Raw genomic sequence first — 72,089 nt, 5'->3', positions numbered from 1 at the left:
GGCCTCCACTGACCATTCTACTGCTGCCCGTGTACCCCTGGAACCAATTTTAAATTGCCAACAGCCCTATTTTGTTATGCTAGGCCTTCGAAGCCTTTCTGCGGTCCCTCCTTCCACTAGGCCTCCACTGACCATTCTACTGCTGCCCGTGTACCCCTGGAACCAATTTTAAATTGCCAACAGCCCTATTTTGTTATGTTAGGCCTTCGAAGCCTGTCTGCGGTCCCTCCTTCCACTAGGCCTCCACTGACCATTCTACTGCTGCCCGTGTACCCCTGGAACCAATTTTAAATTGCCTACAGCCAGCCCAATTTTTTTTATGTTAGGCCTTCGAAGCCTGTCTGCGGTCCCTCCTTCCACTAGGCCTCCACTGACCATTCTACTGCTGCCCGTGTACCCCTGGAACCAATTTTAAATTGCCAACAGCCCTATTTTGTTATGTTAGGCCTTCGAAGCCTGTCTGCGGTCCCTCCTTCCACTAGGCCTCCACTGACCATTCTACTGCTGCCCGTGTACCCCTGGAACCAATTTTAAATTGCCAACAGCCCTATTTTGTTATGTTAGGCCTTCGAAGCCTGTCTGCGGTCCCTCCTTCCACAAGGCCTCCACTGACCATTCTACTGCTGCCCGTGTACCCCTGGAAGCAATTTTAAATTGCCTACAGCCCAATATTTTTATGTTAGGCCTTTGAAGCCTGTCTGCGGTCCCTCCTTCGACTAGGCCTCCACTGACCATTCTACTGCTGCCCGTGTACCCCTGGAACCAAATTTAAATTGCCTACAGCCAGCCCAATTTTTTTTATGTTAGGCCTTCGAAGCCTGTCTGCGGTCCCTCCTTCCACTAGGCCTCCACTGACCGTTCTACTGCTGCCCGTGTACCCCTGGAACCAATTTTAAATTGCCAACAGCCCTATTTTGTTATGTTAGGCCTTCGAAGCCTGTCTGCGGTCCCTCCTTCCACAAGGCCTCCACTGACCATTCTACTGCTGCCCGTGTACCCCTGGAACCAATTTTAAATTGTCAATAGCCCTATTTTGTTATGTTAGGCCTTCAAAGCCTCTCTGCGGTCCCTTCTTTCTACTACTACTACACTGACCAGACCATTGCTGCCCGTGTACCCCTGGAACCAATTTTAAATTGCCAACAGCCCTATTTTGTTATGTTAGGCCTTCGAAGCCTGTCTGCGGTCCCTCCTTCCACTAGGCCTCCACTGACCATTCTACTGCTTCCCGTGTACCCCTGGAACCAATTTTAAATTGCCAACAGCCCTATTTTGTTATGTTAGGCCTTCGAAGCCTGTCTGCGGTCCCTCCTTCCACAAGGCCTCCACTGACCATTCTACTGCTGCCCGTGTACCCCTGGAACCAATTTTAAATTGCCTACAGCCCAATTTTTTTATGTTAGGCCTTTGAAGCCTGTCTGCGGTCCCTCCTTCCACTAGGCCTCCACTGACCATTCTACTGCTGCCCGTGTACCCCTGGAACCAATTTTAAATTGCCTACAGCCAGCCCAATTTTTTTTATGTTAGGCCTTCGAAGCCTGTCTGCGGTCCCTCCTTCCACTAGGCCTCCACTGACCATTCTACTGCTGCCCGTGTACCCCTGGAACCAATTTTAAATTGCCAACAGCCCTATTTTGTTATGCTAGGCCTTCGAAGCCTTTCTGCGGTCCCTCCTTCCACTAGGCCTCCACTGACCATTCTACTGCTGCCCGTGTACCCCTGGAACCAATTTTAAATTGCCAACAGCCCTATTTTGTTATGTTAGGCCTTCGAAGCCTGTCTGCGGTCCCTCCTTCCACTAGGCCTCCACTGACCATTCTACTGCTGCCCGTGTACCCCTGGAACCAATTTTAAATTGCCTACAGCCAGCCCAATTTTTTTATGTTAGGCCTTTGAAGCCTGTCTGCGGTCCCTCCTTCCACTAGGCCTCCACTGACCATTCTACTGCTGCCCGTGTACCCCTGGAACCAATTTTAAATTGCCTACAGCCAGCCCAATTTTTTTTATGTTAGGCCTTCGAAGCCTGTCTGCGGTCCCTCCTTCCACTAGGCCTCCACTGACCATTCTACTGCTGCCCGTGTACCCCTGGAACCAATTTTAAATTGCCAACAGCCCTATTTTGTTATGTTAGGCCTTCGAAGCCTGTCTGCGGTCCCTCCTTCCACTAGGCCTCCACTGACCATTCTACTGCTGCCCGTGTACCCCTGGAACCAATTTTAAATTGCCAACAGCCCTATTTTGTTATGTTAGGCCTTCGAAGCCTGTCTGCGGTCCCTCCTTCCACAAGGCCTCCACTGACCATTCTACTGCTGCCCGTGTACCCCTGGAAGCAATTTTAAATTGCCTACAGCCCAATATTTTTATGTTAGGCCTTTGAAGCCTGTCTGCGGTCCCTCCTTCGACTAGGCCTCCACTGACCATTCTACTGCTGCCCGTGTACCCCTGGAACCAAATTTAAATTGCCTACAGCCAGCCCAATTTTTTTTATGTTAGGCCTTCGAAGCCTGTCTGCGGTCCCTCCTTCCACTAGGCCTCCACTGACCGTTCTACTGCTGCCCGTGTACCCCTGGAACCAATTTTAAATTGCCAACAGCCCTATTTTGTTATGTTAGGCCTTCGAAGCCTGTCTGCGGTCCCTCCTTCCACAAGGCCTCCACTGACCATTCTACTGCTGCCCGTGTACCCCTGGAACCAATTTTAAATTGTCAATAGCCCTATTTTGTTATGTTAGGCCTTCAAAGCCTCTCTGCGGTCCCTTCTTTCTACTACTACTACACTGACCAGACCATTGCTGCCCGTGTACCCCTGGAACCAATTTTAAATTGCCAACAGCCCTATTTTGTTATGTTAGGCCTTCGAAGCCTGTCTGCGGTCCCTTCTTTCTACTACTCCTACACTGACCAGACCACTGCTGCCCGTGTGCCCCTGGAACCTATTTTTTATTGCATAGAGCATCCTTTTTTTAATAGTAGGCGTACAAAGTCTGTCTGCGGTCCACTATTGAAATTGTCTTCCACTGCCCAGAGCAATGCTGCCTGTGTACCCCTGTAACCTTTTTTAAGCTGCAGTGAGCCACAATTTTTGGTTTAAGGCCTACTACCTGTCTCTGTCTGCGCCACTCAATTCAGCTGTGTTCCTTTGAAAAAAGCTGAGCGTCAATAGTCTTGTTTTCAGCCTCTAGGAATTTTAAAACTGCATTGGGGGTACAACTTTGGTAGGGCCTACTAACGGTGTCTGCCGCCCCAAGGTGTGCCCCAGGTTTCGTCCACATTGCTTCGGTCTTCCGACTCTCGTTTAGTAGTTGTAGAAAACTACACTGCATTAGGCCTACAAATTGGGTATGGGGTGTAGAGACGGCGTGTTCCACTCCAAGGTGTTCTCCAGGTTGCCTTTCCTGAGCTTCTATCTTCAGGCTCTCATTTAGTAGTTGTTGGAAACTACACTGCATTAGGCCTACAAAATGGGTATGGGGTGTAGAGAGATGGTGTGTTCCACTCCAAGGTGTTCCCCAGGTTTCCTCGCCATTGCTTCGATCTTAATGCTCTCGTTTAGTAGTTGTTGGAAACTACGCTGCATTAGGCCTACAAATTGGGTATGGGGTGTAGAGAGATGGTGTGTTACACTCCAAGGTGTTCCCCAGGTTTCCTCGCCATTGCTTCGATCTTAATGCTCTCGTTTAGTAGTTGTTGGAAACTACACTGCATTAGGCCTACAAATTGGGTATGGGGTGTAGAGACGGTGTGTTCCACTCCAAGGTGTTCTCCAGGTTGCCTTTCCTGAGCTTCTATCTTCAGGCTCTCGTTTAGTAGTTGTTGGAAACTACACTGCATTAGGCCTACAAAATGGGTATGGGGTGTAGAGAGATGGTGTGTTCCACTCCAAGGTGTTCCCCAGGTTTCCTCGCCATTGCTTCAATCTTAATGCTCTCGTTTAGTAGTTGTTGGAAACTACGCTGCATTAGGCCTACAAATTGGGTATGGGGTGTAGAGAGATGGTGTGTTACACTCCAAGGTGTTCCCCAGGTTTCCTCTCCATTGCTTCGATCTTCTGGCTCTCGTTTAGTAGTTGTTGGAAACTACACTGCATTAGGCCTACAAATTGGGTATGGGGTGTAGAGAGATGGTGTGTTCCACTCCAAGGTGTTCCCCAGGTTTCCTCGCCATTGCTTCGATCTTAATGCTCTCGTTTAGTAGTTGTTGGAAACTACACTGCATTAGGCCTACAAATTGTGTATGGGGTGTAGAGACGGTGTGTTCCACTCCAAGGTGTTCTCCAGGTTGCCTTTCCTGAGCTTCTATCTTCAGGCTCTTGTTAAATAGTGGTTAAATGGAACAACTGCATTTGGCGTACTAGTTGGTTTGGGGCCTACTAACAGTGTCTGCTGCTCCTTGCTGTTCTCCTGGTTTCCTGTCCTGAAATTCCATTTTCAGGCTTTCGTTAAGTAGTTGTTAATGTTAGACTGCATTTGGCCTACTAGTTGGGTTGGGGCCTACTATCGGTGTCTGCCACTACTTGCTGTTCTCCTCCACTGAACAAAGCTGTGCCGCCTGTTTACTACGGTTGCCAATTTTGAACTGCATTTCGACTACTTACTGATTTGGGCCTACTCTCTGTGTCAGCCTCTCATTCCAGTTGTCCTCCACTGCAATGCCCCCTGGTTAGTCCTGTGTTACCAATTTTGAACTGCATTTAGCCAACTTTATTCTTTGGGCCTATATCTGTGTTTCCTCCTCATCCTGCCCATTGGCCAGCCAGTGATAGATGAGTCTGCTGGTACATTGACCCATAACGCAAAATTCCCCGTGCACGCTACACAGCAAGATTGTGACCCTGCTGAAAGTCAGGTTCCTCTTCCCGCATACCATACCACCTTACACGGGGACAAAGAGGAAGGTGCAGATGAAAGTGCAGATTCCTTCATCAGGTGAGGGGAGGAATACTAGTTGGCGACGTCACTGGCACAGGGCCTCTCATAGTACGCAAAAGTGTTGCTGCCGGTGGGAGGCGCCCCAGCCGTGCAAACACACCGCTGTACTTTGAGGGGCCCTGTGCCAGTGCCAATGCCAACGAGTGGGCCCCCCCTGCTTGCTCAGGATCTCAGCACTTGCAAAGTTGAAATACTTACCTCTCCCTGCTCCACTGCCGTGACGTGTTCCAGATTTCCTGGGCCCACTAATTACTTGAACCAGCCCTACCCCCCACAACTTTAGCCAAATGACCCCCAATTTCAAATGCCTTCCAATTATTATAAGGTAAATTACGATTGACAAGCTTCTGTAACAAGAATGGATGTTTTTGCCATTAAAATGGGCAGTGTAGGTGTTTTCCTGGCCTCCACTCACTGCCGACTATGCACCCTAACCCTAACCCTAACCCTAATTCCACTCGACTCGACTTCTAAGATAGTCGGGTTTCGCGAAACACGACTCGACTCTAAAAAAGTCAAGGTCGCTCAACCCTAATCACCACATTCCTATAGCTATAACTTTTGTATTCCACCATCATTGTTGTCCAATTCATTCTTGTTTTTCATTCTGGGCGAATAGTACTTGTAGTAGTATATTTCATTTATTTTCAGGTATTCAGATCATATATACATTTTTTTTTCTGGGGTGGGGTTCAAGAATACAAAGAAACAAATGCTGTAAAAAAATACTACTATTATTCTGCAGAATGTTACGATTGCGTTAATATTAATTTTATACAAAGATCTGGCAAACGTTAAATTCATTCATAACAGAGCAAAGGGATATCACAGCAGAAAAAAGTATAATGCAACACGTTTATGTTTTGTGCAATGTCAAAGAGTAACTTAACGTATATTAGTTTGGGGTCTCTTTTAACAACTTTGTCCAGCATGGAAAGTTATTAAACTTTGTGTAGCACTTTATTAAAACACCCCTCCAGCGTGATTTTCTTTTTCAGCGCTGGAGTGGTGCTAGTAATCTAAGTTCCCTAGTTTTATACTTACACGCAGCAGTCTTCCGCTCTTCCCAGTGCAGCTCTAGTCCTGTGTTGCCATCTTGTGACCACAACTTCTGATTGACTCATAGACATACAGCGAGTTGTGACTTCCGGATCACCAAGCAAACAATGGAGCGATCCGGCAGGTCACAAACTGCTGAAGCGGCACTGGGAACAGATGAAGATGGCAGCTTCGTTAAATTAGTAGAACCACTCCAGATCTGCGATAAAAATAAATGTTGGAGAGGTGCTTTAAGTGATATGTCTTCACTCCTGGATTTATTAAAATATAGTCATTGTTTTAAAACCACTGATGGGAGTGGGAGTGGGGGTTACACAAAGCGGATGACTAAATGACAGAAGACACCTAGTCCTGTAGTGATAATCTCCTACTCACCAAACACTGATTTTTTTTTAAACAAATATACAGCCTAATAAGTGACACATCACTGGAATCAAGGTCTCAGCCACTACATCATGCTGCCCTCAGATTATAAAAAACCTCCTGATAGATTTCCTTTAATGTAAAGATTACCTTCCAATACAAATGTATTAAGTTTGTAACTCAAAGTAAAAGAAGGTGATTGCTCTGTTACAGTAAGATGAACTTTTCTTTTTCTCTTGTCTTTATATAGAGATATCATTGGCTCCGGGAGAGCTTGGACAATGAACAGATGTGTTACTTGGACGGTGATCATTTCATTGCTTTTCTTCATCATCCTGAATTTCGTCATTTGGGAATACATCACTATAGACAATTTGAAGTCAACGTTATTCTGGAAAACCATCGAGGAGAATAATAAAGAAAAACATTATCAATATTTAGGACCGCAAAGAATTTCCCATCCAGTGAATAGTGTTTGGATAATAGAATCTGGAGGACGGCTGGGAAACCAAATGGGAAAATACGCAACCCTCTATGCTTTAGCCAAGATGAATGGTCATCAACCCTACATCTTACCCAAAATGCACGATATGTTATCCCAGTTATTTAGGATAAAGGTACCGGTTCTACCACTGGAGGTGGCCAATCGCATGAAATGGAAGAGATACCTGCTAAAGAACTGGATGCTACCTGAATACAGGAACATTTCTGATGAACATGTACAGTTTTCAGGCACTCCATGGTCATGGACCTTTTATCACCACATCAGAGATGAGATTCTCCAGGAATTCACTTTCCATGACTATGTCAAAGAAGAAGCTAATGAATACCTCGCCCAAGTGAGGGGAGATCGCAAAAATATCACCTTTATCGGGGTGCATGTTCGCAGAGGTGACTATGTTAAGGTGATGCCAAGAGATCGCAAAGGAGTTGTAGCAGATAAAGAATATATAGAGAAAGCCATGGCCTACTACCGAAATAAGTACTCGAACCCCCTCTTTGTGGTGGCCAGTAATGGTATGCCTTGGTGTAAGGAGAATATTAATGCTTCTTTTGGAGACGTTCACTTTGCTGGCGATGGTAAAGAATCCTCCCCGGCCCATGACTTTGCCGTCTTGGCACATTGTAACCATACCATTATGACCATTGGATCTTTTGGGTTTTGGTCTTCCTATATGGCAGGAGGAGAAACCATTTATCTCACCAATTTTACAATGCCAGATTCTCCAATGATGACATTTTTTAGATATGAAGCTATTTACCTTCCGGAATGGATTGGAATACCGGCGGATTTGTCTCCACTTTTAGCAGAGAAAGGAGAAAATAACGCGGGGATCGTATAAATGTGGATGCCAGCTCTTTCAAGTGAAATGTGTTGACTGGTCTAAACTGATAATTCTGCTGTCTCGATGTGTGACTGCAGACTTACGAATTCCCTAATGCATTGGCTGCGAGGATTCGCCGGTTTCTCAGCGGTAATGAATGCGTTATGGACGGCTTCTGCCCAGGAATATACATATCACATACATCATCGTCGTTCCCGGCTCAGAAACCTCACAGAGCATGAGCTGGAGCGATTCATAAGTCTGCAGTCACAAAGAGTGACTGCAGATTTTTCATTTTTAGACCGGACAACCCTTTTAAATATAATGACTCACAAGCTAAGTCACTTCGGATCAAAGTCCCTTTTCTCCTCCATTCTGCCCCCAAAGTTCCAACTTACCCCATTCAGGAGTCATCTGTGCAGAGTCTAACACACAGACATCTTATTCTCATCACCTTTCCTCCCCACCTCTACAAAATCTCCTTAGTGCTATAACCATTAATAGTGCCCTAAGCAGGAATATTGTCTCCCTTCTGCGCCCCCACACAGTAATAGTACCGTAATCTTTGTCTCCATTTAGCAATAGTGCCCCTTCTGTGCCCCCACACAGTAATAGTGCATGATCTCTGCCTCCATCTACTATATAATTGTCTAAGGGTCACGTCCATCTGTCTGTCTGTCTGTCTGTCACGGAAATCCCAAGTCGCTGATTGGTCACGGCAAAACGGCCACGACCAATCAGCGAAGGGCACAGTCCAGCAGCAAAATGAACGCTCCCTACTCCCCTGCAGTCAGTGCCCGCTCCATACTGCCGTCCAGTCAGCGCTCACACAGGGTTAATGGCAGCGATAACGGACCACGTTATGCCGCGGTGTAACGCACTCCGTTAACACTGCTATTAACCCTGTGTGACCAACTATTTACTATTGATGCTGCCTATGCAGCATCAATAGTAAAAAGATCTAATGTTAAAAATAGTAAAAAAAAAACAAAAACATTATATACTCATCCTCCGTCGTCCCCCCGGATCCAGCCCAGGCCTTTCCCGCTCCTCGCGATGCTCCGGTGACCGGTCCATGCATTGCGGTCTCGCGAGATGATGACATAGTAGTCTCACGAGACCGCTACGTCATCATCTCGCAAGACCGCAATAATAATAATAATAATAATTTTATTTATATAGCGCCAACATATTCCGCAGCGCTTTACAAATTATAGAGGGGACTTGTACAGACAATAGACATTACAGCATAACAGAAATACAGTTCAAAACAGATACCAGGAGGAGTGAGGGCCCTGCTCGCAAGCTTACAAACTATGGGGAATGCACTCTTGGGACCGGAGCGTTGCAAGGAGCATCGGTAAACGCCTGAGCTGGATCCAGGGGGGGGGGGGGGGGCGACGGAGGGTGAGTATATACATTTTTTTATTTTAATTCTTTCTTTAACAGGGATATGGTGCCCACATTGCTATATACTACGTGGGCTGTGTTATATACTGCGTGGGCTGTGTTATATACTACATCTCTGTGCTATATACTATGTGGGCTGTGCTATATACTACGTGGCTGTGCAATATATTATGTGGCTGTGCAATATACTACGTGGCTGGGCAATATACTACATTGCTGTGCTCTATACTACGTGGCCTGTGTTATATACTACATGGGCGGTGTCATATACTACGTCTCTGTGCTATACACTACGTGGCTGTGCTATATACTATGTGGCTGGGCAATATTTTATGTGGCTGTGCAATATATTACGTGGCTGTGCAATATACTACGTGACTGGGCAATATACTATGTGGCTGTGCAATATATTACGTGACTGGGCAATATACTACGTGTCTGTGCTATATACTATGTGGCTGAGCAATATACTACGTGGCTGGGCAATGTACTACGTGGCTGGGCAATATACTACGTGGCTGGGCAATATACTACATGACTGGGCAATATACTACGTGACTGGGCAATATACTACGTGGCTGGGCAATATATTACGTGGCTGTGCAATATACTACGTGACTGGGCAATATACTATGTGGCTGTGCAATATATTACGTGACTGGGCAATATACTACGTGTCTGTGCTATATACTACGTGGCTGAGCAATATACTACGTGGCTGGGCAATGTACTACATGTCTGTGCTATTTACTACGTGGCTGGGCAATATACTACGTGGCTGTGTTATAGACTTTGTGGCTGTGCTATATACTACGTGGCTGTGCTATATACTACATGGGCTGTGTTATATACTACGTGGGCTGTGTTATACGCTACTTGGCTGTGCTATATTTCTCTGCTGTATCTGTGCATCATGAATCGTGGTATGTGTTAAAGAGGGGGGCCCACTGAGACTCTTTTGCCCGGGGCCCTCAAAAACCTGGATCCGGCCCTGGCTTCACTGATTGGTCACACCCGGCCGCGAACAATCAGCGACAGGCGCAGTCTGCCCGCGAATTGGCGCGGAATTTGAACCACGCTTCACTAATTGGTCGCTGGCCAAATCCTGTGTATAAATTGCATTATTTTGAAAACTTCATAAATAAACTACATACATATTCTAGAATACCTGATGCGTTAAAATCGGGCCACCACCTAGTTTAGTGATAATGCCCCTTTGTGCCTCTACACAATAATTATTCTCACATTTATGACTGAGCAGAGGATGTCATTGACCTGATTGGCCACTTTTAACATTGCTCTCCTGTGCTGATGCTGCAACGTGGAAACAGAAGCAAAAGGGCAGGAGGAGGAAGCTGCTGCAGAGAGAAGGAGGAGACTTATTGAGCTAGTGCGAAGCAGGATCTGTGTGTGGCTGGAATAAAAAAATAATTGGAGATGTTGCATGCGGTATCAGGGTGCCAAGCTTAGAAGGCTACACCGCTCCCTTACACCGCTCCCTTAATCACCAGATTCTCATTGAAACTTCAATTCAAAGCTGGGAATGCTGGCCCAGACTCTGATACCTCATGCATGGCCCATGGATGACTGCTGCTGTGCCATTTGCAAATTTCTACTGCGGGATGTGCGGTTGGGAAAATGGAACACTCTCACCACGAACTATATCTTCCAGAATGAATAAAGACAGACACCCAAACTTTCATTTTTTCTAGCTCAAGGCTATGCCCACGAACCTGTCGCTGATTAGCTCATGTGGGGGCTGGTTGTGGAATGTGCTAGGCCCTCCAGAATTTTATGACATCCCTAACTTTCAGGATTTCTTTGCTCCTGCGTGTACCAGGCTGTAGATATTGTCATCCTGTTTATTATTGCGATTTTACCTGTTTATAGAGATGAAACATGGTATGGGTAGCATCATCCATCTGACCGTTATTGAGTTGTAGTGCTGAGAATGGCCTTACGGTGATGTGAGTGAATGCATTAAGCTCACCCCTTTGCTACGACGCTGAAAGATATCTCACATAAATATAGGATCAATGTAGAACCTCAAGATTCATTGCTGACCACTGGCTCCAAAAGGCCAAAGCAGATTCTTTGATCAGAGCAAGCTCTATCCTTGGGAAAGGTACTTCTTGTTCTCTTCTCCCCAGCAAATATCTCTGCTGTAATTATCTGGTCACTGCAGGATGCCCCTATTTCAAAGGGGATGGAAGCGTCAGCTCTCTTTCTCTGTTATAATTACTTTCTCTCTTCCTCATATGTTCAATGTGAAGGGGATATGTCCCTTTCGTGGAAGTCTCGATGTCTGTATATATTTTTATATTTCTCTACAACGCTGATTATGAATGATGCTTTTTCGTCACTGATGGATGTTTTTACTGTGACTTATTTATTCAATAAAGTTTACATATGTTCTTATATAATGCAATCGTTGCAGGGTCATTACTTTTATTTTCACTTCTCCTTTTGACTTTGTTTTTGTTTATTGGTTTTCCCTTCACTTGGTCCTTATATTAGTACCACATATTATTTTATATATATTTCAAATGTATATTATTTTACATTGATATTTCCTGGGGTTTGTTTTCTGTTGAGTACTTCTTATTTTTCTGTAGTAGATACTTCCATAAACAGCCGTATTTGCATTAGGCTCTGTATGGGTCATCATTTTATCAATTATATTTAAAAAAAAAAATACATGTAATAAAAAGATATTATAGGGTCACTGGGTATTTCTGAGCTATGACTTTTGCCAATAGTCCCTCCAGAGTCCTAAATTAAAATGGCTCCAGCTCAAGGTAAGAAAATCCCAAAAGTTGTAAATCTTACAATACTGTTTGGAACTTGGCGTTTTTGACAATGTGCTCCTGACTTTTAGTATGGAGGAAGGCATAAAGTGAATTGGTTGCTGCCCTGAAGGTGGAGCGATAACGTGACAATCACTTTTATGAAAGCTGTATCTATATCTACCATGTGAGATATTTCCCTTCTTTTATGGAGTAGGGAGGCAATACTGCTCCCGAGCTTTTGTGGAATAACATTGTGCCTCCCACCAATATATTTTATATCCAGAGAATTACAGTCAATATCTGAAAATTAGTATTTTCATTTATGGTAAGTTAACAAATTAATTTTCATATATATCATATTGTTAAAAAGGGGTCGAGGTATAATTTGCACCTCTTTGTTTCTCTATTCTTGCATGTGCCAAATGTAACATTCTTTTGTTCAATAGTTTTTTTTACTAAGATGCAATTAATCAGAGAATGTCCGGATTCTATCACTGAAAGTGTGCAGGTTTGCTTTCCTAGATTATTTCGGATTATTTCAGACTTGCAACTTGTTAAAATGTCGTATAAATTCGCCCAAGTCTATTCCACGTATGTTTGCAAAACATCATCCTTTAATAATATTATTATGATGCTTTATGTTAGATGCCCTGTGTATGCACAGTGCAAAAAGCGCACAATGAAGTAATAAAATGTCCCCCGGAGCATATATACAAGCGCTTCTCAAAAAATTAGAATATCATCAAATAGATAATTTATTTCAGTTCTGCAATACAAACAGTGAAACTCATATATTAAATAGAATCATTACAAACACAGTGATCTATTTCAAGTGTTTATTTCTGTTAATGTTGATGATTATGGCTTACAGCCAATGAAAACCCCAAAGTCATTATATCGGTAAATTAGAATGATTAACAAAAAACACCTGCAAAGGCTTCCTAAGGGTTTATAAAGGTCCCTTAGTCTGTTTCAGTAGCTCCACAATCATGGGGAAGACTGCTGACTGACTGATGCCCAGAAGGCAGTCATTGACACACTCCACAAGGAGGGTAAGCCACAAAAGGTCATTGATAAAGAAGCCGGCTGTTCACAGAGTGCTGTATCCGAGCATATTAATGGAAGTTGAGGGGAAGGAAACAGTGTGGTAGAAAAAGGTGCAAAAAAGTAACCGGGATAACCGCAGCCTTGAAAGGATTGTTAAGTCAACCACAAGTAGAACCCTGGAAGACATTCTGCTAGATATACGAAGTTATCGAAAGGTTATTTTGCAAAATAGAGCAACAATAGATTAATTACTGTTAGCCCATAAATTATAATCAAGGATGTCAAGAATTTGATGGTATGTGTTGCTTTAACCTATCTGATCACAGCATAGATCTTCAGTCCCAAATAGATCAATTAAATGCTGATAATAATCACATTACACAAGATAGTGGGACTGGCTATTTTCCTGGTTACCTGATTTTGGATACTTGCATTATATTTTATGAGTAATTTTTGCTATAATTTGTGCAGGCATTGCTTTGTGTTGTTGCATAAAAATATAAAAATGTCTATTTTGAGTCCATACTGAAATATACAGAATGCATTCAGACCATTACAGAGCAGCATTTCTGGTCATACATTTAGATACAGACAATGCTCATTGTGACACAATCTTGAATATTGTTTATTGTCTGAAGCCCTTTCAGTTCACAAACAGTTCTATGTTTCTGTTTGCTATTGTAAAACATTAAGGTTTATTTAACCTCTGTCTGTGGTGGTTTTATCTTTCCCTTGTGGGCTTTTTATGTATCTATGGGTTTATGGCCCATTGTCTGATGTATGACTGGTATCTTGGACTCATCCTATTTCGAAAGCTGGCCACCTGAAGGGCAGGGTGAAGCCTACACATAGTGCAAATTACTATATAAGAGCAGAGAAACATGACTTAGACAGAAGCATATACTGGGGTCCTGTATACATGTACTGTGTTGTGATACCTGCATAAGTGGGGACATCCATGCAGTGGAGTATAAGCTGAGATTTTCAGCTGATTTTTTCAGGCTGAAAGTGCCGCTCTTGGCTTATACTCGAGTCGTTGTCCCAGGGGTCGGCGGGGGAGGGGAGCGGCAGCTGTCAAATCATACTTACCTGCTCCCGGTACGTCTCAGCACACAACACGCCGGGAGCATGTGAGTATAATGGGGGAGGGTGAGCATTCCGATAGTCACCTGTCCCCATTCCACCGCTGCGCGCTGCTCCGTCTTCCTTGTCCTCTGCCTGTGACGTTCAGGTCAAAGGGGGCGATGACGTGTTTAGTGTGCGAGCCGGCCCCGGCCTGAACAGTCACTGCAGAGGACGCAGAAGACGGAGTGGTGCGCAGCGGTGGAACGGGGACAGGTGAATATCGCAAGTGCCGGTGTCCCCGCCTACTCAGGACAAGAGGTAAGTACAGTATGTCATTTTTTTTAATCGCAGCAGCAGCAGCATAGGGTCAGATTAGTGGTTAGTTGTCGTGGAGTGGGGGCGCCATTTGCGTTTTATTAGGGTGCCAACCCCCGCTGACAGGAAGGGAAAGCTCAGCTAGTGATATAGGTCCATTGAGTCATTGCTGCTGACTCATCATTTCTTCCAGAGGGGCACTGTTTGTATGATTCTTTTCTTTCCCCGTCCTAGCAGGGCCCATTAGGGGTAGTAGGGTGAGTCGACGAGGAGCGGGGGCGCCATTGCGCAGGATAATAGGGTGCCAACCTCCGCTGGTAGGTAGGGCTGTTTAGTTTAGTGTAGGTATTGGCACGATCTTGGCCTTTCCTATAGTATGCTGCTATATTGGTGATGGTGAAATAGTGCACTTATATGGTTGTGTTTTTTATTATATTATATCAATAAAGGTTAACTTTTAATTCTGGGTTTTTTTTCTGTGAGCTCTATAATATATCCCCAAGGTTATTTTTTGTCTTTTCTGTGAAATTTGTCTTTTGCCATTGGATGTACTATCCTGTCCAATGGCAGTAAGGGGCTAAAGCCGTATCCGAACCTAAGTGTTTATACATGTAGGTCCACTGTGTTTTATCAAGACCAAAGTCAGCGCAGCCGTCTACCAGGAGATTTTAGAGCACTTCATGCTTCCCTCTGCCGACAACTTTTTTGGAGATGGAAATTTCATTTTCCAGCTGGACTTGGCATCTGTCCACACTGCCAAAAGCACCAATACCTGGTGTAAAAACAACAGTATCACTGTGCTTGATTGGCAGCAAACTCACCTGATCTTAACCCCATAGAGAATCTATGGAGCATTGTCAAGAGGAAGATGAGAGACAGCAGACCCAACAATGCAGACAAGCTGAAGGCTGCTATCAAAGCAACCTGGGCTTCCATAACCCCTCAGCAGTGCCACAGGTTGATCGCCTCCATGCCACGCCCCATTGATGCAGTAATTGTTGCAACATTTCAATAGGCCAAGATTTCGAATTTGAAAATCATTTTTCAAGCTGGTGTTATAAAGTATAGCATAGTTTATATGACTATATTTAGTTTTTTTCTACTATTCGCTTGTAATAAAATGTATTTTATAAAGAAAGACTTCTATTTTTTATTGCTTTTTGCTCTTTTTATCTCCTCCACATGATTGTGTGTATATATATTGTATTATTGTTCAAGAGCCATGATCCGGAACAATCATTCTATACTTCTTAACAACAAAGGCAGCCAAATACAAAATATTACACTCTTCAACAATGTCACAGTTGTTAGTACTTTGCCTTATGCTGTTTTCATTGAATTTTGAGCAGTGGTTCTGGACCTTTGCTCTTTGACAATATTATAATACACAGTTACATAGGTTGAAAAAAAGACTTTGATCCATCAAGTTTAACCTTTCTCCACCAATTGTTCATTTTGTCACTAATTTATCTATAACCCACGATGTTATGTGTATGGAGGAAATTGTCCGGCCCGTTTTTAAAAGCTGTTATAGTGTCGGCCATTACTACCTGCTGTGGTCGGCATTAATTATTATTATCTACATTATATCTCTGCAGCTCATCTCTTATGATGCCCTTGAAAACTTTGCACACTATTGATGTCAGGATTACCAGACGGTAGTTGCCTGGCTCCATCTTCCTACCTTTCTTAAATATCGGTATCACGTGAGCCATCCTCCAATCCTGTGGCACCATGCCTGTTACAGGAGAGTCTAAGTATATGAGATATAGTGGTCTGTCAATTATTGAGCTCAATTCCCTTAGTATCCATGGATGAATGCCATCCGGCCGGAGGATTTGTCAATGTTAAATTTGCTCAGATGCAGGCGTACTTCTTCTTGTGTTAAACTAGTTATATCAAGTGGTGAACTTTGATTGTTGCCTTGTTGAATGATCCCTGGAACACTCAGTTCACTGGTGAACAGATGCAAAGTGCCTGTTTAATATCTCAGCCTTTTCTTTGTCCTCTATAACAACTTTATTATTGTCTGTCAAGGGGCCGATAACATTTTTTTTTCCTTTTGGCTTTGATGTATTTATAAAATTTTGGGAGATTATTTTAATGTCACTTGCGATTTGTCTCTGTAGATATCTTTGCTAATTTGGACAGAATAGCCCTAAAGTATAAATACAGAGGACCATAAACAACCGAAAAATGTGTAGAAAAAACAAAGTCCTCCAACACGATATTATTAACCAAATAAATAATTTTATTGAATTTACATAATGTAAAAAAGTAATTGGAGATGAATGCAGACCAAAAGAAGTTCTGCCTTTCCTGTTCTTTCTAAATGTAGTGTAACCCTCTACGTTTGTCACCCAGTCATGGCTTTCATCCAGCCAGGTTTCCGTGATGCCCACTGTGGAGGAACGGGGTCAGTGGGTGCTCTCATACGCTGGCCTGGCTGTCCTTCCAACCGGAGCCTAAAACCCCTAGGTTGTTTCCTATAGAATCATAGATCAGTGTCCCTCGTGATGGTGCCATGATGAATTGGCTGCAATCCTTTCTCTTGTCTGTTGGGTGGTATGCAGAATGTCCGGCTGGTAGCTCTGTGTTACTTCAGTCCCCATGATGTGATCTCTGAGTCTTTTTATACCCAAGGCTATTTTTAGATTTGTCCAGGGTCCTTCAGTCCAACATCAAGAAAGGTAAACAATGGTGATGGGATCAATAAGCACTATTAGCATATCAGCACACTTCAATAAACAAAGCTTACCACACCTTATGTACAGTCACTATTACACACTTAGGGTACCGTCACACAGTGGCACTTTTGTCGCTACGACGGTACGATTCGTGACGTTCCAGCGATATCCATACGATATCGCTGTGTCTGACACGCAGCAGCGATCAGGGATCCTGCTGAGAATCGTACGTCGTAGCAGATCGTTTGGAACATTCTTTCGTCGCTGGATCTCCCGCTGTCATCGCTAGATCGGTGTGTGTGACACCGATCTAGCGATGCGTTCGCTTGTAACCAGGGTAAACATCGGGTTACTAAGCGCAGGGCCGCGCTTAGTAACCCGATGTTTACCCTGGTTACCAGCGTAAATGTAAAAAAAACAAAACAGTACATACATACATTCCGGTGTCCGTCAGGTCCCTCGCCGTCTGCTTCCCGCACTCACTGACTGCCGGCCGTAAAGTGAAAGCAGAGCACAGCGGTGACGTCACCGCTGTGCTGTGCTTTCACTTTACGTCCGGCAGTCAGTGAGTGCGGGAAGCAGACGGCAAGGGACAGACACCAGAATGTAAGTATGTACTGTTTGTTTTTTTTTACGCTGGTAACCAGGGTAAACATCGGGTTACTAAGCGCGGCCCTCACTTAGTAACACGATGTTTACGCTGGTTACCCGGGGACCTTGGCATCGTTGGTCGCTGGAGAGCTGTCTGTGTGACAGCGACCACACTACGACTTACCAACGATCACGGCCAGGTCGTATCGCTGGTCGTGATCGTTGGTAAATCGTATAGTGTGACGGTACCCTAAAGGTACCTTCACACATAACGATATTGTTAACGATATCGTTGCTATTTGTGACGTAGCAACGATATCGTTAATAAAATCGTTATGTGTGACAGCGACCAACGATCAGGCCCCTGCTGGGAGATCGTTGGTCGCTGAATAAAGTCCAGAACTTTATTTCGTCGCTGGACTCCCTGGAGACATCGCTGGATCGGCGTGTGTGACACCGATCCAGCGATGTCTTCACTGGTAACCAGGGTAAACATCGGGTAACTAAGCGCAGGGCCGCGCTTAGTAACCCGATGTTTACCCTGGTTACCATGCTAAAAGTAAAAAAAAACAAACACTAGATACTTACCTACAGCTGTCTGTCCTCCAGCGCTGTGCTCTGCACTCCTCCTGTACTGTCTGTGAGCCGGAAAGCAGAGCGGTGACGTCACCGCTCTGCTTTCCGGCTCACAGACAGTACAGGAGGAGAGCAGAGAAGCAGAGCGCAGCGCTGGAGGACAGACAGCGGTAGGTAAGTATCTAGTGTTTGTTTTTTTTAACTTTTAGCATGGTATCCAGGGTAAACATCGGGTTACTAAGCGCGGCCTTGCGCTTAAGTTACCCGATGTTTACCCTGGTTACCGGCATCGTTGGTCGCTGGAGAGCGGTCTGTGTGACAGCTCTCCAGCGACCAAACAGTGACGCTGCAGCGATCCGGATCGTTGTCGGTATCGCTGCAGCGTCGCTTAATGTGAAGGGGCCTTTACACAGTATGTTAGATAGTATATCAGTTGGCAAGCCTGTCTTAGTGAACCTCCAGACATAAACACTTAAATTCACAAGCCAATATACAGATAAAAAGCCAGTTGTTTTGGTTTGCAAAAACATGGTTGTCTGGGAAATTAAGATACAATCTGGTTTCTTCGCACCCACATCATCATATTCTGTGACCAACATAAGAGTCTCCAATTCATTAATTTTGTTTGCACGACTTCTTGCATTTGCCTGCAGACATTTAATACTATTAACACATTAGTCACTCCTAGACTAGGTGTATTCTAGATGCCAATATATATCTGATGCATGTGCAATCAAAAAAGATAAAAAAATATATGTTATAGCCGTGATCAAGTGATAGTCTACGAGCTTTTGAGACTACTCAGGTCCCTTAATCAGGCAGGTCCCTTCGTCAGGCATAGACTAATACAAATTTTGAAGAATCACATATTTATGCACAATACAGCCCAGAAATAATGTAATGCCATAGACAAGACAGGTGACGTGAAGTAGAACTACCATTGCGCGAGAGAGATAAACAGTTGTGTCCATAAATATTGGAACAGTTCATAGAAAAGGAGTGTGAATGTTTTGTTGTCCTCTGATTGGGGTCTGATTCTGTGTTATGATGCCCCTACACGGTCTGAGGAGCAAATTCCTTAGCTGATGTAAAAAGACATAATCCATGCGACACATTCATTCCTGCACTGAGTGTGTCAAAGGTCATCATCAGTTTATATTCCCAGACTCTTCTGTCTCTCTGAGATTTGAAATTACCCTTTAATACAAGTAATCTCCATGTCCATGGTGTTGTGATCAGGGAGACAGAAATGTATCGCCACAGGTAGATCCATTCTTTTTTCTCTTACTGTGTGGCGGTGAGAATTCATTCTTGTTCTAAGCTTTTGCCCTGTCTCCCCCACATACAGACCCCCAGTTGGACATTTAGTACAAATAATTAGGTACACCACATTAGAAGTGACGCAGCTGAAAGTACCTGGGATCTTGTAGTCCTGATCTTTATCTTGTCCGTGGTCATTATAAATGGACAGGTTTTACATTTTTTCTGCTTGCAAGGAAAGGTACCTGCAGCTGTTGGAGAGGACAGGGAGCTTCTGACAATTATACTTCTTAGATTTGGGGGCTGACTAAAACACAGTAGTGAGGGGTCTGGAAAAATGGATTGTAAGCGGCATCTTTTTGTAGTAAAGGTTGTAATTTCCGTGCAGCTCCCCTTAGCACCTCCAGATTTGGATTGTAGGTGACTACTAGAGGCACCCGGTTGTTTTCTTCTTTAGCTTTGTAATGTAGCAGGAGATTCCTTGATATTCTGGTGGCTCTTGTAATCTGGTTTTCAATTATTCTTGGATGGTGGCCCTGATTCAAAAAGGTCTTTCTGAGGCGACCAAGGTGTTCATCACTATTCACAGGGTTGGAACATATACGATTGTATCTTATGGCTTGGCTGTAGACAATAGAGTTTTTATGTGTTTTGGATGGAAACTGTCCCATTTAAGGTATGTTAGTCGGTCGATTGGCTTCTGATAAAGGGATTTCTCTATTTCATTCTTCTGCAGCTTAATGATGGTGTCCTAAAAGTTCATTTCAGTGCTGGAGTAGCTGAGTTTTAAGTTGATGGTGGGATGAAATTGAAAGAGTTTTCAAGGACCTTCCACCTCCCTCTAACTTTGTCATTGGTACCGATATGTACCATGGCAGTTGGATTTTTCCCAGTTCCTCCCAGCAATGTGTCTATCCGATCTGCAATATGTTGAACCCGATAACCCTACAGACAACACACTGTTCGGCATTCACAGTCTCGGCGGCATATGACCCTGTCTGTCCTCCTAATTATAGAGTCCTATCACCAAAATATGTCTGGCCTTTGCTGCACTCCTATTTCTGTAATTAACTGAAAAATGTAAACCCCAGTTGTTTTGGATAAGTTTTTTCTACAAAGGAGATGACCTCCTGAGAGGTACCAGTCCAAATAAAGTAGAAATCATCTAGAAATTGATTATAAAAGAAGATGTGACCCAACAACAGGGTGGCAGCCGCAATAGGCAGGGACTTCGAAATGCCATATAAACAAATTTGCGTAACTTGGGGCAAAATGAGTCCCCATGGCACAGCCCCTAAACTGCCAGTATTTTATACCTGATGAAGGAGTAAGAATAACTTTGAAACACGCTGTTAATAAAACTCCACTCTTTCCAAGCTCCTGGTTACCCTGTCTCTCTGGGCCCTGGAGCGCTGGAAAACACTGCATTTTCCATATTTTTTTCCTTCGTTTTTACTTGCACACTGGCACAGCCCCATTGATATAAGTGGAGTTGTGCTACAGTTCCCTGCAAGCACCGCTATGCACAGAAAATACGTAAGCTACTTACCAGTAGCGGTGTTTTTCAGGAGCCCATGACAGCACCACGAGAAAGGGGATCCGCCCTTCAGGGACAGGAAACCTACAGACATAAAAAGGGCGTCACCTCTCTCCCGCATCAGTTGGTTTACAGAGCACGAGAGGACCTCCCTGGTTAGTAGCATATACACAATTTTAAACATAGTACAATTCACCCAGTGGAAAAACTTAGGCCTTAAATGGAAAAAGGGCGATGACCCATACAAGAAAAAGAAAAGGGTAGGGAATATAAGGGTGTCATGGGCTCCTGAAAAACACCGCTACCGGTAAGTAGCTTATGTATTTATTCAGTCACCATGACAGCACCACGAGAGACTTTCAGAGAAGTAAAAGAGACTAGGGAGGGACCACTGCTTCAAGCACCCTTCCCAAACGTGAGGTCAGAGGAGCAACCCAAATCTAGTCTATAGTGTTTAAGAAAAGTAGATGGAGAAGACTATGTGGCCACCTTACAAATGTCTTCAATCAATACCTCTGGTCTCTTTGCCCAGGAAGTAGCCATCGCTGGGAGATAGCATGGGTCTCTTCTATGGGCTGAGGCTGCTGCCGCTTCTCAAGCTGCAGTGCTTCTTGCTCCAGTGACTCCATTTGAAAAATGGGTCTGAGACACTCAGCAGCTTCCATATCCTTCCTTAAATATGCCCCCAACGGTACCGCCCCCGGATGGGGGTAAGCAGGATCTCCGCATGACCTGCCTGGCACCAACGTGAGCACTGGCCTCCCCCTCCCGAGGCCGCACCCCCGGCTGACAATAGGGCCCCCCCAGGCCGCGCTGCACCCGCTTTCAGCGTTAATCCAGAGGGATACGCCACCATCTGGCGTGGCTCAACCGCGCATGCCCGGTGGCATCATCAGACTGCGCCGCTGGCCGCATCATCAAGATGAGCCGCTGGCCTCGCCAGGGAATGCCCCTTCCTGTCATGACCGCGGCGCCTCCATAGACACCCGGACATGCCGCAAGACGCGACCAGACCCGGAAAGGCCCGCCAGACACGGCCCCAGGAGCAGGTACCACATACTTACCGGGTACCTGCGGCGAACTGTCACTAGGAAGCAAGCCCTTCTGAAGGCTGCTTCCCTCTGCTGACACCTAACACAAGGCAGTCCCCCTGCTGTGTGGTGCTTCCTGCGTCCTGGACAGTCCGAGGTAGGGGCCTTCCCGCTACCTGCGTCAGACCGCCAGGACTGGGTAGTCTTCTTTTCTTCAACCTTCTTCACAAGGTCTGCCTGTAGAGGTTCGCATGTCAGGGACAGGAAACCAACTGATGAGGAAGAGAGGTGTCGCCTTTTTTATGTCTGTGGATTTCCTGTCCCTAAAGGGCAGATCCCCTCTCTCGTGGTGCTGTCATGGCGACTGAATAAAGAAAAATTAAAGACAACCCAGCCCTAAATCGGAGAAGCAGCCCCTTCTTTTCGCGGATCAGTTGCTCCTTCATCACCACATTCCTATAGCTGTAACTTTTTTATTCCACCATCATTGTAGTCCAATTCATTCTTGTTATTTATGCTGGGCGAATAGTATAATTTCATTTATTATCAGGTATTCAGATCACATATACATTTTTTTTTCTGAGGTGGGGTTGAAGAATAGAAAGAAACAAATTATTTAAAAACTTACAATCATTATTCTGCAGATTGTTACGATTGCGTTAATATTAATTTTATACAAAGATCTGGCAAACGTTAAATTGACTCATAACAGAGCAAAGGGAAATCACAGCAGAAAAAAGTATAATATGACACATTTATGGCTTGTGCAATGTCAAAGAGTAACTTAACGTATATTAGTTTGGGGTTTTATTTAACAATTTTTTCCAGCATGGAAAGTTTTAAAACTTTACACAGCATTTTATTAAAACACCCCTCCAGCGTGTTTTTTTTAATTTCAGCACTGGAGTGGTGCTAGTAATCTAAGTTCCCTAGTTATATACTTACACGCAGCAGTCTTCAGCTCTTCCCAGTGCAGCTCTAGTCCTGCGTTGCCATCTTGTGACTAGAGTCTAGCGACTTTTACTTTTTTAGGATCGAGTCATGTTTCGCAAAACTGGACTTTGTCAAAAGTCGGGTCAGATGAAATCGGCCGATTATTGTGAAAAGTCGGGGATCGGGCGAAACACAAAACCCAATGCAAGTTAATGGGGAATCAAAGTCGACAGTGAGTGGAGGACAGGAAAACACCTACAGTGCCCATTTTAATGCCAAAAACATCAATTCTTGTTACTTAAGCTTGCCAATCTTAATTTATCTTATAATAAAAGTTAGTCGTTGAAAATTAGGGGTCATTTGGCTAAAGTTGTGGGGGGGTAGGGCTGGTTCAAGTTTTTCGTGGGCCCAGGAAACATGGACTACGTCACGGCGGTGGAGCAGGGAGAGGTAAGTATTTAAACTTTGCAAGTGCTGTGATCCTGAGCAAGCAGGGGGGGCCCACTCGTTCGCATTGGCACTGGCACAGGGCCCCTCAAAGTACGGCGGTGTGTTTGCACGGCGGGGGCGCCTCCCACCAGCTGAGACACTTTTGCGTACTATGAGGGGCCCTGTGCCAGTGACGTCGCCAACGAGTATGTCCCCCCACCTGATGAAGGAACCTGCACTTTCATCTGCACCTTCCTCTTTGTCCCCGTGTAAGGTGGTATAGTATGCAGGAAGGGGAACCTGACTTTCAGCATGGTCAGATTCTGGTTGTGTAGAGTGCAAGGGGAATGTAGTAGTCTGGGTCAATGTACCAGCAGACTCATCTAGCAGTGGCTGGGCAATGGGCAGGATGAGAAGGAAACACAGATAGTAGGCCCAAATAATAAAGTAGGCTAAATGCAGTTCAAAAGTGGTAACAGGACTAAACAGGCGGCATTGCTTTGTTCAGTGGAGGACAACTGTAATGAGTGGCAGACATAGTTAGTAGGCCCAAGTAATAAAGTGGGCCAAATGCAGTTCAAAATTGGTAACAGGAGTAAACAGGCGGCACTGCTTTGCTCAGTGGAGGAGAACAACAAGCAGCGGCAGACACCGTTAGTAGGCCCAACCGAACAAGTAGGCCAAATGCAGTTTAATATCCGAAGCAGGATGAAAATTGAGGCTCAGCTTTGTTCAGTGGAGGAGAAAAGCAAGGAGCGGCAGACACCGTTAGTAGGCCCAACCAAACAAGTAGGCCAAATGCAGTTTAATATCCGAAACAGGATGAAAATTGAAGCTCAGCTTTGTTCAGTGGAGGAGAAAAGCAAGGAGCAGCAGACACCGTTAGTAGGCCCAACCAAACAAGTAAGCTAAATGCAGTTTAATATCCAAAACAGGATGAAAATTGAGGCTCAGCTTTGTTCAGTGGAGGAGAAAAGCAAGTAGCGGCAGACACCGTTAGTAGGCCCAACCAAACAAGTAGGCCAAATGCAGTTTAATATCCGAAACAGGATGAAAATTGAGGCTCAGCTTTGTTCAGTGGAGGAGAAAAGCAAGGAGCAGCAGACACCGTTAGTAGGCCCAACCAAACAAGTAAGCCAAATGCAGTTTAATATCCGAAACAGGATGAAAATTGAGGCTCAGCTTTTTTCAGTGGAGGAGAAAAGCAAGGAGCAGCAGACACCGTTAGTAGGCCCAACCAAACAAGTAGGCCAAATGCAGTTTAATATCGGAAACAGGATGAAAATTGAGGCTCAGCTTTGTTCAGTGGAGGAGAAAAGCAAGGAGCGGCAGACACCGTTAGTAGGCCCAACCAAACAAGTAGGCCAAATGCAGTTTAATATCTGAAACAGGATGAAAATTGAGGCTCAGCTTTGTTCAGTGGAGGAGAAAAGCAAGGAGCGGCAGACACTGTTAGTAGGCCCAACCAAACAAGTAGGCCAAATGCAGTTTAATATCCGAAACAGGATGAAAATTGAGGTTCAGCTTTGTTCAGTGGAGGAGAAAAGCAAGGAGCGGCAGACACCGTTAGTAGGCCCAACCAAACAAGTAGGGCAAATGCAGTTTAATATCCGAAACAGGATGAAAATTGAAGCTCAGCTTTGTTCAGTGGAGGAGAAAAGCAAGGAGCGGCAGACACCGTTAGTAGGCCCAACCAAACAAGTAAGCTAAATGCAGTTTAATATCCAAAACAGGATGAAAATTGAGGCTCAGCTTTGTTCAGTGGAGGAGAAAAGCAAGGAGCGGCAGACACCGTTAGTAGGCCCAACCAAACAAGTAGGCCAAATGCAGTTTAATATCCGAAACAGGATGAAAATTGAGGCTCAGCTTTGTTCAGTGGAGGAGAAAAGCAAGGAGCAGCAGACACCGTTAGTAGGCCCAACCAAACAAGTAAGCCAAATGCAGTTTAATATCCGAAACAGGATGAAAATTGAGGCTCAGCTTTTTTCAGTGGAGGAGAAAAGCAAGGAGCAGCAGACACCGTTAGTAGGCCCAACCAAACAAGTAGGCCAAATGCAGTTTAATATCGGAAACAGGATGAAAATTGAGGCTCAGCTTTGTTCAGTGGAGGAGAAAAGCAAGGAGCGGCAGACACCGTTATTAGGCCCAACCAAACAAGTAGGCCAAATGCAGTTTAATATCTGAAACAGGATGAAAATTGAGGCTCAGCTTTGTTCAGCGGAGGAGAAAAGCAAGGAGCGGCAGACACTGTTAGTAGGCCCAACCAAACAAGTAGGCCAAATGCAGTTTAATATCCGAAACAGGATGAAAATTGAGGTTCAGCTTTGTTCAGTGGAGGAGAAAAGCAAGGAGCGGCAGACACCGTTAGTAGGCCCAACCAAACAAGTAGGCCAAATGCAGTTTAATATCTGAAACAGGATGAAAATTGAGGCTCAGCTTTGTTCAGTGGAGGAGAAAAGCAAGGAGCGGCAGACACCGTTAGTAGGCCCAACCAAACAAGTAGGCCAAATGCAGTTTAATATCCGAAACAGGATGAAAATTGAGGCTCAGCTTTGTTCAGTGGAGGAGAAAAGCAAGGAGCGGCAGACACTGTTAGTAGGCCCAACCAAACAAGTAGGCCAAATGCAGTTTAATATCCGAAACAGGATGAAAATTGAGGTTCAGCTTTGTTCAGTGGAGGAGAAAAGCAAGGAGCGGCAGGCACCGTTAGTAGGCCCAACCAAACAAGTAGGCCAAATGCAGTTTAATATCCGAAACAGGATGAAAATTGAGGCTCAGCTTTGTTCAGTGGAGGAGAAAAGCAAGGAGCGACAGACACCGTTAGTAGGCCCAACCAAACAAGTAGGCCAAATGCAGTTTAATATTTGAAACAGGAGTAAACTGGCGACTCAGCTTTGTTCAGTGGAGGAGAAAAGCAAGGAGCAGCAGACACCGTTAGTAGGCCCAACCAAACAAGTAAGCCAAATGCAGTTTAATATCCGAAACAGGATGAAAATTGAGGCTCAGCTTTTTTCAGTGGAGGAGAAAAGCAAGGAGCAGCAGACACCGTTAGTAGGCCCAACCAAACAAGTAGGCCAAATGCAGTTTAATATCGGAAACAGGATGAAAATTGAGGCTCAGCTTTGTTCAGTGGAGGAGAAAAGCAAGGAGCGGCAGACACCGTTAGTAGGCCCAACCAAACAAGTAGGCCAAATGCAGTTTAATATCTGAAACAGGATGAAAATTGAGGCTCAGCTTTGTTCAGCGGAGGAGAAAAGCAAGGAGCGGCAGACACTGTTAGTAGGCCCAACCAAACAAGTAGGCCAAATGCAGTTTAATATCCGAAACAGGATGAAAATTGAGGTTCAGCTTTGTTCAGTGGAGGAGAAAAGCAAGGAGCGGCAGACACCGTTAGTAGGCCCAACCAAACAAGTAGGCCAAATGCAGTTTAATATCCGAAACAGGATGAAAATTGAGGCTCAGCTTTGTTCAGTGGAGGAGAAAAGCAAGGAGCGGCAGACACCGTTAGTAGGCCCAACCAAACAAGTAGGCCAAATGCAGTTTAATATCGGAAACAGGATGAAAATTGAGGCTCAGCTTTGTTCAGTGGAGGAGAAAAGCAAGGAGCGGCAGACACTGTTAGTAGGCCCAACCAAACAAGTAGGCCAAATGCAGTTTAATATCCGAAACAGGATGAAAATTGAGGTTCAGCTTTGTTCAGTGGAGGAGAAAAGCAAGGAGCGGCAGGCACCGTTAGTAGGCCCAACCAAACAAGTAGGCCAAATGCAGTTTAATATCCGAAACAGGATGAAAATTGAGGCTCAGCTTTGTTCAGTGGAGGAGAAAAGCAAGGAGCGACAGACACCGTTAGTAGGCCCAACCAAACAAGTAGGCCAAATGCAGTTTAATATTTGAAACAGGAGTAAACTGGCGACTCAGCTTTGTTCAGTGGAGGACAACTGTAATGGGAGGCAGATGCAGTTAGTAGGCCTAAATAAGTAAGTAGGCTAAATGAAGTTCAAAATTGGTAACTGGAATACACAGGCAGCATAGCTTTGTTCAATGGAGGGCAGCTGTAATGAGTGGCGCAGACAGACTTAGTAGGCCTAAAATAAAAAAGTAGACTAAAGCAGTTCAAAATTGGTAACAGGAGTAAACAGGCGGCTTAGCTTTGTTCAGTGGAGGACAACTGTAATGAGTGGCACAGACACAGTTTGTAGGCCCACAATAAAAAAGTAGGCTGAAAGCGGTTCAAAATTGGTAACAGGAGTAAACAGGCGGCTTAGCTTTGTTCAGTGGAGGACAACTGTAATGAGTGGCGCAGACACGACGGTTAGTAGGCTCAAATACAAAAGTAGGCTCAAAGGTGTTCAAAATTGGTAACAGGACTAAACAGGCGGCATAGCTAGGTACTAGGGTGGGCTCCTCTGCTGAGTAGCAGACAGTGGTAGTAGGCGCAAAGTATTAACTGGTCAAAATTGAGGCCAGGGCCCCTGTATATTTTAACTATCATCGATCATTTCAACAAATTTGTATTGGCAGTGCCATTGAAGGATTTAACAGCACAGACTACACAGTGGTGGAGCAGGGTGAGGTAAGTATTGCAAGTGGTAGAGCACTGTTCGAGTTGGGGGGAACACTCTCTCGTGGGTGGCGGTACTGGCACAGGGCCCCTCATATTACAACGGTGTGTCTAACGTTGGGTGTGCACCACCACCACCGTCAGAGACACTTCATTGTACTATGAGGGACCCTGTGCCAGTGTCGTCGCCCAAAGTGGGCACACCCACCTGTCCAGGCAAACGGCACTCGCACGGGTGCTTGCGCCAAGTGGTGACCACGGCCCTGTGGGGGGAGTCAGACCATATAGGGAGGTATAAAAATGGCCTATGGTGGACATTCAGCAGCTGCAAATGGAGGAATTGGAGCAGTCAGTAAGAGGAGGCCAAAAGCAAGACATTTTTCAGGCAAGCTACGTGCAGCAGGGGAAGGTGGGGCAAAATAATTTGAAATCCATGATTGGTTCATTTTAATGAAGGTTAGATCATCAACATTTTGGGTAGCCAGACGAGTCCTTTTTTCGGTCAGCATTGAACCAGCAGCACTGAAGACTCTTTCTGATAGCACACTAGCAGCTGGGCAAGCAAGCTCCTGTAATGCATATTCTGCCAATTCCGGCCAGGTGTCTATTTTTGATGCCCAGTAATCAAAGGGGAATGACCTGTGAGGGAGAACAACGATAAGGGAGGAAAAATAGTTCGTAACCATACTGGACAAATGCTGTCTCCTGTCACTTTGAATAAATGCAGCAGTACCTGTCGTGTCTGCGGTCATTGCGAAATCACTCCACAACCTGGTCATAAAACCCCTCTGTCCAACAATTTGTGCACCTCTAACACCTCTGCCATGTTGCCCCCTACAGCTCGTGTGAGAACCATCACCGCTGCTGTGTGCTGGGAATGCCTGAACCAAACGGTCTACAAGAGTTGCTTGTTTGGTAGCCAATATTTGCTCAAGGTTCTCATGTGGCATGATATTTTGTAATTTCCCTTTATATCATGGATCCAGGAGGCAGGCCAACCAGTAATCGTCATCGGTCATCATTTTTATAATGTGGGGGTCCCTTTTTAGGATACGCAAGGCATAATCAGCCATGTGGGCCAATGTTCCTGGAGTCAATTCACTGCTTGTGCTGGGTTGAGGAGCACTTTCTCGCAAATCAACATCACTTGTGTCCCGCAAAAACCCTGTACCTGACCTTGCAACGCCACCAGTTTCTATTGCCCCCTGAGAAGCATCCTCCTCCCATAAATATTCAGCCCCATCATCCTCCTTCTCCTCTTTGTCCACCACCTCGTCCAGGAGAGTTCCCTGAGCAGACAATGGCTGACTGTCATCAAGGCTTCCCTCCTCCTCGACCGCAGATGCCTGCTCCTTAATGTGCGTCAAACTTTGCATCAGCAGACGCATTAATGGGATGCTCATGCTTATGATGGCGTCGTCTTCACTTACCAGCCGTGTGCATTCCTCAAAACACCGAAGGACTTGACAGAAGTCTTGGAGCTTCGACCACTGCACACCAGACACCTCCATGTCTACCATCCAACTGCCTGCGCGTGTATGTGTATCCTCCCACAAATACATTACAGCACGCCTCTGTTCGCACAGCCTCTGAATCATGTGCAGTGTGGAGTTCCACCTTGTTGCAAAGTCGATTATTAGGCGGTGCTGAGGAAGCTTCAGCGATCGCTGATGGTTCAGCATATGGCTGGAGTGTAGGGGCGACCGGCGGATGTGCGAGCAAAGTCTTCGCACCTTCAGGAGCAGGGCTGGTAACCCCGGATAATTTTTCAGGAATCACTGTACCACCAGGTTCAAGGTGTGAGCCAGGCAAGGTATGTGTTTCAGTTCCGAAATGGCTATGGCAGCCATAAAATTCCTTCCGTTATCACTGACTACCTTGCCTGCCTCAAGATGTACACTGCCCAACCATGACTGAGTTTCTTGCTGCAAGTACTCGGCCAGTACTTCTGCGGTGTGTCTGTTGTCGCGCAAACACTTAATTTCCAACACAGCCTGCTGACGCTTACCACTAGCTGTTCCATAATGTGACACCTCGTGCGCAACACTGGCAGCTGCGGATGGAGTGGTCGTGCAACTGCGCTCTGTGGACAAGCTTTCGCTTCTGGAGGAGGATGAGGAGGAGGGGTGTCGAACGCCTACAGCCAACTGTTTCCTAGACCGTGGGCTAGGCAGAACTGTCCCACTATGGCTGTCCCCTGTGGACCCTGCATCCACCACATTAACCCAGTGCGCCGTGATGGACACGTAATGTTCCTGGCCATGCCTACTGGTCCATGCATCTGTTGTGAGGTGTACCTTTCTACTGACTGATTGCCGGAGTGCATGGACAATGCCGTCTTTGACATGCTGGTGGAGGGCTGGGATGGCTTTTCTCGCAAAAAAGTGTCGACTGGGTAGGTCATAGCGTGGTACTGCGTAGGCCATCAGGGCTTTGAAAGCTTCGCTTTCAACCAACCGGTAGGGCATCATCTCTAACGAGATTAGTCTAACAATGTGGGCGTTCAAACCCTGTGTGTGCGGATGAGAGGATGAGTACTTCCTTTTCCTAACGAGAGTCACTTGTAGGGTGAGCTGGACTGGAGAGCTGCATATGGTGGAACTAGCGGGGGTGGTGGTGGACATGGCAGATTGAGAGAGGGTTGGTGATGGTAGTCTTGATGTTGGCCTATATACAGTGTTTCCTACCAAGAACCTTGTGATTCCCTGACTGCTTTGGCCTTTCGACGATACCTCCACATTTGCTGTTGGTGGTGTCCTAACCGGTGGGCTTACAGTGAGGGAAGCAATGTAGCGTTGCTGACTACCTTCATTCTGAGCAGGTGCACCAACTGTACGGGACGTTTGGTAGTTAGTCCAGGCTTGCAAGTGCATGCTGGTGAAATGTCTACGCATGCACGTTGTATTTAAATTTTGTATAGTAGAACAAGACGTGCACTCTCGCTATGGGTGGTGCAGACTGAACACGGAGGGTTGCTCCAGATTATGTTCATACAACAACAGTCGCACTCAATTAAAGATTTTCGGAGGTTTGATTTTTGTCTCAAAAAATTGTGGTTTTCTTTATTACAAACACCAAAAATAAAGGTAGCACTGCAGTGTTTCAAGGTAGGTAACGTTTCGACCCACAGGGTCTTTCTCAAACCTTATAGAAACAAACAAAGGGTACAGGGTATCACCAAATATGAACATAAATTATTTACAAAATAATATACAGACAATAATTATATACAACACAAACGAATAGACAGAAACAAAATCCCTCTGTATATGCTACATATGTCTAGTCGCCAAGGGTAGACTAGGACGAGGCGACAAAGTAAGGACTATAAGAATAAACAGGTGTACGTCCTCAGGTTTGCAATACGATGCTGGAATAACAATGGAGCGTGAAATATCTGAAGAGCAGAAGACTGCTGGGGTGGCATGCCTAATGACAACATTGACGTAAGGAAAACAGAGTTTTGATTAAATAAAACCAAATTAAAATGCATAACAATAGCAAGTACCAAATGGCAAGATGCACAGACACGGTGCACTGGTCTAATGCTATATAAGTACAAAATGAACTACCTAGGTGGTGGAATCTCTTAAATGGTGGACAACTAACCATAGAATAATGGGAGCACAAAAATGGTACACTGGTGTAATATTAAATACGTACAAAATGAACTAACCAGGTGGTGGAATAACTTAAATGGCAGACAACTAACCTTAGAATAGTAGGAGCAGAGCGAAGGACATAGATCACTGGGTGGGTGCAGGAGTCCCGATCGGGGCTATGGGAAAAAGGGCCACTGAGTTAAGATGGTATAAAGAGGAGGGGTAAAAGGACCCTGGTAGGGGAGGTATGTACGGGGATGAAAGGAAAGACCAGCATAATTACCTGTGACTTTGAAGATACCGGTGTCTGCGGTGGTGGTGTGTGAGAAGGGCTAGGGAACTGAGCGTGCTTATGAGCAAAGCGGCAGGAAGTGGGGGGAGCGCGGCTGGATGGCGAAAACGAGGTGTGGAACGCTGGGAGCCAGGTTGCGCAAGCGCTATCTGTAGGAGGAGCGCGGCTGGATGGTGAGAACGAGGTGTGGGACGCTGGGAGCCAGGTTGCGCAAGCGCCATATGTCCGCAGCTGTGTCAGGGCCGAGGAAGACAAGTGCTAGTTAGTGAGCAGGGCTAAAGCGCTGGAAGCCGGGCTGCGCGTGCGCACAAAGAATGTCGCCGCGCTGTGTGTAAAGGATAGGAGGGTTAGTCTGTGCAGAAGCAGGATATATAGAAGAGTACCGGGAGGGTTTTAATAAAGAAGTATGGCTACTGTCCCCTTTTAGCACTACTAGGAGTTAACACTACTAGTAGTATCGTGCCGCTCATACTTCTTTATTAAAACCCTCCCATCCTCCTCCGCTTCAGAGCTACTGCCAGCAGCACCCTGTTCCCCCAATGGCTGCCAATCTGGGTCAACAACTGGGTCATCTATCACCTCCTCTTCAATGTCATGTGCACCTTCCTCTGTGTCACCGTGTAAGGTGCTATAGCGTTTGGCACGGGGCACCATAGTCTCGTCAGGGTCACATTCTGGCTCAGTACACTGCGAGGGCAATGTAGTGATCTGAGTCAATGGAACAGCATAATAATCTAGCTGTGGCTGTGCATTTGTGCACTCCATATCCGATTCATCTTGTAATGGGCTGTTAACTATTTCCCTCTCTAATCCAGGCACGGTATGCGTAAAATGCTCCATGGAGTAATCTGTAGTGTTGCCTGCCGCATCCTTCACTTTTGCTTTGGGTGAAGGACACAAAGAAGCGACTTGTTCCTGACCGGGAGCATCCACTGACGACTCGCTGCTTTTATATTTCGAACTTTCTGAAGAGGAGGCGAAAGAGCTAGAGGCTGAGTCAGCAAGGAAAGCCAAAACTTTTTCCTGCTGCTCCGGCTTTAAAAGCGGTTTTCCTACTCCCAGATAAGGGAGCCTTCGAGGCCTTGTGTAGCCAGACGATGACGCTGGCTCAACACCTCCAGCCTTAGGTGCTATTTTGCTTTTCCCACTACCACCAGATGCTCCACCACCGCCACCACCATCAGTACCAGCTGGCAACGACCGCCCACGGCCTCTTCCACCAAACTTCCTCATTTTGGGGGAAAATCTAACCAAAATAACAACCGTTAAATGGTACTGTAAAACAATGTAGAAGGTGTATATAAACTTGTTGGCAATTTAAATCTCCCTTTTTTGGGGGAGACTGCAGCAGATATATCAAAAAATACAAGGGCTGTAGTACAATTTCAATCTCCCTACAATGATCTCAGGACAAATATGGCAGCAATAAAAGGACTGCTGCGCACAAAAGTGTGGACAAATAAACAAGAGAACTGTGCAAAAAGGAGCAACAGGATTTTTGCTTTTAAAAAAGCAGTTGGTTTGCACAGCGGCGTACAAACAGCAATGCAGCTATCAGGGAGCCGTAGAATGCAGCCTAATAAGCTACAGAGCTGATGCACAAAAATATAAACTCCACTGTCCCTGCAAAGAAAAGGTGGTGTTGGACAGTGGAAATCGCTACAGCACAAGCGGTTTGGGGGTTAATCTTCCCTCCCTAACTATATCCCTTCTTCTGATGAAGTTGCAGCAACCTCTCCCTATGCTAAGATCGGCAGAAGTGAGATGGCGGTCGGCGTGCACGCCCCTTTATAGCCCCTGTGACGCCACAGAAAGCAAGCCAATCACTGTCATGCCCTTCTCTAAGATGGTGGGGACTGAGACCTATGTCATCACGCTGCCCACACTCTGCGTCCTCCTTCATTGGATGAGAAATGGCGCTGAAAGTGTCATACGAAACGTGACTTTGGTGTGAAGATCGCCGACCTCATGGCCGACCCCACACTAGGATCGGGTCGGGCTTCACGAAACCCGACTTTGCCGAAAGTCGGCGACTTTTGAAAATGTCCGATACGTTTCGCTCAACCCTACTTATGACCACAACTTCTGATTGACTCATAGACATACAGCAAGTTGTGACTTCCGGATCACCAAGCAAACAATGGAGCGATCCGGCAGGTCACAAACTGCTGAAGCGGCACTGGGAACAGATGAAGATGGCAGCTTCGTTAAATTAGTAGAACCACTCCAGATCTGCAATAAAAATAAATGTTGGAGAGGTGCTTTAAGTGATATGTCTTCACTCCTGTGAAAAGAAAATTGCATATAAGTGCATATAATATACATTCTTCATTAGATATTACGCTGTCACAGAGGCGCTGGTCTTATTAAAATATAGCCATTGTTTTATAACCACTGATGGGAGTGGGGGTTACACAAAGCGGATGACTAAATGACAGAAGACACCTAGTCCTGTAGTGATAATCTCCTGCTCACCAAACACTGATTTTTTTTTTAAACAAATATACAGCCTAATAAGTGACACATCACTGGAATCAAGGTCTCAGCCACTACATCATGCTGCCCTCAGATTATAAAAAACCTCCTGATAGATTTCCTTTAATGTAAAGATTACCTTCCAATACAAATGTATTAAGTTTGTAACTCAAAGTAAAAGAAGGTGATTGCTCTGTTACAGTAAGGTGAATTTTTCTTTTTCTCTTGTCTTTATATAGAGATATCATTGGCTCCGGGAGAGCTTGGACAATGAACAGATGTTTTGCTTGGACGGTGATGACTTTATTACTTTTCTTCATCATCCTGAATTTCGTCATTTGGGAATACATCAATATAGACAATTTGAAGTCAACGTTATTCTGGAAAACCATCCAGGAGAAAAATAAAGAAAAACATTATCAATATTTAGGACCGCAAAGAATTTCCCATCCAGGGAATAGTGTTTGGATAATAGAATCTGGAGGAAGGCTGGGAAACCAAATGGGAAAATACGCAACCCTCTATGCTTTAGCCAAGATGAATGGTCATCAACCCTACATCTTACCCAAAATGCACGATATGTTATCCCAGTTATTTAGGATAAAGGTACCGGTTCTACCACTGGAGGTGGCCAATCGCATGAAATGGAAGAGATACCTGCTAAAGAACTGGATGCTACCTGAATACAGGAACATTTCTGATGAACATGTACGGTTTTCGGGCACTCCTTGGTCATGGACCTTTTATCACCACATCAGAGATGAGATTCTCCTGGAATTCACTTTCCATGACTATGTCAAAGAAGAAGCTAATGAATATCTCGCCCAAGTGAGGGGAGATCGCAAAAATGTCACCTTTATCGGGGTGCATGTTCGCAGAGGTGACTATGTTAAGGTGATGCCAAGAGATCGCAAAGGAGTTGTAGCAGATAAAGGATATATAGAGAAAGCCATGGCCTACTACCGAAATAAGTACTCGAACCCCCTCTTTGTGGTGGCCAGTAATGGTATGCCTTGGTGTAAGGAGAATATTAATGCCTCTTTTGGAGACGTTCACTTTGCTGGCGATGATAAAGAATCCTCCCCGGCCCATGACTTTGCCGTCTTGGCACATTGTAACCATACCATTATGACCATTGGATCTTTTGGGTTTTGGTCTTCCTATATGGCAGGAGGAGAAACCATTTATCTCACCAATTTTACAATGCCAGATTCTCCAATGATGACATTTTTTAAATATGAAGCTATTTACCTTCCGGAATGGATTGGAATACCGGCGGATTTGTCTCCACTTTTAGCAGAGAAAGAAGAAAATAACACGGGGATCGTATAAATGTGGATGCTAGTTCTTTTGAGTGAAAGGTGTTGACTGGTCTAAATTGATAAGTCTGCAGTCTCTCTTTGTACTCGTAACTGCAGACTTATGAATTCCGAGCGCATGGGCTGCGAGGATTTGACCTGGGAACGGCGGTGATTTATGCGTTATGCATGCTCTTATAGCGGGCACGGCCTCACTCTATACACTTGTATAGAGCAACGCCACACCCATTGGATGGCCGTGCCTAATGGATGACTTCGACCCAGGAATATGCATGTCACATACATCACTGTCATTCCTGGCTCAGAAACCGGCGAATCCTCGCGGCGCACAGCACATCAGCTGGGGTGATTCATAAGTCTGCAGTCACACAGAGTGACTGCAGATTTTTCATTTTAGACCGGGCAACCCCTTTAAATATAATGACTCATAAGTGAAGTCACCTCCGATTAAAGTCCCTATTCTTCTCCATTCTGCCCAGAAAGTTAAAACTTCCCCATCTACAAGTCATCTCTGCAGAATGTAACTCACAGACACCTTTGACTGCCACGACCCACAAACCGTTTCTCCCATTAAGTGACACCACACTGTTTCATTAACACATTAGAATTTATTGGGAAAGATTTTAATAAAACTTTCATCATTTTACTTTGGCTTAAAATTTTTGGTCGCAGCTTAACACAGGCAATATCTGCCCAAAAATGGGGTGTAGGGAGATTGTCTGCCTTCCGGTCTCCCGATGCAGGTATCTTCTCCACCAAAAACTCCACCCTTCCACCAAGGAGGAGCGAGAGCAGCGAGCTACGACCCCCCAACAAATGAATCGCCTGAACCACCCCTTCACGAAGACCATTGAGGAAAATATCTAAACCCGCCTCATTAAGATGGACTCCGTCTGGAAGAAGGAAACCAGAATTGTCTCCCTCGAGACGATGGTGCCTTACCACTACACCATTTTTAAACCTGACAAAATGCGATATCCACTGGTTCAGGGTATGTCTGGATCTCTCCATAGCGTTTAACTCTCTGGCACCCCGCCATACCAGCCTTGGAATTTCTTCTGACCAGACTAGTCGCATCGCGGGAAACAAGCTTGGAAATTTGTCCATGTCCGATCTCATGAGTGTTAGCAGTTCAGCGAGCGGAGACGAAGCCAAATCGTTCCCTCCGGCATGTATAACGACAACTGCTGGGGATGACGCCACGCATGCGATGCGAACTATCTCTGGAAGAACATGTGACCACATAAGACCTCTCGTACCGCGCCAGATCACATCCATATCGGCAAAACCCAACGATCGCCCTCCTGGGCACAATTCGGCTCGCCGAGCCGCCCAATAAATGTAGGAATGACCCACGATCCAAACGCTGGGCCGCAACCCATCTGCGAAATAAAGTGTAAATTTAGCCAACCTGCAAGCTACTGCACATCTAAATGTATGTCCCTTCTACCCCTTTTTTTATGTTATCCCTATTACACTAAATCAGGCCTAGTAAAACAGCGGGATTTCCATCTGCCCACTCTTTGAATATCCGACTCAAATAACCCCGCCCTGGAAGCTTCAGTTGCCGCCCCTATCCGAAAAGAGTGAGTTCCAAATTCGGCTGCGGGTAGCCCCAAGAATAACAACATGCGTCTTAAATTTGCTAAAAATTGGCCTGACAACAACGGGTGTCCATTCTCATGGATAAAAAATTGGGCACCGTCCTTTCTCACCAACATGTACTCCTTAGTTAACACTAATGGGCAAATATCCTTGTTAATGGCAAATACTTGAAACCAAGTGCCCCTACCTTCCTTGGATCTACGGATTCTAATCCTCACATCATTGTTGCAAATTAAGATATCTTCTCGCCGCAAGCCACCTGTCTTATTAAGAGCGGGAGGTAAGATCTCACTAACACGCATTGCCCCAAAGAAGGCTATGCTGAAAGCCGCTGATGTAAGCGCAGCTTCATATTTTGAGTCGCATGTAAATCTCGTGGCCTTAATTAAGCTGGCTAACAACTTGAAGGAAATGGGGCGCCTACTGTCACTATGATTATCTATTCTACGCCAGCCTTTCAATAACTGACTGACTAGAAAATGTTTTGTGGAATCCGTCCAACCTCGCAGTTTGAAATGAAAAGCTAAAGCGGATACACGGTTACGCGCCACCGCTCCCGACACCCCTTTGGCATGCATTTTGGATAAGAATGCCATTGTCACCTGCATCCTTGCATCATCCGAAGACCCCACCGGTTTCTCTGCTGCTAAGAGACACCACTCCTCCCACGCCTTACCATAGGCTCTCCAGGTCGACGGGGCTATCGACGAACGTATCAGTGGAATCAAGTCTCCAGGACATCCCAGATCGAATGTGGACATTCCAGCTCCTCCAAGCGCTCCTGAACCCGCAGTCCCGGTAGCTCCGGCGAAACAGACCCGTTTATCATATCTGTTAACACCTCATTGTTTTTAGTCACTACATTTGCTTTGAACCAGACATTAAAAATCAGACTTTTTAAAACTATGAACCTAATTAGATCTATGACTGGCGGTGAAGGGGATGATAGGTAGTTTATGGCGTGTGCAGCACCATCGGTTTCTAGATGTAACTGTATTCGTTTATTGGCTAACTGTGGCCCCCAAATTAATATAGCAACTGCTACAGGGAAAAGCTCAAGAAGGGTTGGGTTACTATTCCAGTTCCTATTGACCCACGAGTCGGGCCATTTGTCTGCACACATTTGACTACCGAAGCGAACGCTGAAACCAGTATGACCTGTCGCTTCAAAAAACAACTGTATATCACCGTTCGTACACTCATCTTCTTGAAAACTGGTCCTTCCGTTGTAAGCGCTGAGGAAATGCTTCCATATGATCAGATCGGATTGCAACTGCACCGTAATCCTGATCCTATGATGAGGTTGTTTTATGCCTCTCGTGGCAAGCGTCAACCTACGAGAAAAAATCCTGCCCGCTGGCATAACCCTGCAAGTGAAATTTAAAGAGCCAAGAAGCGACTGCATTTGAGTTAAAGACACCTTACCGACAGATATGCAACCGTTGATGAGCTCTAATGGCTTGTCAATCTTTTCCTGTGGCAACCTAAATTCCATGGCGATCTAATCAATTTCAATACCGAGAAAAGTAATTACTGATACTGGCCCTATTGTCTTCTCGGGGGATAACGGAATGACGAAATGCGCCATGGCGTCTTTAAACTGCGCCAGGGCTAGCGAACATACTTCTGAATCAACTGTTCCCACTAGCAAAAAATCATCGAGGTAATGTGTAATGGCAGGTAGCCGCGTGATCTTGCGTGCAACCCATTCTAAAAATGTGCTAAACATCTCGAAGTAAAAACAAGAAATTGAACACCCCATCGGGAGGCATGTGTCATAATAATATAAATCTTCAAACTTGGCTCCCAGTAAGTGATGACAATCCGGGTGAACCGGGAGTAGACGGAAGGCGGCTTCAATATCCGATTTGGCCATAAGGGCCCCCGGACCGGCCTTTCTGACTAACTCAACAGCCTTATCGAAAGAAATATATGTAACGGCGGTGTCCTCGATGGGAATACCATCATTAACTGACATATCTCTGGGGTATGATAAATGGTGAATCAACCGGTATTTTCCCTGCTCTTTTTTGGGGACTATACCCAGGGGGGAAACTCGTAAATTAGAGAACGGACCCTGAAATCGCCCCAACTTAATTTCTTTGTCTAATTTCTCTAATAATACGTTGGGCAATTCCCTTGCCGATTTTAAGTTTGGGGCTGACTGTGGTTCATGGGACCAATTAAACGGAATGAAAAACCCGAAGGGAAAACCGAAACGGAGTTGCGACACAGCCGATTTATTGGGGTATTTGTCCAGCCACGGCCCCATTCTTTTTACGCTCTCCGGCGTCATGAGTTTTGCCTGCGGCGGCCGTTTTTCCGTTATTTGCTTTTTGGGGAGGTCGTGTACATTTTGCAGCAGGATGAGATCCTCCGCAAACTAAACATTCGTGTTTGTATTTGCAAAGGCCGTAGAATTTGCAGTGGCCTTTGTTAAATAACCAGCATGAGCCTGATTTACGAATGGACACTGAAGCCACGCTATTGTTGGATCCAGCAGCGGGCCCGGGAAAGGATTGGATCTGCTTCTGAGCCATCATCAGGCAAAGCCACGAATCCATGGCTTTTGCTCCCCAACCTAAATGGGGGTTAACGGCCAAGCGTCAACGAAAATCTTCGTCATATTTCCACCATGCAGATCCCCCGTGGGCCCTGTAAGAGCTGTAAATGCTGTCTAGGTAGATGAATAACTCAGAGCACCTTTCCGGGTGTTTTTCCCCCATGACGCAACCTAGAACCGCAAAAGCTTGTAGCCAGTTGTTAATGGTCTTAGCCACTTTGGGTTTTCGTTCGTACGTTTTATCACCCAAACGCCTCTCTCTGTCGATTGAGTGCTGATCAGTGGATACTAGGGACCATATATCAATAAACTCATTCGCCCAAATTTGTTCTTTGATATTACTGTCTAAGTGGGACCCTAGCGGGGGAACACCGCAAAACAGGCCATTTTTATAAACGTCCGGGCGAGGAGGGAGTGGTGGCCTGCTCAGGCCTGCTGGTTGTAGTAAAGCATACAAAAATCCTCATAATATCACTAGGATCCCTCCATCAATATAAAATGGGCAAAGAATAGAGAAAATGAAGAGACTAGATCAAAAGTAAATGTAAGCATTAAAGCACTATATTTATTAATAAACAACAACATAAAAACAGTATCACAAAACATCAATAACACAGTGAGAAACAGTCACATGAACGGAGTCATCACAGAGCCAGAGACTGAAATGACCTCCCCCTAGTACAGTATCACCAATAAAGGCACGGCTAACCTAACTGCATATATATCACATAATACGGCATGCCATAGAAAAGCGTCACCACTCTGATCCCATAAATAGTACCATATCATATATCGATGATCAAGGTCCTACTAAATGTAAGTGCTCATACTAAATCAATCAGATGTCAATTAAATAGCAAGGGATACATATGCGGTAAAGATAGGGATGCTTATTATACCTGCAGTCATGTTGTACAGCCACAAGAGAGGGGGATCACACAGCCTAGAGCGCACCTCGACGCGCGTTTCACCGGACCACCGGCTTCGTCAGGAGGTGGAGTCTAAGTGCTGCCTCGGTCTTTTAATAGTGGACATAATTGCCTAGATTCCCGGCATGTGTGAGAGGTGGCGCAGCGACGTCATGATGCGCCGCCGATGAGAGAGACGGCGCTCAGTGCGCGCGTCATCAGGTCACGCGCCTGGGTCACATGACCCGGCAGGTAACCAAGACGACGCGTCGCAACTACAGAGCGCCTCTCCACATCGGCGGTACAGCGCATGAGCGTCGTGCGCCCACACATAAACCCGCAAGGAGTAAGTATGTAAGCATTACCTTCTGTATGGCCGCAATAGTAGCATGTCCATGGCTCAAAAGTGAGGGGCCAATAGAGGAACACCTCAATAGGAGTAATATACCATAACATCCGGAACATATTACTAAGCAAAACCCACCGCCCACCAGAAAAAAACAAACTAAATACAGAAAGAAACCAAACATAATAAATAACAGTGTGGGATACCTAAATAACAGCAACCTCTCATAGATATAAAGAAATGTATACATACTGTAGAATATAGTAACAACAAAATAAAACAAATATAATTTTTTGTCTAGTATGCATTCATATGGCAATCGTAGATGCATGGGCGGACATACCGCCGGTTCAACCGGTGCAGCTGCATCGGGGCCCGGAGGCTCTGCGGGGCCCCTGCAGGGCGGCCAGGGACGCTGCTACGATTTGGCGATTTGACTATTTGAGCCCTTTGGCTCAGGCGGCAGAAGAGAGAGGGCGGCAGACTACTGGATTTGCGCTGCTAGTTTTTTTTTTTTCATAAAACTCCGGGGTCAAGTGCCCGCCCCCCCTCCTCCCTCCCTCCTGCCCGCCCCCCCCCTCCTCCCTCCCTCCTTCCTGCCCCCCCTCCCTGTGAAGACGTAATACTCACCTTCCTCCAGCTGTGGCTGCAACTGCGTCTCAGCGCCGGCAGCGCGTCCTGTCTTCAGCGGTCACATGGTACCGCTCATTTAAGGTCATGAATATGCACATATTCATGACCTTAATTAGCGCTATCATGTGACTGCTGAAGACAGGAAGGAAGACGCTGCAGAAGAGATGCCAGGAAGGAAGTTCTGTTCTGTGCTGCGCGGTGAGAGGTAAGTATGACAGGAAAAAAGGATGGGGAGCCATGCACACAGGGGGGAAGGATGGGGGAGCCATGCACACAGGGAAAAAGGATAGGGAGGCATGCACACAGGGGAGAAGGATGGGGGAGCCATGCACACAGCAAAAAAGGATGGGGAGGCATGCACACAGGGGAGAAGGATGGGGGAGCCATGCACACAGGGGAGAAGGATGGGGGAGCCATGCACACAGGGTGGGAGGATAGGGGAGGCATGCACACAGGGGAGAAGGATGGGGGAGCAGTGAACGCAAGGGAGAAAGATGGGGAGCCGTGAACGCAGGGGAGAAGGATGGGGGAGCCCAGCACACAGGGGAGAAGGATGGGGGAGCCATGAATGCAGGGTGGGAGGATAGGGGAGGCATGCACGCAGGGGAGAAGGATGGGGGAGCCGTGAACACAGGGGAGAAGGATGGGGGAGCCATGAACGCAGGGGAGAAGGATGGGGGAGCCGTGAATGCAGGGGAGAAGGATGGGGAGCCGTGAACGCAGGGGAGAAGGATGGGGGAGCCGTGAACGCAGGGGAGAAGGATGGGGGAGCCGTGAACGCAGGGGAGAAGGATGGGGGAGCCGTGAACGCAGGGGAGAAGGATGGGGGAGCCGTGAACGCAGGGGAGAAGGATGGGGGAGCCATGAACGCAGGGGAGAAGGATGGGGGAGCCCAGCACGCAGGGGAGAAGGATGGGGGAGCCGTGAACGCAGGGGAGAAGGAATTACGGGAGCCGTGAACGCAGGGGAGAAGGATGGGGGAGCCATGCACACAGGGTGGGAGGATGGAGTATAAATATGGAGTATAAATACTAGGCCCTATAGGGGGGACACAGTGTGAGAGGACAGTGTGAAGAGGGGGCCGGTATAGAAAAGAGAGGTCAGTGTGAAGAGCATGTACCATAAGAGGGACAGTGTGGGGATCATATTTTGTGCAGACAATATAGTGAGGGGCAATTTTTTATTCCGGAGCATTATAATGACACTTGTATCTTTAATGGCGTCATGTGGAGACTTTCTGCAAAAGAGCGGAAAAGATGGAAGTCTGCAGAGACGCTGTGGCTGAGAAAACTCATCATGGGGTCTGGACAAGATGAAGAAAAGAAGAACGGCTCCAGAGTCAACGCCATCTATAAGGTACCTGGATGTAAATGTTATTTGTGATACTAACTAATTCTCATGTTTTTATTTATGTTAGGAGATTTAAAGGGGTTGTCCAGGTTTGTAATGAGTCTGCAGTCATTCTTTGTGACTGCAGACTTCTGACTTCTCACAGTGCGCACTGCACGCTGTCAGGATTCTCTTGTGCTGGTGATTTACATACATGCGGTCATGTGCTGACTGGACATGTGTGGCCTCCGTCATTGAAAATGAACTGAGCGATGTCGGGCACGTCTAGTCGGAATGTGGTCAGAAGTATACAAATCACATGCTTGTGCTGACATGACCGTCCACTGGCAAGGGAGAATCCTAAAAGTGTGCAGTGCATGCGTTGTGAGAATTCAGAAGCTGCGATGTCAGGATTCAGCTCTGCAGGTTCCAGTAGTCGTCACATGGACACTTCACTCATATGCGATTTTCATACTTATGGTCCTGTGACAACGAGCTTCTCTTCTGCTTCTCTCAGTTTATCACTGAACATTGAGAGCATTAGGGAGAGGAGCTCATGGGCACATGACTGAGTGTGCAAATCGCATATGTCCTTGGCGGACGGGGGGCACCAAAATTAATTCTTGTCCCTGGTGCCAGAAACCCTAGATACACCTCTGCTGGTATGCTACTGCGAGTGGCGATTACCGGGTCCGGTGGAGGGATGTGTGTGCACAGGCAGTGAGGCAGGGACTGTGGGGGGTCGTCATTTTTCCGTTCGCCTCAGGCAGCAGAGAGGCTAGGTTCACCCCTCAGGGCGGCTAATATAGAGGGCAATCTGTCCAGTCTATCCGGCCCCGAGGCTCCGGGGGCCCCCTGGCCAGATTGCCCTCATGTGCGGCAGGCATGGAGCAATCCCTGCAGCTCCGCTGCCTGCAAGAGAAAATGGCAACGGATCTGCAGGGAATGGCTGCTTCCTGCTTCCTTTCTCACACAGACAGCAGCGGCTCAGCTGAATGACATCATCATTCCGCGCTGCGGCTGTGCGAGACAGGAAGCTGTCGGCGTGCAGCTTCAGGATAGGATCCGTGCGCAGAGGTCTTCTTCACGGCTGCTCCTCCTCCCGGCTCGTCCTGTCTGGCACCTTCTCCCTGCACACACTTCCAGCCTGTGCAGAACGGCGTCTGCACACTCATGCCTGGAAGGAAGCTGCAGTTTTGCAGGACCTCCATCACCCCCTGAACAGGAGGTAAAGAACGGCCTGAATGTGACGGATTGTTTAGAGAGTAAAGAGAGGAGGCAGGGGCTGCAGTCAGAGACAAGAAGCAGTGATTTACTGACTGTGACCCCCGAAGCTTTGTGTTCTCTGGTCAGTGCAGGATTTTCATCCACACACAGCAGGGACCAGAGAGCTCAGAACTTGGGAACACAGTCACTAAATCACTGGGTCTATTCTCTGACGGGACTCCAGTCATCACTGCAGTATCAGATCCAGGCTGGGACTGACCCCTGAGCCCATCCCCCAGTGAAGACTTTTTCACATATACTGTATCTGTTGCATTAAACACACATATAAGGGTATGTTTCCACTGTCAGTAAACTCTGCGGATTGGACGCTGTGTACATCCGCAGCATCCAGTCCGCAGCGTCCTGATGTTACAGCATAGTGCATGAGATTTCAAGGAATCCAATGTCCACTATGTATGCAGCGGCACCCGCAGCTTCCCTGCAGAGACGGACATGCGGCACATCTTTCTAGACCGTAGCATGTCTATTTATCTTGCGGAGACGCTCAGTCTCCACAAGATAAATATCACAGTCCAATGTATAGGATGCGGTGATTCCGCATGTGTTCAATGAACACATGCGGAAGCATCACTCGTACAAAAGCCGGACCGAGCGGACATGTGCTGCATCCAAAGCGCTGCCGATTCCTGACCGTGGAACCATACCCTTATACATTAATGTATACTATGTCACATATGCAGTAGACACAGGTGTTTATTATACATGGGCATATTCTACAGATATATATATATATATATATATATATATATATATATATATATATATATATCTTTGTCGCCTTTAAAGAAAGGGGGGCCCAGACACATTTCCTGCACAGGGGCCCCAAGCTGTCTGTGTCCGCCCCTGCGTAGATGTGTCATTACCTTCATCATTGTTGTACATGTAATGGTGATTACAATATTCACTTCCAAAAGGGTACTATAACTGATGAAGAAGGCATCATCCACCAGATGTATCGATAACCAATAGTCGCTGTTAAGATACTAGAATAGAATGCAGATGATAATTAGCAAACATAAAAGGACCCACATAAACACATAAAACCAGTATATTAAAACTAAAACAAACACCAAAATAAACGACAAAGACAGCCTAAAATTCGCGCTACCCTAAAAAGGATTTGAAACTAACATACTCATTAAGACCCTTGGGGGCAACCGTATCCAGATCTACCATCCATCTGGTTTCTCTTTTAAGTAGCTCTTTTTTGTAATTACCACCTCTAATCCCCAGCTGGACACGATCTATGCCTCTAACCTTAAACCATTTTGGATTACTGTTATGGTATATTCTGAAATGTTTGGGTATTGTTTTCAACGTATTAATGTCTACCGCTTGGGCTCCATTTTTTATATCTCGTACGTGTTCAAGAACACGGACACGTAATTCCCGTGTCGTCATTCCAATGTAGATTAAGCCGCATGCGCATTTAGCATAATATACCACATTCTCAGTTTTACAGTTGATGTGATGTGTGATAGAGAATGTTTTAGTGGAGTCACTATTTTCAAATGAAAAAGTTCTCTCCATAAATTTGCACGCGGAACATCCTCCACATTGGAATGACCCCCACTTTGGACCTGCTGGTTGTAGTAATTTGGGGTTCACATAAATTCTATTACCTATGTTTGCACTAGCTACTGTGTCTGATAAATTGCCATTAGTTCTATCACCGCACCATGCCCCAATGAAGGGGTACTCACCAATTGGCGCACTCGATTCTGGACGGCTCTGCTCTTGTGTCACAGGATTCTTAGAACTTTGTCGCTCTGTGCGAGGCATGGACCTGTGATGAGAAGACTCCTGCCTGCGATACCTGCCTGATGAACTACCGGATGAAGATGGCGAGCGCCAACGTGAGGCTCTAGATCGCCTGCTGTGTCAGCTGGATCTGGATCTAAGCGAGCGTCGCTTGCTATTGTAACGTTCGCGCCGCCTATTCCTGCTTCTACGGTAACCCTCTGAGGATGATGATGACAAGCTGCACGCGGAGCGGTTACCCGCACTCTGCTGTTTAGAGCCGGAGTACCAGCACACTGATTTGGGGCACGAACACCGGTTGCCAACAGCGATAATAACGCCGGGGCGTTCTGATGTTCCACTGTCACCGCCTGGGAGGGAGCTATTTGACCACCAGGTATTTGTGAATAAGGTGTGCTAAAAATGACCGGGTATGAGGGAAAAGGTGCCTCACCCCCGACATTTGACTGGGAATAGACACTTTGCTGTTCAGGCGCCAACGTACCGTGAGATGACACTATATTTTGCTGTGCTGGCACTGTCGTATCCCTCCCTCTGTCAGCACTAGCAATTACTTCGCCCATTTGCATTGAAAGTGAAGGGTTAACTCCCTGTGGAGCTTCCAACACACTATCTGTTGCTCCTGAGTCATGCGACGAAGCAAACGACCCCTGGACTCCCCCAATGCTGTTCGCAAGTAACTGCCCGGTTCTTACTAAATGTGCTGGTACTTGCTGCACTAAAACCCTTCTGTGGCTTCCCAGGGCAGCAGGACATATATCAGAGGGTTCTCCTAATGCAGCCCCTCGTGTTTCCCCCACCTGTGCCTGGTCATCTCCTCCAGCCGCGCTAGTACATTTGGCACCCAGAGCAGAGGAAGCGCGCACACACGAACTGCGTGCGCTCCTCTTTGAATATAATGGCGGGTTAAGCCGCGCCGGAGGCCGGGTGGCTCTGCGAGGTCGCCGGCCATCCGGCGGCATCGCCTGCGCCACGGCAGGGAAGGTGTCGCTCCCGGCAAACAATGCTGCTAGCCAAGCGCTGCCTTCCCTGCTGATCCTATCCCTCACCGCGTCTTGTAGCGGGTCCATGCTGCCGGCTGCCCAACAGGTCCGGGTACTGGGAGACCGGATGTGACTTCGGTTCTCCCTGACGCAGAGTCAGGAGACAAACCCCGCCCCCAATGGGGCATGCCCAAGTTCTTACCAGCCTCACTGAATGGGAGATCTCTGACCCATCACAGGGGGAGGCACGGCAGTCAGGGGACAGCGGCCTAAGCCGCAGTGTCCCTAATTCTCAACATTTTTCCTGCTCCCTCCCCACCTCTACAATATCTGCTATAACCATTAATAGTGTCCTAAGCAGGAATATTGTCTCCTTTCTGTGCCCCACACACAGTAATAGTAATCTCCGCCTCCATTTAGTAATAGTAACCCTTCTATGCCCCCACACAGTAATAGTAATCTCAGCCACTATTTAGTAATAGTTCCCCATCTGTTCCCCCACACAGTAAGAATGCCCCTTTTGTGCCTCCACAAAATAATAATGCATCCTCTGGTCCTGTGCATAGTAATGACCCAACTACTATTTCTCCAGATATTATTAATGCCCTTCTGGCGCCCCTCACAATAATAATGCCATCATTGTGCCTCCACGCAGTAATAGTTCCCTTTATGTGTATCCATAGTAATTATGCCACCTTCTAGTACATATATAAAAAGACACATTGGCATGTTTTTCTCAATATCTGACATTAAATCAGAATAAACCTTTCTCGTTTTAGGTCAATTAGGATTACAATAATTAATAATATTTGACAAATGCCAGAATAATGAGAGACAGAGAGAATGGGTTAAGGCATTTTTATTACTTACTGCAAATTCAAAACTTTACATACACCAAGATTACTATGCCGTTAGACAATTCTGGACTGCCGAGAAGTCCAGAATTGAAGAACCCGAGGTTCTGTGGTCGAAGACCTGCGTCACAATATTTGACACGGTAATGGAGAAGGAAGAAGCAGCAGATGCGGTTGATGGGGTGGCTGATGGTTGTTGAGGTCTGCATTTTTGCGCAGTGGGATTCCCAGAGTAACGCATGTTTATTGCTCATGTGAAGGGTCATACATGTAGTAGTCAAATTATTGCATTTTTTACCTCGACTCAGTTTTTTTTTGCAAAGTTGGCAGATTACACAAGTTGGCTCATCCTTTGCAGTGTCAAAAAAATGCACAGGCTAGGCAACCCTTGCCACCCCTGCGAGCTTCAGATCCGCGAACACTGCTGGTCACAGCCACAGTTGTGGCTGAGGATGCATTGCTTGTCGTGGCTGCATCACTATGTGTTTGTGTCTTCCTCCTCAATGACTTACTCAGCTGAGTGCCTCTGTGTTCACGTCAACTGGGAACTAACACCTCATCATCATCCACTGTGTTATCACATTCCTCACCCTTGGAGTCACCCTACTCCTTTTCCTGTCCTGACAGCACAGTACAATCCGCGTGAGCCTCAGATATCTGAGTCTCATCAGGATTACCTCCCCATGGGACTTAACATCTGGTCACGAGGGTAAGGATGCTGCTCGGACCCTACTTCGTCCTGCCCCAGATCCAAGCTTAAAAAAATTTGGCCATCAGTACAGATTTCCTCCTCTTGACTCTTTGAAGCTTTTGAGTACACTTCTAATGACCATGGCATAGAATGTGTGAACAGCTCTTCAGATTCACCCATCTGTGGTTCCATACAGTCATACTGTATGATGTTAGTAACAGAAGAATTCTTTTTGGGCCTGTTGAAAAGGTCTCTGTAACAGACTAGATGGTACAATTTCAAAGTGAGATGTCCCCTACTGTGCAACGTTAGTAACTGAAAATTTTTTTTGTTACTGTGGGTGATGCCTATATAACCTAGAAGATATGCTCGAAATAATTTCAAAATCGGATTTAGCCTGCTGTATCACGTTTGTAAATCCCCCAATTTTTTTTATGTGCAACAGTTCTGCACACACAACAATTTCACTGCAACAAAATTACAATTTGGGATATGGTGGGCTGTATCACATTTAGCAACAGAATTTTATTTTATGTGTGTGAGGTCTGCAGAAAGCTTTTTTCAACTCCAAAAAATTACAACGTGGGATACAGTGGGCTGTATCACATTTACCAACAGAAAAAAAAACAATTTTTTTTAATGTGCGTGAGTTATGCAAACAGCTTCATATCACTGCCACAAAATGACAACGTGGAATTCGTTGGGCTGACTCACGTTTTGCAAGAGAAAAAGCAATTTTTTTAAAAATGTACATGAGTTATGTACACTGTGGAATTTCACCGCCACTAAATAGCAAGGAGGGATATTACATTGTGAATCACACTAGAAAATGCCCAAAAAAATATTTCTTCATGAACAACAGCTCAAATCACAGAACTATGTCACCACAGCACTAAATGAGAAGGTGGGATACAGCAGGCTGTTTCACATTTAGCTAGTGAAAAAATAAGATTTAGAATGCTATACTCGTGCATGGGGCACAATAGAAGCAGTGCACAACACACTTGTAGGACATGTGCCCCGCTGGTTTTGTCTGTGAACCTCAATAATGGCCAAAAAATAAAAAAATTCTGGAAGGTAAATTTTTACAGCCACACTGGACACTAGCTAGCTACACTATCTGACTGATGTACGACCGCCTAGCTAACTAGCTAAAATCTTGCTGTTAACAGTGTAAGCGTCAGGAGCAGCCGCTCTGCGCTGTTACAGTGTCAAAATGGAGCTGAAACAAGATGACCACTCTTTACATAGAGGGGAACATGTGATTTCAGCAGCCAATGACACAAGCCGTTGTGTCAGGACATTGTGGGTGTTTCCTGCGCCTAGATTGGCTAGACGCAATGTACACAAAAGTTAGGAAAAAAAATGACTGCTTACAAGAACATCAAACAAGTGCCAAACGCTCATCATACACCACCATTATCGTTGCCAAAGTGCTGAAAATACTTTTGTGGCAATGCAAATATTTTCCTGCACTTTTTACCAAATGTTACCAATTTTTTCCAATTATATAAAATTTTGTTCGTGTATCTGATCACGAATCCGAATGTGCCATATTTCTGCCGAATTTCATCTCATTTGTCATCCACGTACAATCTATATGGGATCCGGTTTTATCATTTACAAGACTAAATACATTTTCTTATGTTATAAAATTACGATGTATCTGCAAAAATTGGATGCTATACTGTTTTTTTCTGCCCACCCATATACTTGAATATGCGAGTCTCATCTGACACTGAGAAGGAACTACTGCATGTTACGATTTTCTTATTTTACCCCTGTCAGGAAGAAGCACTAGGCACTTGCCCAGTTTGCCTTCCCCTAACGCATGCTCTGACTTGTCCCACCCCTGAATGTAGCCATATTGCTGTGTTGTTATGAGTGTGAATATTTGTATTATTTTTACATAACTTTTGCAGAAAGAACTTTTATACTTCACTTGATCACCAGGAAAAAGGCAACTATTCATGACCACAATATTTCACCTTTCTCTGGATAGCCTGCAAGGATACTTTTTTTTTCCTGCCAAAAGATACAAAATGAGTGTAGGTGGAGAGGGCAATGATGGGGGAATGGGGCACAAGGCAATGATTGGGTTGATGGAGAGAGCAATGATGGGGATGATGGGGCAGAAGGCAATGATTGGGTTGATGGAGAGGGCAATGATAGGGGTAGTGGGGGAGAAAGCAATGATGGGGTGGTGGAAAGGGCAATGATGGGGATGGTAGGGAGGAGGAAATGGTGGAGGTGGTGGAATGGGTAATGATGGGGGAGAAGACAATGTTGATGGCAGTGGAAAGGACAATGATGGGGTGGTGGGGAGGAGGCAATGAGGGAGGTGGTGGAATGGGTAATGATGGGGGTGGTGGGGAGGAGGAAATGATGAAAGTCATGGAATGGGTAATGATGGGGTGGTGGGGGAGAAAACAATGATGATGGCAGTGGAAAGGACAATGATGGGGGTGGTGGGGAGGAGGAAATGATGGAGGTGGTGGAATGGGTAATGATGGGGTGGTGGAGGAGAAGGCAAGGATGGTGGCAGTGGAAAGGACAATGATGGGGGTGATGAGGAGGAGGCAACAATGGAAGTGGGGGAATGGGCAATAATGGGGTGGTGGGGAGAAAGCAATGATGGAGGTGGTGAAGAAGGCAATAATGGGGGTGGAGGAGAGGGCAATAATGATATGTGCAGGGGGAGGAGGACAATGAGGGGTGTGGGGGATTGGGATGGTAGGAAGGGGGAAGTGGAGGAAGACGTTATTATCGATTATTATGTCTATCACAGTCCCTTACTATAAAGGGTACTCATTTATGTATAGAACAGTCCCTTGGTGTATAGTGTACTCACTTATTATGTATAACACCATCCTTAGTTACATAGTTTCCTCTTTTGTTATGTATAACACTGTCCCTTATTATGTACCATCCTCTCTAGTTATATATGATGCCCTCTCGTATTCTATAGCATCCTCTGCTGTTATATACAGTGCTGTCTCTTACATCATGTATTCTTGTAATTTTTGTTATTCACAGCACCCTCTTTTATTACATAGTCCCCTCTCTTGTTAGATATAAAATGACTACTGATGGAGCAGCCAGTGAACAGATGACCAGTTCATCAGCTCCTCCTTTAGAAAAGAAGCTTTCCCATGCTTCATCAGCCATCATTGCATTATACAGCTAACAAGAACATTAATCCAGAAACATAGGCAGAGTTTATTCTATAAAATATAAACAAATACAGTATGTTGCAAAATGGGAGTAAAACAATATGATATATACAATTACATAAAATTAAAAGGAATAACAAAAGAAAATTACTCAACCTGGTGTTGCAAGAATGGCTCTATTCTTTATGGAAGGAAGCACTCCGGTTGGGAAAATGGAACATTCTCACAGGGAAAGTATGCGTAATGCTGCTGCAGTGCAGTGTCGCGCAACCTCCACGAGGGGATGCTGGTGAGGGAAGAGAGGTTACACACACAGCGTAACACCACTGGGCAGCAGCTCCAGACACCACCAAGTGGCGAAAGAGTAGTCAGACGAACCGAATCAAAAACAGTCGAGAACAGAAGTACCAGATGTCACAGCAATACACGTGGTCAAATACAAGCCAGAAGTCAGAGCCAGATGGGAGCAGAAATAACAGAGACGTGAGACAGTAAAACAGGTCAGAAGACAAGTCTGGTCACATACCTAAAGGTCCAAGCACAGGGAGCGAACACTAATACAAGCGGGGTGCCCGGAAAGGGAAGTCACGGGAACAGAGTAAACGGGCAGAGGACAAAAACATGGTATCAAGGGGTCAGCTGCACACAGAACCCAAAACGAGGCAGAGAAGGTTGACCAGGTCGGGGAGAGAATAACAAGAAACAAACCCCGGTCAGGATAATGACAGTATGTCTTCCAGAATGAACAAAGACAGAGACCCAAACTTTAATTTTAATTAGATCAAGGCTACGCCCACATACCTCTCCTTGGTAAGCTCATGTGGGGACTGGTTGTGGGATGTGCTAGGCCCTCCAGAATTTTATGACATCCCTAACTTTTAGCATATGTTTGCCCCTAGAAGTCTCAGGCAGTGGATATTGTCATCATATTTCTTCTCGTGATTTTTTCTGTCTATAAAGATGAAATGTGGCATGGGTAGCATCATCCATCTGACCATTATTTAGTTTTAGTGCTTAGAATGGCCTTACGGTGATGTGAGTGAATGCGTTATGTTCATCCCTTTGGTATGACGCCAAAAATATAACTCTCATAAATATTGAATCAATGCAAATCCCCAATATTCAGGAAGCTCTGTTCCTGGGAAAAGTACTTCCCTGCCTCTATGTAAATGGATCTCCATCTTGTTGTCTTCTTCCTAGCAAATCTCCATGCTGTAATTATCTGGTCCCTGCAGCAGGCCTCGGCGTTAATTCAGTTGGAAGTGTCAGCTGTTACAATTAGTTTCTCTCTTCCTCATATGTTCACTGTGAGGAGGACATGTCAATTCCCTGGAGATGTCTCTATGGATTTTAATTTTTCTCTACAACACTGATGATGATGCTTTTTTTTGTCACTGATAGATGTTTTTATTGTTTTATTTATTCAATAAAGTTTACATCTTTTCTTATATACTGCAATTATTGTGGACACATTACCATTATTTTCACTTCTCATCCTTTGCATTTTGTATTTGTTTGTTGGCTGTCCCTTAAATGGTCCTTATATTAGCACCCGTTATTATTTATATATTATTTATGTTTGATATTTCATGTTTTTTCTGTTGAGTATTTCTTATTTTTCTTTAGAAGATACTTCTTTCAACAGGCGTATTTGCATTAGCTCTGTAAGGGTCATTAGTTTCTCAATTATTTTTTTTAATACATGTCATAAAAAGATATTGTAGGGTCACTGGGTATTTCTGAACGATGATATTTGCCAATAATCCCTCCAGAGTCCAAAATTGATATGGCGACAACTCAAGGTAAGGAAGTCAAATCCTACAAGTTGTAAATCTTGCAATACTGTTTGAAGCTTGGCGTTCTAGACAATATTTTTTAGACTTTTATTATGCAGGAAGGCATAAAGTGAATTGGTTGCTGTCCTGAAGGTGGAGCGATAACGTAACAATCACTTTTAGGCCATGTTCACACAGTGCGTTTTTTACCGCGGAACCGCGGCGGTTTTGCCGCTGCGGTTCCGCAGCTGTTTTCCATGCAGGGTACAGTACACTGTACCCTATGGAAAACAGGACACACTGTGCACATGGTCCGGAAATTGTAAAAAAAAAGACGCGCTGAATAGCTCCCGGAAAAAAGAAGGAGCATGTCAATTCTTCTTCCTGAACCGCAGCGGTTCTGCACCCATAGACCTCCATTGTGAGGTCAAAATCGCAGTAAAACCCGCAGATCAAAAATATATCTGCGGGTTTTACTGCGATTTGTGGTGCCGAACCGCTGCAGCAGGAAGTGCGGGGGAGCGGGCGGAAGTGCGTGGGCGGAGTGTGGCTGCCCCCCCGTGCTCCGATCCCGCCCCCCCGTGCTCCGATGCCCCCCCCCGTGCTCCGATGCCCCCCCCCAGTGCTCCGATGCCCCCCCCGTGCCCTAATCTCCCCCCCTTATACTTACCCGGCGTCCCGGTGTCCGTCCGGCCGTCTTCTCCCTGGGCGCCGCCATCTTGCAAAATGGCGGGCGCATGCGCAGTGCGCCCGCCGAATCTGCCGGCTGGCAGATTCGCTCCAAAGTGCATTTTGATCACTGAGATATAACCTATCTCAGTGATCAAAATAAAAAAATAGTAAATGACACCCCCCCACTTTGTCACCCCCATTGGTAGGGACAATAAAAAAAATTAAGAATTTTTTTTTTTTTTTTCACTAAGGTTAGAATAGGGTTAGGGTTAGGGGTAGGGTTAGGGGTAGGGTTAGGGTTAGGGGTAGGGTTAGGGTTAGGGGTAGGGTTAGGGGTAGGGTTAGGGTTAGCGGTAGGGTTAGGGGTAGGGTTAGGGGTAGGGTTAGGGTTAGGGGTAGGGTTAGGGGTAGGGTTAGGGTTAGGGTTAGGGTTAGGGGTAGGGTTAGGGGTAGGGTTAGGTATTTTCAGCCATTTTAGCCCTAAAAAGCTTCCTAGGAAACACACAGTAAAAAAAGGATAAAAAAACGCATCAAAAAACGCATCAAAAAACGCATCAAAAACGGACAAAAAAAGGACCTGCATTTTCTGCCAAGAGCTGCAGTTTTTAAAAAAAACTGTCCTGAAAAAAAAAGGATGGAAATCCTGAACGTGTGAACATACCCTTATGAAGGCTGTATCTATATCTACCATGTGAGATTGTTCCTTTCTTTTATGGAGTACGGAGGTAACACTGCTCCCGAGCTTTTGTGGAATAACATTGTGCCTCCCACCAATATATTTTACATCCAGGGAATTACGGTCAACATCAGAAAATTTGTATTTTTTATTTCTGGTAAGTTAACAAATTACATTTTGATATAGATGATATTGCTAAAAAAAAAGGGGTCGAGGTATAATTTGCACATCTTTTTTTCTCTTTTCTTGCATGTGCCAAATGTAACATTCGTTTGGTCAATATTGGGGAACACAATTTTTTAAGAGTTAGGTCAGACAACTGTTCTTAATTAATTTTTGGATGCTGAATCCAGAAATGATCTCAGTTTTTCTCTATCACGTCAAGTTTTTGAACTATAGGATTTTTGTCTTCTCAAAACTATGTAAACTACTGTACCTAAAAAGTGTTGTTTTTTTTTAAATAGTACAAATATGAACAAAAAATGAAATATATAAGAAATAGGCATGACAAAGTTGTGACTACTCTTACAAGTTGCCACGTAGCTCTATATGAGTCGAATTTTAATCAGATAACAAGTCTTATTACAGATATCAGTGCAATTGTGCTTCTCTGGCAGGTAAGTTGTGTAGGAAAAACTTGACGTCCTAGAAAAAAACTGACTACATTTTTGGAATCAGCATGCCAATTTTAGCATAAATCAGCTCAAAAACCTAACTCAACAGAAAATGTTTTTCAAATTGTTCCCCTGTTTTATTTTTGCCTGGGTTGCAGTTAATGAAAGAGTCCAGGTTCCATCAAGGAAAGTGGGCAGGTTTGCTTCCCTAGATTTTTTCTTTTCTTTTTTTTTTTATTTATAGGTTGCGACGTTTAATAGTGTTGTAAAAAATCGCACAAGTCTATTGCACCTATGCTTGCAAAACGTCATCCCTTACCAATATTATGACAATTTACGTTATAGTTTCTCTGTATTCACAGAGTATATATATATATATATATATATATATATATACAGTATATATGACTATAGTTTATATTTTTCCACTATCCATTTGTAATCAAGTGTATTTAATATAAAAAGAATTCTATTTTTTTATTGCTTTTTCTAATTGAGATAGGATATCACATCCGAAACGCTGCCACGCCGTTCAGGCATTAAAGTCGACTTTTTTCAATTCTGTTGTGTTGCTTTTCTTTTTTTGAATTTATATATAAATAAATAAATATATATATATATATATATATATATATATATATATATATATACTGTATATATATATATATATATATATATATATATATATATTTGTATAAAATATATATATATATTTATATATATATATTTAAATATATATATATATATATATATATATTTATTTATTTATTTATATATAAATTCAAAAAAAGAAAAGCAACACAACAGAATTGAAAAAAGTGGACTTTAATGCCTGAACAGATCATTGATCATTGCTCTTGGACAATAGAACAAATTATATATATATATATATATATATATATATATATATATATATATATATATATATTTAAATATATACAGTGGGGCAAAAAAGTATTTAGTCAGTCAGCAATAGTGCAAGTTCCACCACTTAAAAAGATGAGAGGCGTCTGTAATTTACATCATAGGTAGACCTCAACTATGGGAGACAAACTGAGAAAAAAAAATCCAGAAAATCACATTGTCTGTTTTTTTAACATTTTATTTGCATATTATGGTGGAAAATAAGTATTTGGTCAGAAACAAAATTTGATCTCAATACTTTGTAATATATCCTTTGTTGGCAATGACAGAGGTCAAACGTTTTCTGTAAGTCTTCACAAGGTTGCCACACACTGTTGTTGGTATGTTGGCCCATTCCTCCATGCAGATCTCCTCTAGAGCAGTGATGTTTTTGGCTTTTCGCTTGGCAACACGGACTTTCAACTCCCTCCAAAGGTTTTCTATAGGGTTGAGATCTGGAGACTGGCTAGGCCACTCCAGGACCTTGAAATGCTTCTTATGAAGCCACTCCTTCGTTGCCCAGGCGGTGTGCTTTGGATCATTGTCATGTTGAAAGACCCAGCCACGTTTCATCTTCAATGCCCTTGCTGATGGAAGGAGGTTTGCACTCAAAATCTCACGATACATGGCCCCATTCATTCTTTCATGTACCCGGATCAGTCGTCCTGGCCCCTTTGCAGAGAAACAGCCCCAAAGCATGATGTTTCCACCACCATGCTTTACAGTAGGTATGGTGTTTGATGGATGCAACTCAGTATTCTTTTTCCTCCAAACACGACAAGTTGTGTTTCTACCAAACAGTTCCAGTTTGGTTTCATCAGACCATAGGACATTCTCCCAAAACTCCTCTGGATCATCCAAATGCTCTCTAGCAAACTTCAGATGGGCCCGGACATGTACTGGCTTAAGCAGTGGGACACGTCTGGCACTGCAGGATCTGAGTCCATGGTGGCGTAGTGTGTTACTTATGGTAGGCCTTGTTACATTGGTCCCAGCTCTCTGCAGTTCATTCACTAGGTCCCCCCGCGTGGTTCTGGGATTTTTGCTCACCGTTCTTGTGATCATTCTGACCCCACGGGGTGGGATTTTGCGTGGAGCCCCAGATCGAGGGAGATTATCAGTGTTCTTGTATGTCTTCCATTTTCTAATTATTGCTCCCACTGTTGATTTCTTCACTCCAAGCTGGTTGGCTATTGCAGATTCAGTCTTCCCAGCCTGGTGCAGGGCTACAATTTTGTTTCTGGTGTCCTTTGACAGCTCTTTGGTCTTCCCCATAGTGGAGTTTGGAGTCAGACTGTTTGAGGGTGTGCACAGGTGTCTTTTTATACTGATAACAAGTTTAAACAGGTGCCATTACTACAGGTAATGAGTGGAGGAAAGAGGAGACTCTTACAGAAGAAGTTACAGGTCTGTGAGAGCCAGAAATCTTGATTGTTTGTTTCTGACCAAATACTTATTTTCCACCATAATATGCAAATAAATTGTTAAAAAAAACAGACAATGTGATTTTCTGGATTTTTTTTTCTCAGTTTGTCTCCCATAGTTGAGGTCTACCTATGATGTAAATTACAGACGCCTCTCATCTTTTTAAGTGGTGGAACTTGCACTATTGCTGACTGACTAAATACTTTTTTGCCCCACTGTATATATTTAAATATATATATTTATATATATATATATATATATATATATATATATAATTTGTTCTATTGTCCAAGAGCAATGATCAATGATCCAGGAAAATCATTTTATACTTCTTAACAACAAAGGAAGCCAGCTATAACTTGTTAGTACCATAGTTCTTAGTACGGTAGTTTGCCCTGTGCTGTTGTCAATGACTTTTGAGCAGTGGTTCTGGACCTTTGATCCTCGACAATAGCATAATTAATATTGCTGACAGTTTGGCACAAATATAGGAGTGTCATAACACTACCGCGCAAGACACCAGCAATGCATTTCATCACATTTGTTTCCAAATATTTATATTGAATTATATTATAATGGGAAAGGTAAGGTGAGAATTGGGAAACATAGGAGAGTAAATTGGGAAATTTGAAGGGGGGGGGGGGGGTGGAATGTATGGAGAAATAACACAGAAAGCAGTATACATAAATTACATCAATCAGCATAAGAAACATTTTCGAAATAATCTGATTATGCAATTAACATTAAACCAGATTAATCAGTTTTAATCAATGGACTCATTTATACTTAAGGTTCCGTTACACTAAACGATTTACCAACGATCACGACCAGCGATACGACCTGGCCGTGATCGTTGGTAAGTCGTTGTGTGGTCGCTGGGGAGCTGTCACACAGACCGCTCTCTCCAGCGACCAACGATCAGGGGAAAGACTTCGGCATTGTTGAAACTGTCTTCAACGATGCCGAAGTCCCCGGGTAACCAGGGTAAACATCGGGTTACTAAGTGCAGGGCCGCGCTTAGTAACCCGATATTGACCCTGGTTACCATTGTAAAAGTTAAAAAAAAAAAACAGTACATACTTACATTCCGATGTCTGTCACATTCCCCGCCGTCAGCTTCCCTGCACTGACTGTGTCAGTGCTGGCCGTAAAGCAGAGCACAGCGGTGACGTCACCGCTGTGCTCTGCTTTACGGCCGGCGCTGGCAGTAAGTGCAGGGAAGCTGACGGCGGGGGATGTGACAGACATCGGAATGTGAGTATGTACTGTTTTTTTTTTTAACTTTTACAATGGTAACCAGGGTAAATATCGGGTTACTAAGCGCGGCCCTGCGCTTAGTAACTCAATATTTACCCTGGTTACAAGTGAACACATCGCTGGATCGGCGTCACACACGCCGATCCAGCGATGACAGCGGGTGATCAGCGACCAAAAAAAGGTCCTGATCATTCCCCCAACGACCAACGGTCTCCCAGCAGGGGCCTGATCGTTGGTCGCTGTCACACATAACGAGATCGTCAGCGGGATCGTTGCTACGTCACAAAAAGCGTGACGTTGCAACGATATCGTTAACGAAATCGTTATGTGTGAAGGTACCTTTAGTCTTGGTATTTCAGTGCATTTGTAACCTTTTTATTTTTAAGGTTTTAGGGATATGCAATAAAATGTAAGTTTTAGAGAAAAACTGGGACCCTAACAGGGTCCTCATACCCTTTGGTTAGACTTGTATTAGCAAAAAATGCTGTGTTTTCTTTAGTATCACCGGTGGCAGCAGCATGGATTAGAAGTAGAATACAGAATGGCACAGGCAAACAGCGTTAATTTGGTTTTCCGGGTTTAGGAAACACCTGTTCCAAAGGTGCAGTTTATTTTTTTTTTAAAAATGGGGCTTTACTCACGCTCACCTGGTCAGACACTGAGTATTTCCTGCTGCTTTCGGTGTCTGGTATTGCTTGAAGCACAGCCAATCACTCACATTGAGCAGAGCCACTGAGTCCAGTGGTTGGCTGTTGCACTGCTGGTGGGACGTCAGCGGTGCAGACTATAACAGACACCGGAAGCAGCGGTTGAGACTCTGCGCTAAACTTGGGGAGGGTGAAAAAAGCATAGGTTCTTTAAAAAAAAAACTGCATTTGGGGGAATAGGTTCTTTCCGAAACTAGAAAGAAATAGTAGTTATTTTTGCTATGTGTTTAAATGCATAAAATATTAGTTTTGGTTGCAACGATGATTTTTGTGACCTTTTGACGCTGCATATTTTTGCAGTGTAAAAAAACGCTGCGTTTTGGATGGGCTGTATAGAAATATGATGTCCACTCTTTGCTTCTTTTTAACCCCTTCCCACCGCTGCCTATTTCCGCTTTTGCACTTTCATTTTTTCCTGCCATTCTTCTTTGCCTGTCCAAACATACATATAAGGGCTTGATTTTTGTGGGACGAGTTGCACTTTTGAATGACACCATTCATTTTACCACATAGTGTACTGTAAAACGGGGAAAAAATTCCAAGTGGGGAGAAATTGTGAAAAAAAAATGCAATTGTGACATATTTTTTGGGGGGATCGTAAAAATGAACACGCAATATGATTCTGCTCATCAATGCGATTACACCGATACCAAAACATGTCCAGTTTTTAAAATTATTTTAGTGGTGAAAAAAAAAAATCATAAGGTTGAAAAAAAAAATGTTAGGGTTGTGTCGCCATTTTCCAAGACACGTAAAGTTTTTATTTTTCAGTCTCTGGAGCTGTGTGATGGCTTAAGTTTCATAGACAGACAACTTTATCAATGATGCCATTTTGAGATACATATGACGTTTTGGTCGTTTGTTCCAGGATTTTTTGTGCAAGTGAAGCATCCAAAAAACGTAATTTTGGCATTCTTGATTTTTTTTTTTATTTACAGTGTTTACCAATCAGATTAATTATTTTTATGCATATATGTGCTTTTTCTTTGTGTTTTTATTTAATCGGGCGAACGGGGGCGTAATTTAACCCCTTAATCCCATATGACGTACTATCCCGTCCAGGTGACCTGGGACTTAATTCCCATGGACGGGATAGTACGTCATATGCGATCGGCCGCGCTCACGGGGGGAGCGCGGCCGATCGCGGCCGGGTGTCAGCTGCCTATCGCAGCTGACATCCGGCACTATGTGCCAGGAGCGGTCACGGACCGCTCCCGGCACATTAACCCCCGGCACACCGCGATCAAAGATGATCGCGGTGTGCCGGCGGTGCAGGGAAGCATCGCGCAGGGAGAGGGCTCCCTGCGGGCTTCCCTGAGACGATCGGTACACGGTGATGTGCTCACCGTGTACCGAGCGTCTTCTCCCTGCAGTCCCCGGATCCAAAATGGCCGCGGGGCTGCATCCGGGTCCTGCAGGGAGCACTTCCGGGTCAGGATCAGGCTGCAGCTGCAGCTCTAATCCTGCCCGGCTGTATGTCAGATCACCGATCTAACAGAGTGCTGTGCACACTGTCAGATCGGTGATCTGTGATGTCCCCCCCTGGGACAAAGTGAAAAAGTAAAAAAAAAAATTTCCACACTTGTAAAAAAAAATAAAAAAAAAATTCCTAAATAAAGCAGAAAAAAAAAAATATTATTCCCATAAATACATTTCTTTACATAAAAAAAAAACAAAAAAAACAATAAAAGTACACATATTTAGTATCGCCGCGTCCGTAACGACCCGACCTATAAAACTGGCCCACTAGTTAACCCCTTCAGTGAACACCGTAAGAAAAAAAAAAAAAAAACGAGCCAAAAAACAACGCTTTATTATCATAACGCTGAACAAAAAGTGGAATAACACGCGATCAAAAAGACGGATATAAATAACCATGGTACCTCTGAAAACGTCATCTTGTCCCGCAAAAAACGAGCCGCCATATAGCATCATAACCAAAAAAATAAAAAAGTTATAGTCCTGAGAATAAAGCGATGCCAAAATAATTATTTTTTCTATAAAATAGCTTTTATCGTATAAAAGCGCCAAAACATAAAAAAAATGATATAAATGAGGTATCGCTGTAATCGTACTGACCCGAAGAATAAAACTGCTTCATCAATTTTACCAAACGCGGAACGGTATAAACGCCTCCCCCAAAAGAAATTCATGAATAGCTGGTTTTTGGTCATTCTGCCTCACAAAAAATCGGAATAAAAAGCGATCAAAAACTGTCACATGTCCGAAAATGTAACCGATAAAAACGTCAACTCGTCCCGCAAAAAACAAGACCTCACATGACTCTGTGGACCAAAATATGGAAAAATTATAGGTCTCAAAATGTGGAGACGCAAAAACTTTTTTGCTATAAAAAGCGTCTTTTAGTGTGTGACGGCTGCCAATCATAAAAATCCGATATAAAAAACTCGCTATAAAAGTAAATCAAACCCCCCTTCATCACCCCCTTAGTTAGGCTAGGTTCACATTGCGTTAATGGGTTAACGCTAACGGACAGCGTTGCACGGCGAAAATGTCACAATTAACGCCGTGCAACGGGTCCGTTAGCACAACCATTGACAGCAATGTGATTTTCGGGTGTAGCGCATCGCTAGAGCGTGCCATTTTCGGCTCGCGCTAGCAAGGTGCCGTTCTTTTGTGGCGCGCCTCAGACGCTGCTTGCAGCGTCCGCGGCGCGCCCGAGGTCCGATCCCCGATCTTCCAGAGCGGGGACGTTAACGCGACCACTAAACACGACACCTAAAAAGACATTGCGTTAGCGCAATCCGCTAGTGCTAAACGGATTTCCCTAATGCAATGTGAACCTAGCCTTAGGGAAAAATAATAAAATTAAAAAAAATGTATTTATTTCCATTTTCCCATTAGGGTTAGGGTTAGGGCTAGGGTTAGGGCTAGGGTTAGGGTTAGGGTTTGTATTACATTTACGGTTGGGATTAGGGTTGGGATTAGAATTAGGGGTGTGTCAGGGTTAGGTGTGTGGTTAGGGTTACAGTTGGGATTAGGGTTAGGGGTGCGTTTGGATTAGGGTTTCAGTTATAATTGGGGGTTTCCACTGTTTAGGCACATCAGGGGCTCTCCAAACGCGACATGGCGTCCGATCTCAATTCCAGCCAATTCTGCATTGAAAAAGTAAAACAGTGCTCCTTCACTTCCGAGCTCTCCCGTGCGCCCAAACAGGGGTTTACCCCAACATATGGGGTATCATCGTACTCGAGACAAATTGGACAACAACTTTTTGGGTCCAAGTTCTCTTGTTATCCTTGGGAAAATAAAAATTTGGGGGGCTAAAAATCATTTTTGTGGGAAAAAAAAGGATTTTTTATTTTCACGGCTCTGCGTTGTAAACTGTAGTGAAACACTTGGGGGTTCAAAGTTTTCACAACACATCTAGATAAGTTCCATGGGAGGTCTAGTTTCAATATGGGGTCACTTGTGGGTGGTTTCTACTGTTTGGGTACATCAGGGGCTCTGCAAATGCAACGTGACGCCTGCAGACCAATCCATCTAAGTCTGCATTCCAAATGGCGCTCCTTCCCTTCCGAGCTCTGCCATGCGCCCAAACAGTGGTTCCCCCCCACATACGGGGTATCAGCGTACTCAGGACAAATTGAACAACAACTTTTGGGGTCCAATTTATTCTGTTACCCTTGTAAAAATACAAAGCTGGGGGCTAAAAAATCATTTTTGTGAAAAAAAAAAAGAATTTTTATTTTCACGGCTCTGCGTTATAAACTGTAGTGAAACACTTAGGGGTTCAAAGTTCTCACAACACATCTAGATAAGTTCCTTGGGAGGTCTAGTTTCTAATATGGGGTCACTTGTGGGGGGTTTGTACTGTTTGGGTACATCAGGGGCTCTGCAAATGCAACGTGACTCCTGCAGACCAATCCATCTAAGTCTGCATTCCAAATGGCGCTCCTTCCCTTCCGAGCTCTGCCATGCGCCCAAACAGTGGTTCCCCCCCACATATGGGGTATCAGCGTACTCAGGACAAATTGGACAACAACTTTTGGGGTCCAATTTATTATGTTACCCTTGTGAAAATACAAAACTGGGGGCTAAAAAATAATTTTTGCGAAAAAAAAAAAAAATTATTTTAACGGCTCTGCGTTATAAACTGTAGTGAAACATTTGGGGGTTCAAAGCTCTCAAAACACATCTAGATAAGTTCCTTATGGGGTCTAGTTTCCAAAATGGTGTCACTTGTGGGGGGTTTTAATGTTTAGGCACATCAGGGGCTCTCCAAACCAACATGGCGTCCCAACTTAATTCCAGTCAATTTTGCATTGAAAAGTCAAATGGCGCTCCTTCCCTTCCGAGCTCTGCTATGCACCCAAAAAGTGGTTTACCCCCACATATGGGGTATCGTCGCACTCAGGACAAATTGCACAACAACTTTTGTGGTCTAATTTCTTCTCTTACCCTTGGGAAAATAAAAAATTGGGGGCGAAAAGATCATTTTTGTGAAAAAATAAGATTTTTTATTTTTACGGCTCTGCATTATAAACTTCTGTGAAGCACTTGTTGGGTCAAAGTGCTCACCACACATCTAGATAAGTTCCTTAAGGGGTCTACTTTTCAAAATGGTGTCACTTGTGAGGGGTTCCAATGTTTAGGCACATCAGGGGCTCTCCAAACGCAACATGGCGTCCCATCTCAATTCCAGTCAATTTTGCATTGAAAAGTCAAATGGCGCTCCTTCCCTTCCGAGCTCTGCCATACGCCCAAACAATGGTTTACACCCATATATGGGGTATCAGCGTACTCAGGACAAATTGGCCAACAATTTTTGAGGTCCAATTTCTTCTCTTACTCTTGGGAAAATAAAAAATTGGGGGCGAAAAGATCATTTTTGTGAAAAAATATGATTTTTTATTTTTACGGCTCTGCATTATAAACTTCTGTGAAGCAATTGGTGGGTCAAAGTGGTCACCACACATCTAGATAAGTTCCTTAGGGTGTCTACTTTCCAAAATGGTGTCACTTGTGGGGGGGTTTCAATGTTTAGGCACATCAGTGGCTCTCCAAACGCAACATGGTGTCCCATCTCAATTCCTGTCAATTTTGCATTTAAAAGTCAAATGGCGCTCCTTCCCTTCCGAGCTCTGCCATGCGCCCAAACAGTGGTTTACTCCCACATATGGGCTATCAGCGTACTCAGTACAGATTGTACAACAATGTTTGGCATCCATTTTATCCTGTTACCCTTGGTAAAATAAAACAAATTGGAGCTGAAATAAATTTTGTGTGAAAAAAAGTTAAATATTCATTCTTATTTAAACATTCCAAAAATTCCTGTGAAACCCCTGAAGGGTTAATAAACTTCTTGAATGTGGTTTTGAGCACCTTGAGGGGTGCAGTTTTTAGAATGGTGTCACACTTGGGTATTTTCTATCATATAGACCCCTCAAAATGACATCAAATGAGATGTGGTCCCTAAAAAAAAATGGTGTTGTAAAAATGAGAAATTGCTGGTCAACTTTTAACCCTTATAACTCCCTAACAAAAAAAAATTTTGGTTCCAAAATTGTGCTGATGTAAAGTAGACATGTGGGAAATGTTACTTATTAAGTATTTTGCGTGAGATATCTCTGTGATTTAAGGGCATAAAAATTTAAAGTTGGAAAATTGCGAAACTTTCTAAATTTTCGCCAAATTTCCGTTTTTTTCACAAATAAACGCAAGTTATATCGAATAAATGTTACTACTAAAATGAAGTACAATATGTCACGAGAAAACAATGTCAGAATCGCCAAGATCCGTTGAAGCGTTCCAGAGTTATAACCTCATAAAGGGACAGTGGTCAGAATTGTAAAAATTGGCCCGGTCATTAACGTGCAAACCACCCTCGGGGCTTAAGGGGTTAAACTTTTATATATTTTTTACTTTATGTATATATATATATATATATATTTTTTTTTACTATTTACTTGCTGCAATAGTCTCTATGGGAGACCAGAATCTGCGATCACCCGACCGCATGTGCTACACACAGCAGGGCTTCACTTGCTATGAGCACCGGCCACTCATAACTATCCAGCTATGACAGCCACAGGGGTCTCCTGCAGACCCCGCAACCATCTTTGACCCGCGGTCATGTAACAGGGTTGCCGATCGGTGGGGTTTGCGACTAGCTTCCAGCACGAGCATATTAAATGCCGTTGTCAAAGATTGACAGCGGCGTTTAACATGTTAACAGCCACGGGTGAATCATGATTCCACCCGCAGATGTTAGGGACACGTCAGCTGAAGAAATTAGCTGACATGTGCCAGAAAGATGTGTGCTCAGCGCCGGAGCCCACATCAAAGCGGGAGACCCGACATGCATCATACATGTACAGTGCATGTCGTGAAGAGGTTAATGGAATAAAAATAGAATGATTTGAACTTTTGTTTTTGTTTTTTTTTTCATATTTTTTATAACTTTTTTTTAACTTTTCACTGTTCTCGATAGTCCCCCCCAGAGGACTTGGAGCTGCGATTGTCTGTATACAGCAGAAATCACAGTCTCCTTTTAAGTACAGTATGTCCACAGGCTAAGGTTTAAGACGCTCCACAGTGACAAGCATGGGGGTCTTCAGCAGACCCCCACGGGAAATTATTCATGGGAAATAATCACGGGAAATTACTTTGAAAATACCGTACATAGTGCCCAAAAAGCAGGGACGTATAAAAAAAAATAATTAAAACAAATAATGTTTATTAAATTATTATTATTATTATTTGTAGTTGGACGGGAAAACATGGAACAGAGTGATAACCACCCCAGAGACAATCACACAAATAAACATAAATGTGTAGCACAGGTATACAAAGTAAAAACACAGTGCATAGAAAATATTTACTGGTGGTGTGATAACACCTTCTAGCAAACAATTAGTAAAGAAACAGACTGAAGTGTGCCTGACTCTCAACAGACAAGACTTCCCTGTCCCCCCAAGGGGGACGACTCTGCATCTACTTCGTCCTCCTCCCTCTCTTCCTCCTGTTCAGCCTATCCAAGCTGAGCAGACAGGTTGAAGCTGGTGTGGGTAGTACCGTCAGTAGCACAGGCAACCATCTCCTGTTCCTCCTCCTCATTATCACTCAATTGACGCTGAGAAGATGAGATGAAGCTGGCATCTCTTATCACCCTGTGTACATTCTTCCTCCATCTCCACCTGGTCCACATGCAAAAACTTCCTCTTTAATTGTGAACTGTGAGCTTTGGGTAGACACAGAAGTGGGATGGTTATTCTGATTATGGCGTCATCACTGCTCACCATCTTGGTTGATTCCTTCAAGTTTTGGAGAACCTCACAGGCTGACTGGAATACTGATGGGCATGTTGTAGCCGGTATTCAACAAGTGACCTCTGCTGCTCACAAATCCTTGCCAACATATGTATCATCATATGTCAGAAAAACCCAATGTAATGTGGAGTTCCAGCCCGTGGTCACGTTGCATACCAGTCAGTGAGCCGGCAGTTGCAAGTGCTGCTGTAGCTGACTTGCAGAAATAGGCACACGAGTGGCATACCTTCACAAGTAGCTCGTACAAATCTGCACAGGCTTTCAAGGCCAGGCATGATATGTGTGCGAGCTTGCCAAGCTTCAGTGCCACCATCAGGTTATGACCAATATCACACTTGACCACCCTTGACCATGCCTGGTAATCGGTTCAGCGGTGAGAGCCACAGATTTGTCTGGTCTTTTATATCCTTCAGCAACTGTGTTGCGGTGAAATTAAATTCAGCAGAGCCTGTTGCTGCTTCACCAAGGCAGTGATGCAGTGCTTCCAGCTTGTGACTGATATGGATGACAATTTGGAGATGGAGGATGAATCATAGAATCATAGAATGTTAGAGTTGGAAGGGACCTCCTGGCTCATCTGATCCTACCCCTACTCAAAGCAGGATTCACTAAATCATCCCAGACAGATGTCTGTCCATCCAAGTTTGAAAACTTCTATTGAAGGAGAACTCACCACCTCTCATGGCCGCCTGTTCCACTCATTGATCACCATCACTATCAAAAAGTTATTTATCATATCTAAACTGTATCTTCTCCCATTCAGTTTCATCCCATTGCTTCTCGTGTTTCCATGTGCAAATGAGAATAATGATGATCCCTCTACACTGTGACAGCCCTTTAGATATTTGTAGACAGCTAATAAGTCTCCTCTCAGTCTTCTCCTTCAGTCTTGCAAGCTAAACATTCCCAAATCTTGTAACCATTCCTCATCACAGTAATGCCAGTAGCCAACATGGTTACGGCTTTACCGTGAAAGGCAGGCAATCTCTGCATGTTCATTGGCTGTGTAACAGGTGCTAAACATGAGGGACGGGAACTCGATCGAGTTCCGAGTGCGCCCGAGGACCCCGATGTTTGATCTAGTATTGAGCGGTGGCGAGCACGCTCGCTCATTACTACTCTGGAACTCTTTTACATATCCCAGTGATTCTGGGGGTTTTTGTTTGTTTTTTTGTGACACATTTTACTTTGTGTTAGTGGTAAATTTAGTTTGATAAGATTTGCGTTTGTTTATGGAGCGCCCCCAGACGCAGGGCCGCGGGGTACTCGGTACCGGTCCTCTCTGTCTCGGTGCTGGGGTCGTCACAGTGGCTGGACCCGGTCCATGACCCTGCTAAGGGGCATCCGATGAAAGGGTGATGGAAGTTTGTCAAGGGTTCGTGACGCCACCTGTGGTATTCGGTCATGGTGACCGACGCTACTTAGGGGTCCGCTGGGGTGATGGAATGGCAGCTAGATGGTATACCTTCCCACAGGTGAAGTATATCCCCAGGGCTTCCCAGCAGTGTAGGTGGCGATGATGTGAGGCGCAGTTAATAATGAGGACACAGGGTTGCAGTCTCTTTACCTTTTTACTGAAGACTTCGGGATCCGCAATCCAGAGCACTGCTAACAGGGCTGGCTGAGTCCGGCCGGTCCGAAGGCACATCCAGAGTTCCCTTTGCAGGTGGAAATCAGTGCTACCAACTAGCGCCTGTGTGTTGTAGTCCTTCCCTGCTGAGCACCACGGGATAGTCCTCACAACTTTCGTATTCGTTCGTTCTCTCTCTCTCCGTCCCCCAGTTTATCTGGCTAGGACGCACCCGTTTGACGGGAAGGCCTGGAGTTATTCTGGGACCCTAGAGACGCCCCTCTCCCACAATTGCCCCGTATGTCTGCTTAGGTGATGTAAGGTGGACAGCCAACCTATAATCAACTGTCCTGCCGCTGTTTGATGTAATGCTTGAAGTCTGTTACTTCCTCGGCGTTCCGGCCACCGGCTACGCGCCTCAGTAGGATGTTGCCGATCTCGGGACATGACTCCTACTGGTTATCTCCTTGTGCTGTGATCTCGTTTCTCACTTCTCCACAATATCCTTCACTTCGTGTCCTTCCTTAGGATGCTGCCGCAAGGTAGTGCAGGCGCGGCTCCGTAACGATCTGTCCTTTCTGCTAGGTACCTGCCAGGAACCCACCCCTGACAGGTCCTCCCTGGAGCTCTCCCAGGCTGCATTCTCCCTAACTTCCCCCCCCGTTTTACCAGAGTGTAAGGAGTGGCCTAATACATAGTGCCTTTTGCTCCCCCTGGTGGCCGGAGTGTGAAGTGTAATGTGTGCTGTGATACCTGGTCAGATGAACTCCTTTAGTGCAATCAGACATAACATCACTCCCCTTAGCGGCAGAGCGACATTACTTCAATGACCAGGACTCTGGGGCGCTGCATTTACAAGAAGTGCAAAAAATTAGGAATTTTCAAGCTAAAATATTCAATAAATAACATTTACCATATGTTCCCTTTCCATCAGCATCATATTTTGAAACCTACTTTTTAAAATGTGCAAATCTTCTGAAATTCCTAAAATTCTGATCTAAATTCAATTTGCATCTATTCGATTCGCTTCACTTTAGTCCTTTGAATTTGTTAGGATGTGAGAAGGCTTGAAAGTCTAGCAGCAATTTTTTTTCCAGATATTTTACAATCTTATTTTTAGGGGGACTTCCTCACTTTTAAAGTGACTTTTAAGGGCCCATATGTCAGAAAACCCCAAGTCCCATTGTGGGACTTTAACACTGACTAGTCTGATCCCTTATCTGATACACTGCAATACTAATATATTGTAGAGTATTCAACCGGCCAGATTTGCAGTGACAGGAGGAAGTTTTGTTAGACCCTAATGATGGCAAGGCCTAACAGGATACTGTACGTAGGCTACTGTTGACAATCATCGGCACCCCGCTATCAGGAGTACCAATGGGTTTTTAGAGGGAGCCCCCTCCAAAACGCTACATTCACTAGCGACCGTTCTTGATAGTGGTCACTCACTATAGACTGTGGCATCTCCTGGTAGGCACCAACCTTGGCTGTTGTTGCAGGAACTCGGCTTTCAGTTAAGCTGAGCTCTGTTGTGATTACGCCAGCCCCAGCTCTTTTCCCTGTACGATCACTTGGACTGATTAGTATGTATATTTGCTGGAACACCTTAATAAATACCAGCATATAGGGGTTAATTAATCACTCAAACTGACTCATAAATACGCTCTGTATATAAAAACCTCAAATTACTAAACAAAGTAGATATAGTGTATAGTCTAATGTTATGTTCTGGACTGACAATGGCTTCCATTGTTGCGATGGATTACCGTTGACCCTGTTGCAGTGGACATAGCTCCCGGTTACCTAATCGGCCTCATTACTATTGAACACCATACCTAAGCCAATGTTTTTCCGCAGCTAGCCAAGCACTAATGCCAAATATTCATGTCTCTACAGTTGACAGTATGTATTCATCTTGCTAGATTATTTTCTAATTCTTTATCTCTTTATTTCATTCAGCACTTTGGCCTAGAACGTGAAACATGAAGCAAAGTCATCTGATCTTCATCTTTCTAGTATTTATAGTTGTAATGAATAGTTCCTATTGGTACAATGTTCATTCTAGCCCACGGATTTTTGCAGAAAATTGTAAGACCAGAAGTGAAGAAAATGCATCTGAAGATGATTCACATACCATCGGTTCACTGAGGGGTATGATGACTATTCTTCCCTTAGGACGATTTGGTAACCAAATAGGAGAGTATGCAGCTCTCTATGCTCTGGCAAAGATGAATGGCTATCGAGCATACATTCTGCCCGAGATGCACCAGGAGCTTTCCTCACTATTCAAGTTAAATTTGCCTTTAATTTCCAAGGACTCTGCTAATCGTATAAAATGGAAGGAGTATAATATTAACAACTGGATGTGTCCCGAATACCGAAATATCACAGGGGAGAATATTAGACTCAAAGGCTTTGTCTACTCCTGGACTTTCTACCATCATATAAAGAAGGAGCTTCTCCAAGAATTTATATTCCATGACTTTGTTAAAGATGAGACTAACGCTTATCTAACACAAGTGAGGGACAATCGGACTAATGTGACCTTTGTAGGGGTTCACGTTCGTAGAGGGGACTATGTAAAACTTTTCGCTCAACAGAAGAGAGGAGTATTAGCGGACAAAAATTACCTACAGAATGCCACCGATTACTTCAGGAGGAAGTACCAGAATCCGATATTTGTGGTGACCAGTAATGGGATGGACTGGTGTAAGAAGAATATTAATAATTCCTTAGGAGATGTTTACTTTGCCGGAGATGGAAAAGAAGGTTCCCCTGGTAGGGATTTTGCAATTTTGGCCCATTGTAACCACACTATCATGACGTTTGGGTCATTTGGAATCTGGGCGGCGTACCTAGCAGGCGGTGAAGCGATTCACCTGACTAATTACAGTGCTCCTGATTCATCCTATCTAAAGTATGTCAAGTATGAAGCCATTTATCTTCCAGAATGGATTGCTGTCCCCGCAGACCTTACAGAACTATTAAAGAGCAAAGGACTTATTAAGAAATAAAATTATTTGGAAGATTTTTTTTATATGGATTGTGTACAATAGTTTACTACCGTTTTGGAGGTAAAATGTTACCACTTGGTTCAGGGTCAAACTTTGCAATATCCTTAGTGTTTCCCTGCACAAGAGGTCAGTGAAGAAAAGCATCATATCCAACACTAAATATGTTAAAGGGACTCTGTCACCTGAATTTGGCGGGACTGGTTTTGGGTCATATGGGCGGAGTTTTGGGGTGTTTGATTCACCCTTTCCTTACCCGCTGGCTGCATGCTGGCTGCAATATTGGATTGAAGTTCATTCTCTGTCCTCCATAGTACACGCCTGCGCAAAGCAATCTTGGCTTGTGCAGGCGTGTACTATGGAGGACAGAAAATGAACTTCAATCCAATATTGCAGCCAGCATGCAGCCAGCGGGTAAGGAAAGGGTGAATCAAACACCCAAAAACTCCGCCCATATG

At 44.7% G+C, this 72,089-nt stretch overlaps 3 protein-coding genes across 3 annotated transcripts; all 3 read left to right on the top strand.

Moving 5' to 3' along the window:
• The first annotated feature begins 6,630 nt into the window (after positions 1 to 6,630).
• Positions 6,631 to 7,699, top strand: LOC138652187 (galactoside alpha-(1,2)-fucosyltransferase 2-like). The gene has a single exon (XM_069742956.1). The coding sequence runs from the start codon at positions 6,631 to 6,633 to the stop codon at positions 7,690 to 7,692; it is 1,062 nt and encodes a 353-aa protein (XP_069599057.1). The 3' UTR covers positions 7,693 to 7,699.
• Positions 7,700 to 34,571: 26,872 nt separating this feature from the next.
• LOC138652186 (galactoside alpha-(1,2)-fucosyltransferase 2-like) lies at positions 34,572 to 35,606 on the top strand. The gene has a single exon (XM_069742954.1). The coding sequence runs from the start codon at positions 34,572 to 34,574 to the stop codon at positions 35,604 to 35,606; it is 1,035 nt and encodes a 344-aa protein (XP_069599055.1).
• A 19,288-nt stretch (positions 35,607 to 54,894) lies between these two features.
• Positions 54,895 to 71,728, top strand: LOC138651174 (galactoside alpha-(1,2)-fucosyltransferase 2-like). Its single transcript, XM_069741197.1, has 2 exons — positions 54,895 to 55,006; positions 70,580 to 71,728. The coding sequence occupies exon 2, from the start codon at positions 70,603 to 70,605 to the stop codon at positions 71,632 to 71,634; it is 1,032 nt and encodes a 343-aa protein (XP_069597298.1). The 5' UTR covers positions 54,895 to 55,006; positions 70,580 to 70,602; the 3' UTR covers positions 71,635 to 71,728.
• The last annotated feature ends 361 nt before the right edge of the window (positions 71,729 to 72,089 follow it).

This window comes from Ranitomeya imitator, chromosome 10 (assembly GCF_032444005.1).
Source record: "Ranitomeya imitator isolate aRanImi1 chromosome 10, aRanImi1.pri, whole genome shotgun sequence".
Classification (NCBI taxonomy): Eukaryota; Metazoa; Chordata; class Amphibia; order Anura; family Dendrobatidae; genus Ranitomeya; species Ranitomeya imitator.
Note: the sequence above shows the minus strand (reverse complement) of the source record. Positions and strands in the feature narration are given on the sequence as shown.

What these genes read in the sequence shown, in the direction of transcription:
- LOC138651174 (XM_069741197.1), top strand. Translation starts at nt 70,603, where the DNA reads ATGAAGCAAAGTCATCTGATCTTCATCTTTCTAGTATTTATAGTTGTA.
- LOC138652187 (XM_069742956.1), top strand. Translation starts at nt 6,631, where the DNA reads ATGAACAGATGTGTTACTTGGACGGTGATCATTTCATTGCTTTTCTTC.
- LOC138652186 (XM_069742954.1), top strand. Translation starts at nt 34,572, where the DNA reads ATGACTTTATTACTTTTCTTCATCATCCTGAATTTCGTCATTTGGGAA.